The sequence below is a fragment of the Salvelinus namaycush genome, chromosome 2 (genome assembly GCF_016432855.1).
Source record: "Salvelinus namaycush isolate Seneca chromosome 2, SaNama_1.0, whole genome shotgun sequence".
NCBI classification, from domain to species: Eukaryota; Metazoa; Chordata; class Actinopteri; order Salmoniformes; family Salmonidae; genus Salvelinus; species Salvelinus namaycush.
In genome coordinates this window covers 71,553,542-71,623,166 of record NC_052308.1, presented here as the reverse complement: position 1 = coordinate 71,623,166, position 69,625 = coordinate 71,553,542, and the positions used below count along the sequence as shown (strand labels likewise).

Here is a 69,625-nt window from a genome sequence, read left to right as displayed (position 1 = left end):
GCCAATTAACATCATTATCCTGATGATTGCTGGGTAAACAATAACTTATGTGAACCATTGCATTCCCTAAAACAAATGTCTGCTTTTTAACAAAACTCACACTTTCTGAATCCCTTCTTATAGGGAGGCAGTGAGATAATGTAAACATTGAAACAGTATGAATAAGCCAGGATAAATTTCATGGTAATTTGACGTGCTGAACTACCCCAGTCGAAGCATTGTTGGTGGTGGAAATGCTACGCAAACATGCCAGTTTTAATCCTGCTGTGTTGCCAAGACATTAACGTCCCATGTGTAGAATCAAGGAATACGTTCTGTTTTGAAAAGTCCCTGCAAAGCTGTGTGTGGTCAGTACGGGCAACTGTGAAAGTGTCAATGAGATGTGGATGTTGTCAATCCCTTTACCTAAGACCCCCTACATCACTGCATATCAACCACACCACATACACAGATAGGCATAAAATACTCAAAAACACATATACACTGCCAATAGGGCTACTGTCATGCAAACTGTAGTCTTAAGTACAGACAGTATCGTTTTCAAGGCTACTCTGTGGTAGTCTGTCCAGAGCAGGCCAAGGTCCAGTCAGAGCACTGAGACTTTGGGACTTCCATCAGGCTCTGATTCACATCCCTCTCTCTCTCACACACACACACACACACACACACACACACACACACACACACACACACACACACACACACACACACACACACACACACACACACACACACACACACACACACACACACACCATCCCTATCTGGCAGAGCCAGTCTGTTTACCTGGATCTCTGTAGTCCTGGTCGTCCCTGGAGACTCTGATCTGATCACCACTTCATTATTGTTTTCTGGGATAAACACAGGGATTTATCAACACAATAACATGTGGATGTGGTGTGTTAGGGTGGGTGTTTGGGGTGTGTGTGTTCCCTGTCTGTGTGTGTTTTTGTGAGTATCTGTGGCTTGTCACTCCCTCCCCTCCGTCCTGTCCCTCCCTGCCCTCTCCTCCACTCCCTTCCATCGGGGGGGGGGCAAATGTCGAGCGAGTGAGCCCCGAACCAGGCTTGGCCGGTCGCTACGGAAACAATGGCGACGGCAGCGCGGTGACAGCGGGAGACAGGAAGAGACAAGAACAGGCACAAACACAGGAACCTTCCATTCTGCCACCGAGTCTGAGACAGACCTGAGACCTGAGACCTGGAGTTGCGTTCCAAATGCCACCCTATTCCCTATAGGGCCCTTAAGGCTCTGGTCAAAAGTAGTGCACTATGTAGGAAATAGGGTGTCATTTGGGAATCAGAGTTGCTCAGTATAATAATAATATGCACTAATATGACAAAAGTAGTGACACACACAATCAGTGATTATTCACGAGTCCTGGGGGAGGCAGCATGGAGCGCCACAGAGTCCTGCGGTATGATACAGAGAGATATATTTAGGTGTGTGTGTGTGTGTTCACCTTCACCTCATATGGCATGGAGGTTTTTGGCAGGCCTGGGAATTAAGATATGTTCAGCTTATATATATAATCACGGATTTTAATACATATATTGTATATTTCTATGTAAAATAAAAAAATATACAGACATAATTTATGGGTTCTCATTAATCTTCCACTTAATTCAGCTCCAGAACGGCTTTTAAAGAGATATTAAAGACTTACATTAATCATTGCTGTATAGCCCTTCTATGGCTAAACTCCTGAGACTGAGTAATTCATGGGTAGGATATTGAAAAATGGAGACCGAGCCCATATTGCAAGACGCTTGGTATGTAGCCTGTGTGTCTGAATAGATGCAAAAATCCCCTCTGTAATACTATTGTTCCTGTATTAATGGGATATTTGTTCATATGGATTACGATGCCTTCTGTTCAATATTTTAGGCCCTCATTGTTTCTGAATAAAACGTTCTCCTTCCCTCTTCTCTCTTCCCACATTATAGCATAATACTCTACATCTACAATAGCCTTCACCACAGCACATGTACTCCACACAATAGGTCTGCCAGAAGGCATCATGATTAGACCGTAAACCTGCCAGCTTCAGAAATACACTATCACAGTCTCTTCCTGTCCCACTCATTGTGCTGTAGGCTGGTGTGTATTGTATTGTACTGTAATCAAGGTATTCACTCTAGGAATCCCTGTGGGCCAGATCTCTTATATTTACATATATAGATGACATCGTTCAGCAGCAGGTAGGTAGTTAGGGGGGTTTACCTTGGCATCTTCACTACATCCAACGGCGATGCAATTGTGACATATTAATAATTGTAGGCATCCTTGAGGGAAATCTTCCAGATTAGATGATTTTATCATTCAGCGGTAGTCATATACCTTGGCATTAATTCTCCCTCCTTCCCAGTGTGAATTCCCACCGTGGTATTGTTGCATGTTAAAGGAACTATGGCAGCAGCTTTGAGGGAAATCCCCCCCATAGAGCTTCAATTCAATACAACTTTATTTATCCCCTCAGGAGTAACAGAGCATCTAAAAGAGACCTGCAGTCTGAGGAGTGGCGCCAAGGTAAACAAAGGTGAACAAACAACCAATCAGATGTCTCCGTAAACCCTACCGCCAATCCGCTACCTGTCTTGATGAGGGGACCGGATGGTCCAACTCCGAACAACGCCATTCAGGAACAATTTGGGAATTGGGAATGAGGACTTGGGACCGTTTTGGTTTATGAGCGGAACGAGCGGAATGATCTTCCTCTCCCTCCATCCTGTATTGGCGAGGTTGGCTCTCAGCCTCACAAAGAGAGGCGACTGGGCTGGGAAGGGAGCGGTGAGAGGGACCGGGAGCATTCCTTTCAGCTGGGAACCCCCTGCTGTGAGAGAGGGCCTGCTCCAAAGGAATTCAAATGTACAGCAGCGTCCCCCAGACTCCAGTGGCCTCCAGGTTTCTCCCCTCTGCGTCCCAAATAGCACCCTATTCCCTATGTAGGGCACTACTTTTGACCAGGGCCCATAGGGAATGGAGTGCCATTTGGGACACACACTCCCTGTATGGTCTGTGAGAACGTCTGTGTTATTCAGTCTTGCCTAGTTGTGTTATGTTATCTAAAGAGGGAAAGTACTGCACAGAAGGGTGGAGGTTTAAACGTATTGAGTAGAGCTAATTCTGGGTTGAACACGTATCAGCTTCTGGCCCAGGTGTAGGCAACCCTGTTCCTGGAGTGCCACAGGTACTGCAGGATTTTGTCCCAACTAGGCACCACACCTGACCAGCTGAGCTAATTGATCAGTTCAGTGATTGTCTAAATTCTACACTCCTGGTCTTCCAGGTCAGTTAAATCAAAAACATGAAGTTCCTGCGGCCCTCCAGGACCAGGGTTACCTACCCCTGCTCCGGCCTATAGAACGTGGTCTGATCGTAGGTTGTTTGTGTTGAAGTACTGTTGGGCCTTAGTCAGCGTACTCCATCAATTTAGACTGTACAGTTGATTAGCCATATATGGGTAAATCCAGCATCGACCGTGATGTATGTAGCTACTGTACACTCCAGTCCAAATAAGGTAGTCTCTTTTTTATAGCAATGTCGTTCTTCCTTATAAAATACGGACATCTTCTTTTCAGTCTTTTCTGAGTACAGTAACGTGATGCAAAAATAGATTAAGATTTATCTGAGTCTCAGTGGGTTCCCTGGTGAAAGTATGTTTGGGGAGAAATCTTGGTGTCAGTTCAAAGAAAGGAATATTTGGTCTCTGAAAAATGTAACTAGGAGACATTTTAACCCTGGACACAATGGATGTTATGTAGTAATGCTGATCAGACCATTGTCTATTGTGTTGTCCCTCAAGCCTCTCCCTGTGTTATAGAGAAACATGCTATGTTCTCTGCCCTGACTGGAAGAAACATCCAGTGAACAAATGAATCGGTTGCTTCTTTTTGCTTTCAAACAGATCCTCCAGTGAGGCGCTTTGTGTTCCCTTGGCTGGCGTTGCCAAGGCGTCGGGAGTCGAGGCCCGCAAAAACAATTGATAAAACAGGGAATGGCGTGAAGAGTGTCCAAGAACCTGCCCTTTACGGAAATTCAGGGTCTTCCAAGGACGAGTTGTGTGTCTCCCTTCAGAATTCCAGAAGTGATTTTCTCTTTTGAACAAAACATTATTTTCTTTCTATTTCTTAGTTCTTTTGGGTGACTCACTAGACTAGAGCCATGGGTCTTGGTTTGGCTTCAGAACAGACAGTACACGCCTAGGAAACTGGTGGTAATGACGGTAGCCATTTTGTTTCAAAAGTTAAATCAAACTATGATCTGTCCTTATATTAAACAGGAGGTCTCGGGGTTATCAGTACTAATGGTCGGGAGCACGGCTTGCTTTTCCATATTTGATGGATTTCTCTGTTTATTTGTTCGTTTAAATTGTTTTGCTCGTTGTCATCACAAGGCAATTTGTTCAGGCTTTGTAGTTCGTTCAACTTCCTTTCTGTCCAACGATTGATTGAACTTCATACCTTAATGTTTTAATCTTGGAACCAATATTTTCCGGGAATATTTCTAAAGAATACTGGTTGTTCATCAAACTTTTAACAAACAATAATATTTTGTACCAATAGTTTATCCTCTGGTTGTTTCTCAATGGGTAAAGAAAACAGATTTCGACATCTAACATAATAGATAAGTGTCACACCATCTTACTTCATGGCTTATAAACTTAAAACAAAAATTGCAACACAATACTAGCTGGACAGCTTTAGACTAGGTTTTTAGATGGAATGCCTATCAGAACTGATGAGCGTTGGTAAATATCCTACATAAAGTATACAACAGACATTAGGTGTCCATAGCTCTCTGAACTCCATACACTTTCATAGCTAAGGGATCATAGATACAAACTGGGTCAGTACTTTGCAGACCTCAGCAGAATAGGATCCACCTCATGAGATCTACAGTACATACAGTAGAACCAGACTGACTGAACATATTGAAGTGAATTATTTACAACCCCATTAAAACAAAGTAAGACGGATAGATGAAATAGTCATTATATGGATAAAACATATCTAAGGTGAAATAGAGCATTCTTATGACGGAGCACAGTCTATATATAACTCATCAACATCCAATGTACCAGGAATTCACAGGACAACAGATGGAATGCCTATCAGAACTCATGAACGTTGGTAAATAAATGTACCAGGAATCACAGGACAACAGACGGAATTCTCATGCATTCTAGAACCATTTGGATTTCTCCTGTCGCCACGGTAATGAGCTGTTGTTGATTCTACGGAACCTACGGAACAGTGCAGAATTCCATCACGCACTATAGCCTACGTAGTGCTAAACAGAACATGGAATAACGACGTGTTCTTTTCCTTTAGTACATCTCATTCATACACCTGTACATACTAACGAGGTGAGCCGGTGGCTGGAATACCAGACCGCTAAGAACAATTACACTGCATGCCTGCCTGATGTCTACACTTTCCTCCCTTTGTCAGTGTAGTCCTCCACCGCACCGCACACACAGAACGGACCCAGGCCTGCTTCCTGAACGCTGGAGTTAGGGCTGTTTCTAATTATAGCTCAGAGAGGAGCGAGATTGAGGCACACACACACACACACACACACACACACACACACACACACACACACACACACACACACACACACACACACACACAGTATACACACACTAGGCTATACACACACACAGTACACACACACTACTATAACTACAAGCATAGAATGTACGGTCCCAGGGCCGATGCTTCCCCTGAACCCAGCAGGCCAGGGAGCTGTTCACCGTTCACTTTCTCTGGTTGTAAATCTGACAGGCTTGGTCTGGTGGCTGCATGGTGCACCACATGTTACTGATACTACTGCATCATGTCAGACGCAGGACAGTAGTCATGTGAGGTGTACTCATCAACCATCCACAACATCAGGTAAGTAGTGAGGGGAACGTGTTACAAACCAACAATGCTATCAAAAGGCGTAAGACACTTGCATTGAATGCACTTGTTGCTGCACACATACATTTTTCTTCATGGTGAAACAAGTGGATTACTTCCTGTACCACATGAGGTCACTTTACTGGTGTCACACACAACCCATTTAAAAGTACCACACATGACTGACAATACAAATGCACCTGGTAACACGTTAAGGTGTCCAGGTCACTGTCAAAGTACAACACTAAAAACAGAGCTACTCCTTCAGCTTAGAGTGTGTGGTGTTGTGTAGACTAGACCTCCTGCAAGGTGTTTCTGAGTAGAGAACATCATCACCTCCCTGTAGACATCAACAACTAAGCTAGCATGGCTGTAACACATTACCAAGCCGTTAAAGTGTCACAGAGAGGCCGGTGCCTGATGATTGAGTTATTACTTCACATTAACACATTGACTTACCGTGCCACTGCCTTTAGGCCTATAATGCAGTCACATAGTTCTGTGTTCATGTGTGGTACTTTAAAATTGGTTGTTTGTGATTTGGGCGAATCCTTCTCTAAATACGTAAGTGGTATGCTAAAATGGATAAGGGGAAACATTTTAAAAGTAGTTGTTATATCTTAGTTAATATGTAGAGCCAAGCTTAGCTAGCACGTTTCATCAATCTCTACAAAATGAACATGTAAATGTACTCATTAACCATCCACAACATCAGGTAAGTAGTGAGTGGAACGTGTTACAAACCAACAATGCTATCAAAGGCATAAGACGCTTGCAGATTGATGGAGATTACAAAGGTCATTTCCTTTTGTCATTTGGGTAAAAGTCTGTCCTCCGCAAACCGATAAGTGGTAGAGTGGTCGAGGAGAGTCTTAATTTGTTAGTAGGCGAACAGAAGAGTGTCCTCCCCTCCTCAATAGCCACCTTTCATCGAGGATAGTCGTGTGTCCTCCCCTCCTCAATAGCCACCTTTCATCGAGGATAGTCGTGTGTCCTCCCCTCCTCAATAGCCACCTTTCATCGAGGATAGTCGTGTGTCCTCCCCTCCTCAATAGCCACCTTTCATCGAGGATAGTCGTGTATCCTACCTGAGTCCTTCGCAGAAGAGTTTTAGAAATCTGCCACTCCTCCTTTGTAGCAGTTGTTTTCTCGAAGGAGGAAAGCATTCAAACATAAAAGACGATATGCTACTTATCCTTCTATTTATATCATGTCTTGCACAAACTAGCTACATTAGTTTTATTACTTTACACATTTATTTTGGGATTCCACTCCTGTAAACATCATTTGCCTGATGAGGCGTGAGTGGTGAGGAGTCTCATTTCATACAAGCGCATTACACGTTCCCTCTCCTCGATTACCTTTGACCTTTTTCAATAGGAGGCAAGAGAGGAAGGAGGAGAGAGGACACAGGAATTGAGCAAATCCAATTGAGAAAAGGCAACTTTATGCAGAATCAAACATGATCTTCTTCCATTAGAGAAACAAACTTCCTGTTTACGGAGGTCGTATGAAAAGTAAAGGTATCAAATCAAATCAAGCTTTATTAATACAGCACATTCCAGACATGGATGCAACGCAATGCGCTTCACAAAAAAAAAAAAAATAATAATAATAATAATAAATTACTACACAACAAACACTAGAGGATAAAAAAACAGAAGAATAACGGTAAAAACTGAAAGACTAAAAAGCACCCTAAGGAATAGCAAAGCTAAAAAGGTGTGTTTTAAGATCTATTTGAAATATGCCCAATGTTTCGGCCCCCCTCAGGTTCTTTGGCAGGTTGTTCCAGAGGCTGGGGGCGTAATAACTAAAGGCTGCCTCTCCATGCCTCTTGGTCTAGGCTTTGGGATAGTTAAAAGGCCAGTGCCAGAGGACCTGAGGGACCTACTGTGTACATAACTTAAAATCATTTCTGACGTGTATTGGGGTGCACAATCGTGGATTGATTTAAAAACCAATAGAACAATCGTAAAACGTATTATAAAACTCACAGGCAGCCAGTGCAGAGACTTTAAAACCAGTGTAATGTGTACTCTCTGTCTGGTCTTGGTCAGTACCCATGCATTGTGTATGTTTTGCAGTTGACCAATGGCTTTCTTGGGTAGACCATACAGGAGAGCATTACAGTAGTCAAGCCTGTTTGTAATAAAAGCATGGATGAGTCTCTCTGTATCAGCCTGTGATAGAAACGGCCGTTTTGGTCACATTCCTAATTCAAAATTGAGTTCAGAATCGGAAATGACGCCTATGTTTTTTACCAGGTGTTTTATCTTTATTGCCCGTGAATTAAAATGTGCGGCCAGATTCTCTCTCTGTGCTTTGGCTCCATTAATAAGTACCTCGGTCTTGTCTTGATTTAGCTGGAGGAAGTTGTGAGCCATCCAAGTATTTAAATCACTAATACAGTCTAATCATTTATCTTGTGGAGCTAAAATCCTCTGGTGACACAGAAATGTAAAGTTGTGTAAAGTCTGTGTAGCAGTGAAAATCAATGCTGTGCTTTCTGATGACGCTGCCTAGGAGTAACATATATAAACTGAACAGTGCCAGACCAAAAATCAAACCTTGTGGAACTCCACATGTGAAATCATGTTCACTAAGGTCACAAAAGGAAGAATACTGCTTATAAAAAGCTGCCAATAGGGGGAGACAAACACCCGACGTTAAATCAGAATCAGAATGATTAGTGATACAACAACTGTAGTCGAGAGAATATTGTCAACAAGATTTAGGGTGAACAGTCACCTTCAAAAGACTCAATTCTGTTATTGTTGATGATGTTGTCCGTAAATACACATTTAATCACCGAAGCCCATCTGAATTCAAACAAAGACCTAATACATCAGTGGGTTATTTTATTGTGTGTGGAAGTGTTTTCACTGCAGCCATGCAGAAAACAAGAGGAAATCCTAGGCAAACAGGAAGGTTTCTTTTTTGTATAATAAAGACAAATTATTGTTCCGAAAACAATCAGGGTCTTTTAGAGTGAACAATACAGGGATAGACAAAATACCTGCACAACTAAGTTGGAATCTTGGAGTCCTTCATAGTGGGACAATTGATCAACGATGATCAACAATGACATCACAAGTCCCACAAGGGAGTCATAGGCTCGGTGTGCGTCCCAAATTGCATCCTATTGCCTACATAGGGCTTTGGTCAAAGGTAGTGCACTAAGGACCTTGGTCAAAACTAGTGCACTACATAGGGAATGGGGTGCCATTTCATTTGGGACTCAGCCTCAGTTTAGCTTTGAGGAAGTGATACAAGACCATGTTGGCACTTAGAACCACAGCTGCCATTTTGATTGATGTCCCTATAGGGAGAGGAACTAGTAGTCAGACACACTTGTGGCTATGAGTCTACTCTCAAATAATGCCACACATCTTCCTACATGTTGTTCATAATGTTTCATTGTTCCTAACGAGTATCACAGCCTCAAAAATATTCATAAACACAGGAAAATGCATTCACTATGAAATAGCTTGGGCTGGTCCGGCAGGAGTCGAGGTCAATGTAATATTGTTAATCACAGGAAGCTCGTCCCTCCTAATAACAATGACAAAACAAACACGAGAGGGTGGACATCGCTGAAGTGAGAGGGAGCAACAAGTAAAAGTGGGACTTTCCCCCTATACAGTACAGGGAAGGGAATCAAGGGTCCTTTTCAAGGGCCCTTCAAGACATGTAAAGGCCCCTTGGAGGTGCCAGAGGATGTCCCAAATGGCACCCTGCCTATTCCCTCTATAACACATTATCTTGTACAGGGCCCTGGGTGGCAGGTAGCCTAGCAGTGTTGGGCCGGTAACTGAAAGGTCGCTGGTTTGAATCCCTGAGCCGACTAGGTGAAAAAAATCTGTCGATGTTCCCTTGAGCAAGGCACTTAACCCTAATTGTGCCTGTAAGTTGCTCTGGATAAGCATGTCTGCTCAATGTAGGCAATAGGGTGTTATTTGGGAATGCGGACTGAGTCATTCAATATCAAGCCGTTTTCTTCTAAAGGAAAAATAACTGATCCAAGAGCTTTTGTTCTTTTGTTAATGTTCTCAAACGCTCGTCTAGGGGATGGGCAAGCAGATAGGTGAATTCCAAGACTCTAGCTTTGTAATATGGGTGTATTTGGCTGTATAATATAATACTCAATCCCCAATCTGATGTCCCAGATGTGTGCTTAGATATGATTTATTTGTAATGCTTTATTCATGGTATTTTCAGTGTAATGTACAGATTCAGAATAATATAATAACATTAGACATTGATATTATTGATTCACCAAGTGTAAACCTATAGGGGGAATAGAGAATATACCGTATAGAGGATATATTGAACATGACGCCCTGTAAACTATACATTTCCTGTGCATTGTCCCTCATCCCAGCAAAATAATCATATTTGTGTCTCTGTATCCACAGGGCATGTTTGGATAAGCCAACATAACATACAGAGTGATGTAACACATCATTAAGTAATGCTGAGCAGCTATAAAGACCTGAACCTGGTTTCATTGAAGGATGAATTGTCTACATCAGGCTTACAGATAATTGTGCAAGTGGCCAGTTAACATGTACAAAAATGTATTTCTTTAGGTTGCAGGTACAAGTCTATTTTCCCTGACTTTTTAGATAGTCCTACACAGAGTTCAGGACACTGTATTCATCAAGTGTCTTAGAGTTGGAGCGCTAATCTAGGACCAGGTCCCCCTCTGATTCATTATGATCCTATATCAGCACTCCTACTCTGAGACTGTTTGTGAATATGGGCCCTGATTTTGGGACAGTATGACAAATAATCAGTATAAAACAGACTAATATCCTTGACTATACTGACCTCTACTGGGTAGTCAGACAGTAGACAGACTGACTAATATCCTTGACTATACTGACCTCTACTGGGTAGTCAGACAGTAGACAGACTAATATCCTTGACTATACTGACCTCTACTGGGTAGTCAGACAGTAGACAGACTAATATCCTTGACTATACTGACCTCTACTGGGTAGTCAGACAGTAGACAGACTGACTAATATCCTTGACTATACTGACCTCTACTGGGTAGTCAGACAGTAGACAGACTGACTAATATCCTTGACTATACTGACCTCTACTGGGTAGTCAGACAGTAGACTGACTAATATCCTTGACTATACTGACCCCTACTGGGTAGTCAGACAGTAGACAGACTGACTAATATCCTTGACTATATTGACCTCTACTGGGTAGTCAGACAGTAGACAGACTAATATCCTTGACTATACTGACCTCTACTGGGTAGTCAGACAGTAGACAGACTAATATCCTTGACTATACTGACCTCTACTGGGTAGTCAGACAGTAGACAGACTAATATCCTTGACTATACTGACCTCTACTGGGTAGTCAGACAGTAGACAGACTAATATCCTTGACTATACTGACCTCTACTGGGTAGTCAGACAGTAGACAGACTGACTAATATCCTTGACTATACTGACCTCTACTGGGTAGTCAGACAGTAGACAGACTAATATCCTTGACTATACTGACCTCTACTGGGTAGTCAGACAGTAGACAGACTAATATCCTTGACTATACTGACCTCTACTGGGTAGTCAGACAGTAGACAGACTAATATCCTTGACTATACTGACCTCTACTGGGTAGTCAGACAGTAGACTGACTAATATCCTTGACTATACTGACCTCTACTGGGTAGTCAGACAGTAGACAGACTAATATCCTTGACTATACTGACCTCTACTGGGTAGTCAGACAGTAGACAGACTAATATCCTTGACTATACTGACCTCTACTGGGTAGTCAGACAGTAGACTGACTAATATCCTTGACTATACTGACCTCTACTGGGTAGTCAGACAGTAGACAGACTGACTAATATCCTTGACTATACTGACCTCTACTGGGTAGTCAGACAGTAGACAGACTAATATCCTTGACTATACTGACCTCTACTGGGTAGTCAGACAGTAGACAGACTGACTAATATCCTTGACTATACTGACCTCTACTGGGTAGTCAGACAGTAGACAGACTAATATCCTTGACTATACTGACCTCTACTGGGTAGTCAGACAGTAGACAGACTGACTAATATCCTTGACTATACTGACCTCTACTGGGTAGTCAGACAGTAGACAGACTAATATCCTTGACTATACTGACCTCTACTGGGTAGTCAGACAGTAGACAGACTAATATCCTTGACTATACTGACCTCTACTGGGTAGTCAGACAGTAGACAGACTGACTAATATCCTTGACTATACTGACCTCTACTGGGTAGTCAGACAGTAGACAGACTGACTAATATCCTTGACTATACTGACCTCTACTGGGTAGTCAGACAGTAGACTGACTAATATCCTTGACTATACTGACCTCTACTGGGTAGTCAGACAGTAGATGGAATAGAGACAGTTCTCTATTCAATCAAAGTTGTCAAATTAATAAATCAATAATGTAGTTTTAAACTGAAGGGTTAACCTTGATCTCAGTTAGAGTATTTTTAAAGGATACTCGATGCCATCTAGAGTTTACCAAGAAGCCTTAACCCCCCACTTTACCATTCATATTGTTAATTCTACATAAAAGTGCTAATATCTTATATACCTCTAAACACCATCTTTTCAATCTAAAAAAATCTATAAGAACACTTCTAACGATTAATCAATGAACAACTCTCACCAATAAAATCTAACATACAACGCTACTCATTCATTACGCAGTCATCTGAAATGAATGTAAAAATGACCATTGTAAGAACTGAGGTCATTTACAGCATATCGGCTAATGAGTAGTCCTGAAACAGAACTCTGGGGAACCCCTGGCTGCTATTTAAGATTTGACACAGACATTGCAACTTTCTGACTGATTCTCACTACCTGTTGCCCCAACATACCACACTGGCTGAATAAACCCCCTGGTTGCAGTCATTCAGCTTACCCGCTGCTCTGAGGCGTCTGCATAGTCCCACATTTTTATTTTTTAAATAAAAATGGCCCAATGTCTATGCAGCTGCTCTGCAGGCATGTCTGGATGAAACTCCCCCCAATGTTTCAATGTGGTTTCAGAAATGTTTCAATGTGGTTTCAGAAATGTTTACATGTTCTGCTGTTAGCGAGGTTATCCCATGTCCTCAACAATACACCATTAGCCTCTCAGTTAGGCTTGGAATGATCATCAGTGTTATGCATGGGAATGATGACCTCAGACACCTGATCTGACCTGATTCTGTAAATTAAGGTTCTCCCCAATTCTCGCGGGGCGCGTGCCCGTGTGCTCTTGGGCATGGATTTTACAGGTGTGGTCGCTTCATTCAGCAATATGCACGTGCATATATCTACGTGCGTGCGCTTGGGTAGAGTCCAATTTTTGGAGATGCGGACACCTTTTGTAACATGATACCTCGCAAGTCCATACATTTCCTGACTCACAAATAACAACATTAACGTTTAGTTTTGATTTAAATGACCTTGTTTTGTGCTTGCCAGTAGGCTGTAGGTTACTCCGCTAGCAGCTTGCTATAGCTGGCTAAAAACAGCAAGCAAGCTAGCCTTTTAGCTTCCCACATCTACCCCATGTTAAATAATATGATTTATAAATAATATGCCCATGGCATATTACTCACCATTGTAACCTACAACATTAGGCACGGTTGTCTAAGTCACTGCATCTCAGTGCAAGAGGCGTCACTGCAGTACCTGGTTTGAATCCAGGCTGCATCAAATCCGGCCGTGATTGGGAGTCCCATAGGGCTGCACACAATTAGCCCAGCGTCGCCGGGGTAGGCCGTCATTGTAAATAAGAACTCGTCATTGTAAACAACTGACTTGCCTAGTAATGTTTTTTTAAACAACACGTTTCTTTAGTTAATACCTTTAGTTTTCAAGGTGCACAAGACACCAGTCTGATTTGTGCTTGTCTCAGTGGACTATTCATTTGCAGAGGCTGTGGGGATGACAGTCCATCACTCTCTAAGACATATGCTAATGAAATTGTATATGGTTATTTAATGTAAGAACAAATGGTGCAACTAGGGTTGTAAAATTACTGGAACTTTCAATAAATTCCCTGGGTTTCTGAATTCCTGGAAATTGCTGCATTTTCCTAGACCGCCATGTGTACAACAGCAAAGTTAACCAGCATATTGTTGTTGAGAACAATGCAGCGGAGGCACTAGCAGAGTGAGAAGAGAAAACAGTCCTTGCCTTATTAATTGTCTAAGAAAAGTGAAGAGAGAGGAAACCAACTTAATTATGTCTGTAATCAATAACCTAACTGTTAAATGTGCCTGGCTTTATAAATCATCCATAGGATATACACTACATGACCAAAGGTATGTGGACATCTGCTCATTGAACATCTGATTCCAAAATCATGGGCATTAATATGGAGTTGGTCCCCCCTTTTCTGCTGTAACAGCCTCCACATCTTCTGGGAAGGCTTTCCTCTAGATGTTGGAACATTGCTGCAGGGACTTGCTTCCATTCAGCCACAAAAGCATTAGTGAGGTCGGGGACTGATGTTGGGCGATTAGACCTGGCTTGCAGTCAGCGTTCCAAAGGTGTTCAATGGGGTTGAGGTCAGGGCTCTGTGCAGGTCAGTCAAGTTCTACCACACTGATCTCGACAAACCATTTCTGTATGGACCTCGCTTTGTGCACGGGGGCATTGTCATGCTGAAACAGGAAAGGGCCTTCCCCAAACTGTTGCCACAAAGTTGTAAGCACAGAATCGTCTAGAATGTCATTGTATGCTGTAGTGTTAAGATTTCCCTTCACTAGCACGAACCATGAAGAACTGACTTGTTGGAAAGGTGGCATCATATGACAGTGCCACGTTGAAATGCGCTGAGCTTTTCAGTAAGGCCTTTCTGCTGTGAATGTTTGTCTATGGAGATTCCATGGCTGTGTGCTCGATTGTATACACCTGTCAGCAATGGGTGTGGCTGAAACAGCAGAACCACTCATTTGATAAGATAGATAGATTGTTTGTTGTTGTGTGTTGTTTGTCGCACTGCTTTGCTTTATCTTGGCCAGGTCGCAGTTGTAAATGAGAACCTGTTCTCAACTAGCTTACCAGGTTAAATAAAGGTGAAAAAATAGATAGCTAGATGACAGATCCTGCTTCTGTTGTCTGTCTGAGAGTTTGTTTAATATCCTACTGATTGCGTGAGCGATAAGCCTCATGCAACATGTTGGATAAAGCAATTTCACAATTTTGTCTGTTTTTAATCTTTGCTATGCTGTAACAAATGCTTCACAATGTTTTTCGTTAGAACAGATTTTCAGGTATTATAATTTATTTTGTGTTTTTTTACACTTTTCCAAACAGTCAGAAATGTTATGATCTAAAAGCACCTGTTTGTCACACATAATACGCTGCGAACGCAACTCCTGTACCCTGATTTTTCTTGATCTCCTTATTGTTATTATTACTATTATGATCATCATTATAATAAGTAATGTCATTATCATTAGTAGACTTAGTATAATAGCCTTGTATAACCACCATCGAGCTGTAGGCCTAAGAGCGCATCCTGTTTAGCTGACTTAATACCGTAACTTAGGCTTTTGCGTCACGTAAAGAGAGCAAGTGTTGAGGGGATGTTTTTCCTAAAACAAATGAGGGATTTTGGTAACATGCATAACTTTTCAAGTAAGGAACTAGAAATGTGTGTAATTATGTTGCAGCTTCAGCACCACGGACAGCACGATAAACACTGTTGCTGCGTTATCTATGGTCCCTGGTCGCTGCAGCAGGGAGGAGAGAGACAACATGTACCAATCACATAGGCACTACTAGCTGTCACCACAAGTCCGAGCCAGGCCCAAATCAATTGCTGTCGGCTCCCTCGAGTCGTTTTTGTGTCTTAATTATTTAATCAATGCGTGTGCTTAAAGTATCAGACAATCTCAGTGCATATAGTTGATTGTATTTAAACATATCGGTTGTTTTATATATGGAAAAATACACGTTTTGAAATTTGATTGGTCGAAACAAGAGACAACTCTCCGACAATATTTGTTGGGTGGTATTGAGGGCTTATTTGTTGGGGTCGGGGACAGCCTTGTAGGCTTACCCGTATTGAGGGCTTATTTGTTGGGGTCGGGGACAGCCTTGTAGGCTTACCCGGTATTGAGGGCTTATTTGTTGGGGTCGGGGACAGCCTTGTAGGCTTACCCGGTATTGAGGGCTTATTTGTTGGGGTCGGGGACAGCCTTGTAGGCTTACCCAGTATTGAAGGCTTATTTGTTGGGGTCGGGGACAGCCTTGCAGGCTTACCCAGTATTGAAGGCTGGACTTGACAATCTCCAAATGTCATTCAACTTGTTGGTGTTTTTTAACATATGTCTCTTTCCATTCATCAAATGGCCGCTGCACAGTTTGGATTGACTGATTATAGTTAAATCAGTTTTAAAAAGTACTTATACTGTAGGCCTATGTAACTTCATATAGCCACCCAGGAGAAAGGCACACGGACACCCACACTTCAGGTCGACTTGGTTTATATCTGCAGGAAAAGATGTCAAACAGTGATGACAGGCATTGACAGAACGGTCACAGCCACACGTTCACTGGTTAGGTAGGACACAATATATCTTCCAGATAGGAGCAACAGTAATGATACATCCCCTAAATACAGAGGACAAGTACAACAGTGGAGGCTGGTGAGGGGAGGACGGCTCATAATAACAGCTGGAATGGAGGTAAATGGAATGGTATGAACCACGGCAGTCTTATTCCCTGTCCTCGAGCTGACGGAATAACTCGAGAGTTTCCCCTTTTCAATCCGCATAGAATAAAAATGGTTTTATGGTAAATTAACAAAGATGTAAACAACTATTTCACTGCTGCTGTATTGAACCTTTTCTGGCCCATGGTGTTGCATGTGAATGTTTATCCTTTTAAGCTTGGAAAAGAGACCCTTAAACCCAGACTTGGAGCTTACAACCAATCCACTGAATAGCAGGCTAGTGATTGCTTTGCAACACTGATTACTTACAAACCACTCATTGTAAAAAATTTAAAAAAGCGATTTCCAACTTGTTGTGTAATGTTTATATCCAATGGCCGATAAGCACTGATATGTTTTATCTATCATTTCTACTTCATATGACAAGGATTGAAAAGGATTTGCCAGTAGATTTGCACCTTGATTCATGATGACTGCTGGTCTAGCTTGCTAGCTAAGATTTTGAAACTATGACATTGACATGATCAGTCCAATCAAAGCTACGGTAGATATAACGTGATTTGACAATTTTATCTGTGGCCAATGACCTGGACCTTGGGCACTTCTAATGTAAGTCTATGGCAGCACCGAAGGGGCTTGAATTTTCGAGCACTCCCTGTAAATTTTGCGGTGACATAGTGTCCCCATGAGTGACAGAACACTAAGCCAATCACGCCGCAACTAAAGAACATTACCAACCCCTACTCTCTGTATTTTCCTCTGGCTGCCCCACCACCACAAAACACATGCATTTTGGAGCTGCCTCAAGAAAGCAAAAAAGAGACCATGTTTGTATGCAGACTTATTAACTCAATTATTTATTTATTTTTACATTGTTTGCAAACTGATATGTGACACGTATTAATGCCAAAATAACATGCAAAACAGGCAACAACAAACAAAACCATTTAATTTCTTTTGCTAAACGGCTCTGCCCCACCTGCCCTGAATGACAGGTCGCCACTGTGAAATAGGCTTGAAATACATTAACGGCAACATAAATATATACATAGGCACATTCTCTAAGGACTTTTGGATTTATGAACCGGTTTTCAAAAGACACCATTGTGTTATAAAGTTTTAAGGCGCTGCATCTTAGTGCAAGAGGCGTCACTGCAGTCCCTGGTTCAAATCCAGGCTGCATCACATCCGGCCGTGATTGGGAGACCCATAGATAGGCCAGCAAACAATTGGCCCAGCGTCGTCCGGGTTTGGCTGGGGTAGGCCGTCATTGTAAATACGAATTTGTTCTTAACTGACTTGCCTGGTAAAATCAATTTTAAAAATTGTTTTTCCGCCGTTATTCAAATGACATTTTCACGCAGCGTAGAGTATAATTTTGAACTCACTTGAAAACAATAATGCAATTATTCATTGCATTGTGATGCTGTAGGCTAGTCTAGGTAGGTAATTATATTGTCCCAAAACAAGATCAATAAGGGTGCTTTTTGAGCCGTCTCATGTCTTCACTGCTCTTTCGTGCGCAATGATGCACCTGGCCTCTCTGCTGCCTATCAGCTATTCCTATTTGTTCTTGTGGACTCATATTACAACTGATGCAGCTTTGATGCTTTTACATGTGGTATGATGGCTAGTTAGCCTATTACAGATCTGGACAAACGATCCACCTACCACTATTGTCACTATGAATGGTGGATACAACTCTCCTTCCGTGGCCTCCAATTGCTCTTAAATACAAGTAAAACTAAATGCATGCTCTTCAACCGATCGCTGCCTGCTCCTGCCCGCCTGTCCAACATCACTACTCTGGACGGCTCTGACTTAGAATATGTGGACAACTACAAATACCTAGGTGTCTGGTTAGACTGTAAACTCTCCTTCCAGACTCACATCAAACATCTCCAATCCAAAGTTAAATCTAGAATTGGCTTCCTATTCCGCAACAAAGCATCCTTCACTCATGCTGCCAAACATACCCTTGTAAAACTGACCATCCTACCAATCCTCGACTTCGGTGATGTCATTTACAAAATAGCCTCCAAAACACTACTCAATAAATTGGATGCAGTCTATCACAGTGCCATCCGTTTTGTCACCAAAGCCCCATATACTACCCACCACTGCGACCTGTACACTCTCGTTGGCTGGCCCTCGCTTCATACTCGTCGCCAAACCCACTGGCTCCAGGTCATCTACAAAACCCTGCTAGGTAAAGTCCCCCCTTATCTCAGCTCGCTGGTCACCATAGCAGCACCCACCTGTAGCACGCGCTCCAGCAGGTATATCTCTCTGGTCACCCCCAAAACCAATTCTTCCTTTGGCCGCCTCTCCTTCCAGTTCTCTGCTGCCAATGACTGGAATGAACTACAAAAATCTCTGAAACTGGAAACACTTATCTCCCTCACTAGCTTTAAGCACCAGCTGTCAGAGCAGCTCATAGATTACTGCACCTGTACATAGCCCATCTATAATTTAGCCCAAACTACTACCTCTTTACCTACTGTATTTATTTATTTATTTTGCTCCTTTGCACCCCATTATTTCTATCTCTACTTTGCACTTTCTTCCACTGCAAACCAACCATTCCAGTTTTTTTTTTTTACGTGCTATATTGTATTTACTTCGCCACCATGGCCTTTTTTATATTTTTATTTATTTATATATATATTTTGTTTGCCTTCACCTCCCTTATCTCACCTCACTTGCTCACATTGTATATAGACTTATTTTTCACTGTATTATTGACTGTATGTTTGTTTTACTCCATGTGTAACTATGTGTTGTTGTATGTGTCGAACTGCTTTGCTTTATCTTGGCCAGGTCGCAATTGTAAATGAGAACGTGTTCTCAATTTGCCTACCTGGTTAAATAAAGGTGAAATAAAATAAATAAAATAAAAAAAAATAGATTGCAGGATATACCGTTAGACTGGTAAACTATATTGACCTGTGGTATAGTTAAGCAATAAGGCCCAAGGGGGTGTGGTATGGTATATGGCCAATATACCATGGCTAAGGGCTGTTCTTATGCAATGGAGACAGCCCTTAGCCGTAGTATATTGGCCTATACCACAAACCCCAGAGGTGCCTTATTGCTATTATAAACTGGTTACCAACGTATTTAAAGCAGTAAATAGAAATGTTTCATCATACCTGTGTTATAGAGTCTGATATACCACGGCTGTCAGGCAATAAGCATTCAGGTCTCGAACCACCCAGTTTATAATTAAAGTTAGCACATGGAAAAGCATAGTGCAGGAAAGTACCAAAATACCTTAATATAGGTGAGACCTATGCAAGCAGCTGAGGAAATGTTTCTAGGATGGAAGAAATGTTCTAGTAAAACCTACAGATAGTGAATTTAAACCAGGGGGGAATGCATTACCCTCCCCTGTGCCCAATAAAACCCCAGAGCAAAAAAAAAAAAAAGTTTGACAACCCTCCCCTATTTTGGACCACCCCTCTCCCAGTAAAATGCCATCTGTCCCTTACTTCTCAACTAAATACATTTTGGGGGGGATTCTAACAAGGCTACAATGTTTGGTTTATTGTGTGAACAGTCGCAGAGATTATATTTGGTGATCAATGCAGATTATGCTACTTTGATGCATAGCCTATACTGTAGATCAGATCAAGGAACCAAGACACAACACTGCCCCTACGGCTCCGCAATGAATGATACACCGTGTCTCACTTTTCAGGAAGTAAAAGTTTTTCAAATGCCCGAGTGTATTACAAGGTCCTGGCCCCTTTGTGCCGAAAAACGACAACACTGCGCTCTGTATCTACTGTCTCTGCAGAGAGTATAGACCATTAAGCCCATGAATCGGGACACAACCTACATGTCAGATGCAATTCTTGACAAATGTGTACATTTGACAATTGTGACTGCTGTGACTATTGTTATGACTACTGTCAGAGAAAGGGCACAGCCCTCTAGTGACTGCTATTATCTTAACAATTTTTTATTGTACATTTTTGTATTTTATTTGTGTACTGCCTTTTATTTTATGTTCCGTTTCGTTAGTTTTTTTCTCTGTTTTGCTCTTTATTGCCATATTGTTTTTGTTGGTCTGATCATTGTTTCCTCTAAATTAACTATTTAAGAAAATCTTTATATTACCTTGAATACATTCTCTCTTTTTCTTTCTTCTTCTTCTTTCTTTTCCGTTCTATTTAGCTCTTCTTTCAACAATCTGATTTCCTTTTCATATTCCTCTTTATTACGTCTAATTTCCTCCTCCAGTTTTTGTTCCTTCTGTATTGATATCCTATATTTTTCCTTATTTATATCTACATTAGACTTACAGAAGCAAAATATGATAAGAGTGATGATTGTTGCAACAATGATTGTCAGTTTAAACTTAATGTCTGAATCTGAGATTTTCTCCGCCGATTTTTCAACATCCTTCAATGCCAGATCATTTAACTCCTTTCTCTTTTTCTCCTCCTCCTCTCTGATCTCTCTTTCTGCTGTATCCCTCTTTTTCCCCTCCTCTTGTATTATCTGAGCCCTCTCCCTCTTCCTCATCTCCTCTTCCCTAACCCTTTCCTGTGTCAGCAAGTCTGCCTCATGATGATAACCCCTATACTCATTCAGTAATTCTTCTATCTTCTCTAGCAGCTCTGAGACCTGAGTGTTGTCATTCTTGTCCTTGTTGTTAAAGACATGGTATCTGTCCCCACAACTGTTAATGACTTGTAGTAGATGGCTGCTGCCCTTTATAAACATCTCTACTGGTTTCCCCTCTAGCTGGTCTACCCCAGTGAACAGAACGATCGTGTACTTTAAAGCCTCCTCTCCAAAATGTTCCTGGATCCATTGAACTGACTTTCTGTCCTCATCTGTGAATTCCCCCAGCCTGGTCACCAATAGGAAGGCATGAGGTGTGGTGTTAATGCATTCAGCAGTTTTAACCATAACTTCCTTAGGTTGCAACAACGTGCCCAAGATACCTGGGGTGTCAATCACTGTTATTCTATTCTGGCCGATAACAACATTGTGTTTCTCACACTTTGTGGTCACAGCCATTGGAGAAGCCTCTGCTCGAAACGCCTCTCTCCCCAGGATGGTGTTTCCTGTTGAACTCTTCCCTGATCCAGTCTTACCCAGCAGAACAATCCTCATGTCAAGTCTCACCTTACCTGCAGAGACACAGGACATGTAATGAGTAAATGTTATAGAATATATGGAAACACACTCCCCAGAACAAAACATTGGAAATGCAGTTGTGACTATACACACCCTCCACTGTGGGACTCATATGATACCAAAGTCCTCCCAGACCCAGAAGTGAGGGTATGAGGATCCAGAGAAGGCCTAAGGTTTTTTTCCGTAAGCCAACCTGAGGAAATCAGAGTAATGTCTGTTATTAAATTGATACAGTTACTTTACAATCCTAAATCAATTAGAACACAATTAAGAATCTAAATGGGAAAGAATGAATCCCTCTACCTGAGTCAAAGTCCTTTCTATTTCAACATGGCCGTGCTCATCAGTGTCATCCACTAACGTGTGTTTCTTTAGTCCTGGGGCCTTGTAGTGGTCTCTAACATGGTCCTCACAGTACGCAGCCTTACAAACCTTGCAGAACTTCACAGCTTTGTGAATGCGCCCCACACATATGGCACACTTCCGTCTGGTACAATTCACGTGACAGAATACAATAGAACAGCAAAACATTATTGTCCACCTAAACATTATATTTTTTTACTCCTGAACTAATTTAAGCATGATAACCAAAGAGGGTGAATACTTATCTTACCAATGTATTTCAATATTATCTTTTTCATTATTTTGTTTATAAATATTGTGTAGGTCAGTGACAAAAAAATACTATTAAAGCCATTTGAGTTCCAAGTTGTAACACAAGAAAATGTGAAAAAGTCCAAGGGGGTGAATTATTATGACCATACCTTTGATGTGTAACACCAGATCCTTGTGAATCCATCTCACCGTCATCTGAACTACCCACTGAGGAGTTTGGCTCCAGGCTCCTAGCAACAAGAGAGAGGTTGTTTTAGGTTACCAATCTTGTATATCTAATCTGATCACTCACTGACCTCTAGTGGTCATAGTAGACATTGTCACTTGTAGTGGCTTCCTTTCCTCTTTACGATAGCCACTGCCCTAGCCTGAAAGCTGGGTTGTTTCGTACGCATACAGTCCACACTCAAGGTTTCCAAACGGCCAAAACATTCAATGAGATCCAGGGATATGGTGCAACAAAAATGTTTATTCTTCTTATATCTAACAAAAAATATTATTCTCCAATCAACTTAAAGCAGAGATTACTTGACATGGAAAATACATAATATGACCTGTTTGTATGTCTGTATTGTCAAAAAACTATACCGCTCCCGCGTCTAGCTAGGACTCCCCCCCGAAGGCCCAACTTCCTGCCTTTATATTAAGACACTTACCACAGTACAATGAATGGGCAAAAGGGGGGCAAAAACCAAGTTACACTAACAACAAATGAATACATCTCATCAGGTAAATATAAATCATAAAGGTACGTACCTAATATTTCATCATATACATTAATATTGAATATACTTACACAAACGTACATGGAGCTCTGTATGTTCTGTATTTTATACAAATATGTCCAAATTGGCTCTAACATCCTTGATATGGCAAGTCTCTGTTACGGCCCGTTTACTTACTTCATACAATTTATTTGAACTCTGAGCGCTAGTGAACGACTGCCCCCTCTCAATGAGGATTTCAAGTTCAAGGCCGACCGGGGTACTGCAGGCAATGTTTTCAGAAAGCAGGATCCCCATTAGGAGCTTTTCAGACACCCACCAGAATATCGGCGAGGACCTTGCCGGCGCGAAGTACCCCACTTGTCCCTCTACTCAAAGGGGCTAGTGCCTTCACATACAAGGGCGACAGCCGCCGGTGATAATAGCCATTCATTAAACTGTACTTACATGCAATAGAAATTATTACTCAAAAACAAATGATTTGTATTGTTAAACGTGACTCGGTAAACTGATAGTGTTAGCCTGCTAGCTAGCTAGCCAGCGGGCAAGTTAGCTGGTCCTGCTGTTGGACGTAAGTGTTGACGTATCACCACACAGACTACACATTTTTCACAGTTTTCTACTGTGATTGGTCAACAACACAGCTTTCCACCTAGGCTGATCGGCTTCCACTGGTGCTCACCGCTGACCACTCCACCTGGGTTTGAATTTCGCCCCCACCTAGGCTTCATAGAAAATGAAAAGGCCACCCGTCCTCTATCTGTCAGTGCCTTTATAATCAATGGGAGTATAGTGATCTTCGCGGCCAATATCGTGGATATACCATTTATTTTCTTACACAATCATGGTACCAATACTTGATCCTACACTGAACAAAACTATAAATGCAACATGCAACAATTTCAATGATTTAACTGTTCATATAAGGAAATCCGTCAATTGAAATATATTCAATAGGCCCTATTCTATGGATGTCACATGACTGGGAATACAGATATGTGTCTGTTGGTCAAAGATAACTTCAAAAACATGTAGGTGTGTAGATCAGAAAACCAGTCAGTCTCTGGTGTGACCACCATTTGCCTCACACACCTTTGACACATCTCCTTTGCATAGAGTTGATCTGGCTGTTTATTGTGGCCTGTGGAATGTTGTCCCACTTCTCTTCAACGGCTGTGCGAAGTTTTGTATTTGTATTTATTAAGGATCCCCATTAGTTCCTGCCAAGGCAGCAGCTACTCTTCCTGGGGTCCAGCAAAATTAAGGCAGTTTATACAATTTTAAAAACATTACAATACATTCACAGACTGTGTGCCCTCAGGCCCCTACTCCACCACTACCACATATATAGAGTACAAAATCCATGTGTACGTGTGTGTATAGTGTGTATGCTATCGTGTGTCTATGTTTGTACTGTGGTAGTATGGTATATGGTACATGTAGTATCATGGCTCTATTTAGTATTGTGCACATTCCATAGTCTGCTCTGGAATATGGGACTGTGAAGAGACCTCTTGTGACATGTCTTGTGTGGTATGCATTGGTGTCCGAGCTGTGCGCCAGTACCTCAGACAGCTCGGTGTACTCAACATGTCAATACCTCTCATAAATACAAGCAGTGATGAAGTCAATCTCTCCTCCACTTTGAGCCAGGAGAGATTGACATGCATATTATTAATATTAGCTCTCTGTGTACATCCAAGGACCACCACGTACTGCCCTGTTCAGAACCAACTGCAATTTTCTTAACTACTTTTTTGTGGCACCTGACAACACGACTGAACAGTAGTCCAGGTGCGACAGAACTAGGGCATATAGGACCTGCATTGTTGACAGTGCTGCCAAGAAGGTAGAGCAGCACCTTATCATGGACATACTTCTCCCCATTTATTTTTTATTTATATCACCTTCATTTAACCAGGTAGGCCAGTTGAGAACAAGTTCTCATTTACAACTGCGACCTGGCCAAGATAAAGCAAAGCAGTGCGACACAAACAACAACACAGAGTTACACATGGAATCTTAGCTACTGTTGTATCAATATGTTTTGACCATGACAGTTAACAATCTATCCAGGGTAACTACGAGCAGTTTAGTCACCAACTTCCACAGCTCAATTTCCACATTATTTATTACAAGATTTAGTTGAGGTTTAGTGAATTATTTGTCCCAATACAATACAATGCTTTTAGTTTTAGAAATATTTAGGATTAATTTATTCCTTGCCACCCACTCTGAAACTAAGTGTAACTCTTTGTTAAGTGTTGCAGTCATTTCAATCGCTGTAGTAGCTGACATGTATAGTGTTGAGTCATCATCACAGACACTCTGGCTTTGGCATGTCGTTAGTAAAGATTGACAAAAAAGTAAATGGCCTAGACATCTGCCTTGGGGAATTCCTGATTCTACCTGGATTATGTTAAAGAGACTTCCATTAAAGAACACCCTCTGTGTTCTGTTAGACAGGTAACTCTTTATCTACAATATAGCAGGGGGTGTAAAGCCATAACACACAGGTGTCAAACTCATTCCACGGGGGGCCGAGTGTCTGCGGGTTTTCGCTCCTCCCTTGTACTTGATTGATGAATTAACATCACTAATTAGTTAGGAACTCCCCACACCTGGTTGTCTAGGGCTTTATTGAAAGGAAAAACCAAAAACCTGCAGACACTAGGCCCTCCGTGGAATGAGTTTGACACCCCTGCCATAACACATACGTTTTGCCAGCAGCAGTGTCACGCCCTGACCATAGTTTGCTTTGTATGTTTATGTTTTGTTTGGTCAGGGTGTGATCTGAGTGTGCATTCTATGTTGTATTGTCTAGTTTGTCTGTTTCTGTGTTTGGCCTGATATGGTTCTCAATCAGAGGCAGGTGTTAGTCGTTGTCTCTGATTGGGAACCATATTTAGGTAGCCTGTTTTGTCATTGTGGGTTGTGGGTGATTGTCTATGTGTAGTGTTTTTGTGTCAGCACTATTATTCATTAGCTTCACGTTTGTTATTTTTGTATAGTTTCGTTAAGTGTTCTCTGTGTTAATAAATATCAAGATGAACACTTACCACGCTGAATATTGGTCCTCCGATCCTTCAAACTTCTCCTCAGATGAGGAGGACGACGAGCGTGACAAGCAGACTATGATCGATAATGTCAAAAGCTGCACTGAAGTGTAACAAGACAGCACCCACAATCTTTTCATCATCAATTTCTCTCAGCCAATCATCAGTCATTTCTGTAAGTGTTGTGTTTGTTGAATGTCCTTCTCTATATGCATGCTGAAAGTTTGTTTACTGTAAAATAGCATTGTATCTGGTCAAACACCATTTTTTCAACAACAACATTTTTTCCAAAAGTTTACTAAGGGTTGGTAACAGGCTGATTGGTCGGCTATTTGAGCCCGTAAAGGGGGCTTTACTATTCTTAGGTAGCGGAATGACTTTTGCTTCCCTCCAAGCCCGAGGGCACACACTTTCTAGTAGGCTTAAATTGAAGATGTGGCAAATAGGAGTGGCAATATCATCCCCTATTATCCTCAGTAATTTCCCATCCAAATTGTCTGACCCCGGTGGCTTGTCATTGTTGATAGACAACAATAATTTTTCACTTCTTCCACACTAACTTTACGGAATTTAAAATGACAATGCTTGTCTTTCATCATTTGGTCAGATATACTTGGATGTGTAGTGTCAGTGTTTGTTGCTGGCATGTCATACATACGTTTGCTAATCTTGCCAATGAAAAAGTCATTAAAGTAGTTGGCAATATCAGTTGGTTTTGTGATGAATGAGCCATCTGATTCAATGAATGATGGAGCTGAGTTTGCCTTTTCCCCTTTTTCTCCAGAAGGTGCTCCAAAGCTTTTTACTATCATTCATCTTTGTTTCATAGTGTAGTTTATTATTTGTATTATTCAGTTTAGTCACATGATTTCTCAATTTGCAACAAGTTTGCCAATCGGTTGTGTAGCCAGACTTATTCGCCATTCCTTTTGCCTCATCCCTCTCAGTTTTTCAATTCCTCATCAATCCATGGGAGTTTAACAGTTTTACAGTAATTTTCTTCATGTTTATTAGCATGCACCCATTATTGAGTGTCAAGTGCAGTGTCTGTTTGATCCTCAATACACACCACAAACCAACATATATTATTTACATCAATAACATAGGAATCACTATAACTTATTTTATGACCTCTTATACACTATAATTAGGCCCAGTCTTTGGAACTTTGGTTTTCCTAGATATGGCTATTATATTGTGATCACTACATCCGATGGATCTGGATACTGATTTCAAGAACATTTCTGCAGCATCAGTAAAGATGGTATAGTTCATGTTGATACATGTTGATTTAATTCCTGTGCTGGTAGGTTGACTGATAACCTGAACCAGGTTGCAGGCACTGGTTACAGTTTGATGCTTTTTCTTGAGTGGGCAGCTTGATGAAAGCCAGTCAATATTTAAATCACAGAGAAAATATACGTCTCTGTTGATATCACATACATTATCTAGCATTTCACACATGTTATCCAGATACTGACTGTTAGCACTTGGTGGTCTATAGCAGCTTCCCATCAGAATGGGCTTTAGGTGAGGCAGCTTAACCTGTAGCCATATTACTTCAACAGTATTTGACATGAGATCCTCTCTAATCTTTACAGGAATATGGTTCTGAATATAAACAGCAACACCTCCACCATTGGCATTTCTATCTTCTCTGTAAATGTTATAACCTTGTATTGCTACCACTGTATCGTCAAAGGTATTATCTAAGTGAGTCTTAGAGTCAGAATATGAATGTCATCTGTTAGTAGCAAATTATTGATTTCATGAATCTTGTTTCTTAAGCTACATGTATTAACGTGGGCTATTTTGAGCACTTTTCTTCTGGAATGTTTACTTGCTTTCATTGCATTACTGGGAAGCTTAGCAGCAGTAGATGTGCTCATGTTCTTTATGTTTGTGAGCAGCTGACCTGCAACCCCAGCGACGAAGATGATCAGACTCCAGGACGGCGAAACTATTCGTTGTTTGTATCCTCTCCGGGCCTCTCGTTTGGGGTGTAGACTACTTTGCGGGAGGTCCCTGTATTCGGCTTCCACTGCTCGTGACATGCGACCATCGTTAATTGTCTTGCTCCTCTTGCTGTGCTCCTTCAACTCCGCTATCAGATGGGGGAGCTCCAGACAACACCGGCCAGTTGAATAACGACAAGGCGGAGATGCATCCAACAAGCGCAAATGCCGTCCAGCCACCGGCGTGGAAAATGTAAACATTTTCCCCAGTTTCTTACGTAGGCTGGCGACTTGCGTGATCAATGAAGCCACCTCAAGCCTATAATCCTTGGCAAGTAAACAATTGCCGCATTGGAACACCGAGTGATCCGGTTTGTCCTGAAACAGTGCGTAATAGATATAGCTCCTACAGTGCTGGAACAGTTCATTTATTTCTCCAGACAAAGAGGGCTCCATTGCAAAACCCATCTGGTACCAACTTCGTTAGCTTGATGGCTAGCAGTTTAGCGTCTCTGTCAAGCAGGCTTAAGTCTGTTAAATGCGATTCCGGGACAAGAAATAGCGGTCCTTGCTGTTAAAAGCTAACCGCATCGCGGAATCCACGCAAAAACAAGTTATGTATTCGTATTTCATGAATGTCGGTTAAGTTTCAATCAATAATAACAAACCAAGTGTTTAATAGCATAAAATGTTCAGCTGCGCACTCTGATGACGTGTGACGACATGATGTGCTGCAGGAGGATAACATCAATACAATAACTGGATATTGGCGGGAACTGGAACACTGTCGTACATGCCAATCCAGAGCATCCCAAACATGCTCAATGGGTGACATGTCTGGTGATTATGCAGGCCATGGAAGAACAGGGACATTTTCAGCTTCCAGGAATTGTGTGCAGATCCAGTTTGCATACACTCAATTAGTATTTGGTAGCATTGCCTTTACATTTTTTTTAAACTTGGGTCAAATATTTTGGGTAGCCTTCCACAAGCTTCCCACAATAAGTTGAATAAGTGAATGTTGGCCTATTCCTCCTGACAGAGCTGGTGTAACAGAGTCAGGTTTGTAGGCCTCCTTGCTCGCACACGCCTTTTCAGTTCTGCCTACAAATGTTCTATAGGTTGAGGTCAGGGCTTTGTGATGGCCACTCCAATACCTTGACTTTGTTGTCCTTAAGCCATTTTGCCACAACTTTGGAAGTATGCTGGGGGTCATTGTCCATTTGGAAGACCCATTTGTGACCAAGCTTTAACTTCCTGACTGATGTCTTGAGATGTTGCTTCAATATATCCACATAATTTTCTCCCCTCATGATGTCATCTATTTTGTGAAGAGCACCAGTCCCTCCTGCAGCAAAGCACCCCCACAACATGATGCTGCCACCCCCGTGCTTCACGGTTGGGATGGTGTTCTTCGGCTTGCAAGCATCCCCCTTTTGCCTCCAAACATAACGATGGTCATTATGGCCAAACAGTTCTATTTGTGTTTCATCAGACCAGAGGACATTTCTCCAAAAAGTACGATCTTTGTCCCCATGTGCAGTTGCAAACCGTAGTCTGGCTTTTTTATGGCGGTTTTGGAGCAGTGGCTTCTTCCGTGCTGAGCGGCCTTTCAGGTTATGTCGATATAGGACTCGTTTTACTGTGGATATAGATACCTTTGTACGCGTTTCCTCCAGCATCTTCACAAGGTCCTTTGCTGTTGTTCTGGGATTGATTTGCACTTTTCGCACTAAAGTACGTTCATCTCTAGGAGACAGGATTCGTCTCATTCTTGAGCGGTATGACAGCTGCATGGTCCCATGGTGTTTATACTTGCATACTATTGTTTGTACAGATGAACGCGGTACCTTCAGGCATTTCGAAATTGCTCCCAAGGATAAACCAGACTTGTGGAGGTCTACAATTTTTTTTCTGAGGTCTTGGCTGATATCTTTTGATTTTCCCTTGATGTCAAGCAAAGAGGCACTGAGTTTGAAGGTAGGCCTTGAAATACATCCACAGGTACACCTCCAATTGACTCAAATCATGTCAATTAGCCTATCAGAAGCTTCTAAAGCCATGAATTCATTTTCTGGAATTTTCTAAGCTGTTTTAAAGGCACAGTCAATTTAGTGTAGGTAAACTTCTGACCCACTGGAATTGTGATACAGTGAATTATAATAATAATCTGTCTGCAAACAATTGTTGGAGAAATTACTTGTGTCATGCACAAAGTAGATGTCCTAACCGACTTTCCAAAACTATAGTTTGTTAACAAGAAATGTGTGGAGTGGTTGAAAAATATGTTTTAATGACTCCAACCTAAGTGTATGTAAACCTCAGACTTCAACTGTAGATGCTATTATTTCAAGTGTTTTACAATATGCATCAGAAAGAAAGCGTGGTATATAACATACAGTAGAATTTAACAGGTGAACAGACGGTTGCATTGAAGTGTGTATGGCTACCACTGTGAGTAGACAATACTTCAGAATTTGTAGGCAGTGCAGCATAGGTTTGAGAAAAAACAAATGCAAAACATTCGGCCAATTTGCAATTGTTGTTGTCTTTGATAAACTCTTTGCCTGTCAGATAGCCTAGACCTACAGCAACATTCTGCCATCACCTCCAAAGACATTAATAACGGGAGACATTTGCATGTATGGCGCGTGCCAAGTTGATAAATCTCAATACTTTTGTACGTGCGCAGTCTTTTCAGAAATGGTGCACGCAGATATTTAGTGTGAAATTTACACAACCCTTATAAATGAGGCCCCTGGACATGAATGGGGGCCCATAAGGGGTGTGTGTTTAGCCCCATTCTGTACTCCCCATTTACCCACAACTATGGGCCATGTATGACTCCAACTCCATCGTCAAGTTTGCTGGCGACACGACGGTGGTAGGCCTGATCACCAACGGCAGTGTGGTGCCAGGACAACAACCTCTCCTTCAACGTCAGTAAGACCAAGGAGCTGATCGTGGACTACAGGAAACAGGGGGGGTGCACACCCCCATCCACAGGGCTGCAGTGGAGAGGGTCAAAAGCATCAAATTCCTCGGAATCCACATCACTGAGGACAGTTAACATGGTCACCAGCACAGTCGTGAAGAAGACTCTTCTCCCTCAGTAGGCTGAAACAACTTGCACCATTGAGAGCATCTTGGCTGGTTGTATCACCGACTGGTATGGCAACTGCACCGCCCTAACTACTGCTCTCACTCTCCCAAAGACTATCCACACAGACTCTATTCCCATCCACAGTCCTCTACCCACTCAGACACACACACACACACACACACACACACAACCTTCACTGTCACTCTTACTCACATGCACACACACAAACACTCGCATACACCCTCATTCACCCACTCATTAATGACGCCACACACTTACACCCACAACCCCACGGTCCTGGTACCCAAGCTCCTGCTAAAATATTGATTAATTAGATTTATTACCACCATTACACTGCTGTTCATTGATTATTGATTGCCATTATTATTAGTATCTATCTATTTATCCTGCTACTGGTCTCTATTACTCCTGTTTACATGTATATATTACCATTAGTATATTACCATAAATATTTGTCTATTCCTGCTACCATTCACTTTTCAGCCCTGTGACGTTACTGATTATATTATTTTTCAGTTAACTAATTACAAACGGATTTGATTTTTCAAGTAATTATCCCATCCCCGCCTTCATGTACATATCTACCTCAATTACTCCAGTATCCCTTCACACTATAAGTTTGGTACTGGCACTGTATGTACCAAATGTAGCTTACACTGTCCTCTTTTTTAAAACCTCTTGGCAATAGGGGGTGCTATTTGCACTTTGTAATTTCGTTCCCAAATTAAACTGCCTCGTACTCAATTCTTGCTCGTACAATATGCATATTATTATTACTATTGGATAGAAAACACACTAGTTTCTAAAACCGTTTGAATTATTTCTCTGAGTGAAACAGAACTCATTCTGCAGCACATTTCCTGTCAGGAAGTGAGATTTCTGAAATCGAGGTCCCTGTTCTAGGGTCAGTTTATAAGTCCCCATGTAAGCTATGGGGCTACATGCACTGCATACGCCTTCCTCTAGATGTCAGTAAGCGGTGAGAATTTGAATGGAGTGGATTGCACCATCTGGGGCACTATATAAGACCGTGGAACAGAAGTACCGTTCTTTTCAACGGGGCGCCTGGCGCAAGAGGGACATCACAATGGCGTCCTGCAAAGCTTTCGTTTTAGCAGTTCTATATCTCCGGTCATGTTTTTATTCGTTATAGTTGTTAAAGACATCATAAGGTAGTTAATTTAAACCGACTTATATCAGTTTATTGCGATTTTCTGGGATTTCTTTGTGACGCGCTATCAGGAGTTGGACACCTTTCCGGCACATAGCTAGCGTTAGCGGCTATTTCGACAGCAGAAGAGGACATCTTTCAACCAAAAGACGATTGTTCTGGAGAAAGGACACCTTGCCCAAGATTCTGATGGAAGCTCAGCAAATAGTAAGCAGTCTTTATGCTGTTAATTCGTATTTATGTTGACAAATGTCAAATAATAATTCCGCCATGAATTTCGGTGCGGTCTCGCTTTAGCGCACGCTGTATTGCGCAGTAACGTTAATTTTAAAAATCTAACACAGCGATTGCATTAAGAACTAATTTATCTTTCATTTGCTGTCCAATCTGTATTTTTTTGTCAAGTTTATGATTACTTATCGATTAGAATAGGTGCCTTTCCCAAGATTTCTCCTGACATTTTCTTTGCAGCTTGGCTACTTTTCTCATTGTATAACCACGATTTGTGCCGTTAAATATGCACATTTTCGAACAAACTCTATATGCATTGTGTAATATGATGTTATAGGACTGTCATCTGAAGAATTCTGAGCAGGTCAGTGAAAAAATTAATATCTTTTGCTGGGTTATACGTTATCGCTATTTTTGGCTTGAATCAATGCTGTTGTGTGGTTTGCTATTGGGGTAAGCTAATATAATGCTATATTGTGTTTTCGCTGTAAAACACTTAAAAAATCTGAAATATTGGCTGGATTCACAAGATCTGTGTCTTTCATTTGCTGTACGCTGTGTATTTTTAAGAAATGTTTTATGAGTAATTAGGTAATACACGTTGCTCTCTGTAGTTATTCTAGTCGCTTTGGTGAGTTGTGATGGTGGCTGCAATGGTAAACTATGATTTATACCTGAAATATGCACATTTCTCTAACAAAACATATGCTATACAATAAATATGTTATCAGACTGTCATCTGATGAAGTTGTTTCTTGGTTAGTGGCTATTTATATCTTTATTTGGTCGAATTTGTGATAGCTACTGATGGAGTGAAAAACTGGTGGAGTAAAAAAAGTGGTGTCTTTTGCTAACGTGGTTAGCTAATAGATTTACATATTGTGTCTTCCCTGTAAAACATTTTAAAAATCAGAAATGATGGCTGGATTCACAAGATGTGTATCTTTCATCTGGTGTCTTGGACTTGTGATTTAATGATATTTAGATGCTAGTATTTACTTGTGACGCTATGCTAGGCTATGCTAGTCAGCTTTTTTACTGATGGGGGTGCTCCCGGATCCGGGTTTGGGAGGAATTAGAGGTTAAAAATTATTTTCTTATTTCTCGGTTTTTTGTTGTTGTAATATCTTGATATTGAATACTGCACGGTTAGGAAGGTCTTGCAAGTTAAGCATTTCACTGTACTTGTGCATGTGACAAATACAACTCGAAACGTCAAATGCACCACTGAGAATTAAAACTTCTTGGGGATAGGGTGCAGAGTTTTCACATATGGAAAAATAGCGTGCACAATTTCAACTTCGTTCTACTCATCCCCAGAATATAAGATATGCATATTATTAGTAGATTTGGATAGAAAACACTCTGAAGTTTCTAAAACTGTTGGAATCATATCTGTAAGTATAACAGAACTTATATAGCAGTCAAAACCCTGAGGACCAACTTTTTTTTTTTAAGTCACTGTGTGTTCAAATAGTTATTATGGACAGATCAGAATTCTGATCAGTTTACTTGCAGTTCCTACTGCTTCCTCTGGATGTCACTAGTTTTGGGAAATAGGTTGACGTTATTCATTTGTGAAATGAAGAAGGACACCAGGAAGTAAGACTAACGTCTGATGTACTGTTTGAGAGTTGCGCAATACTAGAAAAGTAGCGTTCGTTTGTTGATCTCCTTTATTGAAAACAGATTGACCCGTCTTCAATTTTATCGATTATTAACGTTTACAAATACCTACAGTTGTATTACAAAAGTACTTTGAAATGTTTTGGCAAAGTTTAGAGGTAATTTTTTTAGATATTTTGTCGTGACTTTGTGCAAATTGGACGATGCTTTTTCTGGTACAACGGCGCCAAATAAATGGACAATTTGGATATATATGGACGGAAGAAATCGAACAAAAGGACCATTTGTGATGTTTATGGGACATATTGGAGTGCCAATAAAAGAATCTCGTCAAAGGTAATGCATGTTTTATATTTTATATCTGCGTTTTGAGTAGCGCCAGCATGGTTGAAATAGGCTACACTCTCTTGTTTACATTGGGCTATCATCAGATAATAGCATCTTATGCTTTCGCCGAAAAGCCTTTTTGAAATCTGACATGTTGGCTGGATTCACAACGAGTGTAGCTTTAATTTGGTATCTTATATGTGTGATTTAATCAAGTTTAATTTTATATAATTTTTTTGAATCTGGCGCTCTACATTTTAACATGGCTGTTGGGACGCAAGCGTCCCACCTATCCAACATAGGAAACGATTGAGTGACGTCATCAATGGCTTCAAGAAGTCTGATTTATTAAGTAGTACTTAAGTAATTTTGGGGGGTATCTGTACTTTACTATACTTTTTTAGACAACTTTTACTTCACTACATTCCTAAATAAAATAATGTACTTTTTACTCCATACACTTTCCCTGACACCCAAAAGTACATGTTATATTTTTTATGCTTAGCAGGACAGGAAAATGGTCCAATTCACGCACTTATCAAGAGAACACATGGTCATCCCTACTGGCTCTAATCTGACGGACTCACTAAACACTTGTTTAGTAAATCATTTGTAAATGATGTCTGAGTGTTGGAGCGTGCCCCTGGATATCTGTAAAAATGTTAAACAAGATAATGGTGCCGTCTGCTTTGCAGATATAAGGAATTTTAAATTATTTATACTTTTACTGTTACTTTTGATACTTATGTATATTTTAGAATTTACATTTACTTTTGATACTTAAGTATATTTAGAACCAAATACTTTTAGACTTTTACTCAAGTAGTATTTTACTGGGTGACTAACTTTCTATTAAGGTATCTATACTTTTACTCAAGTATCACAATTAGGTACTTTTTCCACCACTGTGAAAAAATGAATACAAGACAACATTTCAGAAGACTCACCTTTCAGAGGTGGGGCAGACACCGTTGAAATGTGGTGGAAGATGCATGGATTTATCACTCTTCATGGACTGACAGTCAGGAACAGATGGCTCTGTCTGTTCTTCCCTGATACAAACACAGTAAAACATTTTCATCTCCAACTAAGCTTAACTTTTTGTTGTTAATAACCTCCTATAGAAGAACAGTGCTCTGGCTATCACCCTTCAGGGGGTTGTAAAGAGTTAAGGGCATTTCCGACATTTTCAACCTCATTCTTCATCTCCAGCACCAAAACAATGTCTACATACACTCACCGGCCAGTTTATTAGGTACACCAACCCGTTCACAAAATGGATCGCTCCTAGTTACTGTTTGATTGAACGTTAGAATGTGTAGAACCAGTGACATTAGCGACTGAGCTTGGTATGATCGTTGGGTGCCAGGAGCACCGGGTCCAGTATTTCAGAAACGGCCGCCCTCCTGAGCATTCACGCTTGACAGTGTCTAGGGTTTAGCGAGAATGGTGTGACAAACAAAAAACATCCAGTCAGCGGCAGTCCTGTGGGTGAAAACAGCTCGTTGATGAGAGAGGTTGCAGGAAAATGGCAACAATCGTGCAAGCAAAAAGGCGGCCCACAAACAGACAAATAACAGCAAGGTACAACAGTTGTGCGCAGAACGGCATCTCGGAACGCACAACTTGTCAATCCTTGTCAAGAATGGGCTATTGCAGCAGACAACCATCAGCTAAAAACAAGAATAAGCGGCTCCAGTGGGCACGCGATCAACAACACTGGACAATTGAGGAGTGTTAAGAAATTGCCTGGTCCGACAAATCCCAGTTCCCAGTTGCGTCATGCTGATGGCAGAATCCATGGACCCATCCTCTTTGATGTCAACGGTACAATTGCGTGATACCATCGCGTCAGCTAGGACCAACATTCCTGTGGAACTTTTCCGATTTGTAGAATCCCTGCCCCGACGAATTCAGGCTGTTGGAGGCAAAGGGGGGGGGGGGTCTGACTCGGTACTCGATGGGTGTACCTAATGAACTGGCCGGTGAGTGTGTGAAAACAGCACATTTCTATGATCTGTGGTTAAAAATACAAGGTCCTAAAATAAATGCTTCTCTGTGACATCACAGTGTAAGATTCAAATATAAAAAAATAACTGATTTTCAAAAGCTGCAACGAGGTTTGCTCCCCATGTCACAATCGAATCTCATAGTGTTTGAAAAGCCGTTTTTTTTAATGTTTTAACTTTTGATTATGTAAACTTTTTTACTTTATATATGTTTTTACATATGTTGACACTGGTATTGTGCTGGAGATCATGAAAATGAGGTTGAAAACTGGTGGCATTGCCCTTTAAGTAGTTTTGACAATTTTAAAAACACAAATAGCAAGCACAGTGACTCGAAGAGTGCTACAAAAACCCACAATACCATAACAAATGAACATATTATAAAACATAGATCACCTTATTCCATCTGAGCTCTTGTTAGCATCAAGGCATGGCAGTATTTTTTGTGCTTCCTCTGCAGAGCCTCCATTTCCTACCTCAAGCACGCTTTGCATTGAGGGTTTCAAGGAAGTAGCCATTTTACAATGTAACTGTGGGTAGTGAATGCACAAACAACACACAAAAAACATCAAAAGGTAGAACAACTGAAATAATCAATCTAATTTAGTTTACCAAGTATTTTAGGGAAGTAAACCAATTATTAAGGCATTGTAAAAAGAGGCATTGTCAAAAGAGCCGTCTTCAACTCGCTTTTGACTAAAAGTTAGACAGTCAAAACGCCCTATGTCTTTGAAAATCCTTTTGAAAGAAATTAAAATGTGTATTTCATATACATAAGTATTTTATGTTATTGCTCAAATATACTTAAGTATCAAAAGTAAAAGTATAAATCAAGTAAAATTCCTTATATTCAGCAAACCAGACGGCACCATTTTCTTGTTTTTATCATTTACGGATAGCCAGGGGCACGCTCTAACACTCAGACATAATTTACTAACGAAGTATGTGTTTAGTGAGTCTGCCAGATCAGAGGCAGTAGGGATGACCAGGGATGTTCTCTTGATAAGTGTGTGAATTAGACCATTTTCCTGTCCTGCTAAGCATTCAAAATGTAACGAGTAATTTTGGGTGTCAAGGAAAATGTATGGAGTAAAAAGTACATAATTTTCTTTAGGAATGTAGTGAAGTAAAAGTTGTCAAAAATATAAATAGTAAAGTACAGATACCCCAAAAAACGACATAAGTTGTACTTTCAAGTATTTTTACTCAAGTACTTTACACCACTGATTGTATGTAGACCCAGTGACACAAAATCTCAATGTAAGACATGTTCAATTCAGGCTGTAACACAATTTTTTGGGGGGAATGCTGTGAATACTTTCTGAAGGCGCATTATATGTACAGTATATCAGCAATTGTTTTGTTAAAGACAAATTGAAAGACTTAAAGTCATAGGCATAGACTCTGTCCCACATTATTGTTTGGTAAATTGCTTTTAATCTAACCAATATGCTAACCTATAGGCTAAGAATGAATAACATACAGGATGGTGTACTGAATAAAATGCTTTAAATACCTTACAACTCGAGTAAAGCGTATTTTATTCTGCTGTAGGCTATAGCCATTGTATACGGTAACTGACACTTTCAGAGAAAGAGGAAATAGGCAATTACATGCCAGCAGGAGAGGAATATATTTTTGGTATCTCAGATTGTTCTAGCAATTCTCACATAGAAACTTTATTGGGAGGAAGGATGTTTGAAATGCTTTTTACATTTGAATCACAAACATTTTTTTTTAGAAAACCATGATTAAAGTGGTTAAGGCCCTTTTAGACCTATACATGCCTCCTGTAAGACCCTATGATCTGTGAACCATACATGATACAGACAACATATTGGTGTCATTATACTCCTTATAGTGTGCTCTAACATATAGAGTATGTATAGATTTCAAAATACACATTTTCACATTAATTTATTCAACATTAAAACTATTATTATGAATATCTCAAAATTACCCTTTTTTAAATTATTATTTTTAGACACAATATACTCTATACTTTGAGATATTCATATTAATATTTTTAATGACGATGGCAAATCCGGTTCCAGAATATATAGAACCCCAGCCAGTCGGTAGAACACAGATTAGCCATCGATTACACACAAATTAACCATAATGAGTAAGGAACTATAAAAACGTTAAAAAATATTTCAAATAAACCCTATTTAGTCTATAAAAAACGTTGTCAGAGAAAATAGATGACTTGCAGTACAGAGCAGATGGGATGGAGGTGATAACACCTAAATTAAATAATACAGATTTTTTTTGGTGTGCAATAAATTAAACATTTAATGCGGTAAATGTAATGCCCATATATATCGTATATATCAGCAATTTGTTTTGTTAAAGACAAATTCAACGAGTTAAAGCAAGGTCCAGTAGGCGTAGATTCTGCCGCACGTGCTATTGTTTGGTACACCGCTATTAACCAATTAATCTAATCAATAAGAGATCAACCTAAAGGCTAAGAAAGACTATGATTGTACTGATTTTAAAAAATGATGTAAATACCTTGCAACTCCTGTGAATCTTGAATTACTCTGCTGTGTAGGCTATAGCCGTTGTCAGACACAGCCGGAAACTGACACTTTTTGAGCAGGAAATGTTATTTCCTGTGTTCTTTGTAAAGTATGTGCAAAGACAGTATATTTTAAACCGTCTTTGGCGTGTAAATGCTTCTAATTGGTTGAATACACTGGACGATGGTTGGCACATTATCAACAAAGCAGCAGACATATTAGGGCAAGATTTCAACCTACATGTAGTTTATTTAGGAAGATACAGTATATAAAACGATCTGTGCATTTGAACAACAGCATAAATACACCTAGTTCAACTTTTGCATGTAAAAAACGGAATCACCACTGAATCCCCAGTGGACATGCTGCCACTGTTTTGAACAGGTTTACCAACTATTTAGAATAAGCAGCCAGCTAACGAGCGAATGCACTGGTGACTTTGATTGATGAAGGAAAAACGCAATAAGCACAGATGTGTTATTAAGGGTGGGATCTGAACCTGGGTCGCCCACTGTAAAAACCAATGTCTTAGAAGTGCAATATGTAGAAATCGCACCGACATTTCCTGGTTGCTAAAATTCGGTAGTTCACGTAATATCAGTTTATGTGACAAAACAAGCAGTCACTGACTACGGTTACATGCACACAATAATGCGATTATTGTGGATAGTCAGATTGAAATACATGAGAACTAATTTTCCTTTCCTCCTATCCTAGCTCCCTTTCCTTTCATAATTTCTTAGCTTCCTTTTGGCCAATATCACCTGACACCAGTAATGAAAATAAAAGGCTTGAAGATCATACAGGTATGAAAGGCACCACACTGTGCAATCCTGCAGCTCAGCTTAGTTAAAGAAAACAGAACTTCAACCTCTTTTCTTGGAGGTTAAAATAAGGCCATTGGGGAGTCACTTGTTCTAATTGAACAGTTACTGATTCATACAAATACTGTAGCGAACTTTCTAGGCCCTATATAGCAGGGTCGTTACACCAATTTGGTGCATTTTGAGATGTGTAACTTGGTCCCAAAAAAAAGCCTGATTTCATAAAAACACATTTTCCCATCTCAAGAGGTTAAATAAAAAGAGGACTATAGTAAGTGCCTATTAAGTGCAAAATAAAGGTTGGAATTAACAGGATTGATGATTTAATCTTAAATCAGCCATTAATCCCCTTGTGACAGGGGAAATGGAAGCCTGTTGTGTGCAACAGGGAGTGTCAATTGAATGCAAACATCAGAAAAAAATATGAAATTGTTAAAACATACCTAGACTTTCTATCTGTGGGTAACAGTTGGTGTGTTATGCTTAAAATCTTCCTAGAAGTGACACAGGGTTGATGGCGGGACATGTCAAAATGTTGAATTTTGGCATTTTAGAAACATGTTATTTATATAAAAATATCTCCATTTAGTCTATATTAAAGGGCACTTTATTTAATATAACAGGCTTTTAAAATTCAATATTGGTGCACAATCTTTACTTAAAATAGGGACGTAAAAGGCACTCTTTTTGTGAAACGGGCCTGTAACTAGTACCAAATACTACACCAAACAAATCCCAACACAGTTAAATGATGTTTCAACTGTATTCCTTGTCCGTTTTGACATTTATATTGCATAATACAAGATACTGCATAATTATTTTTACCCATTGGAGAGGGATATAGTAGCTGCAGTGCAGAGGGCCTCCAAATTGAGTTTGGTCTAGGTACGGTTGACAGACTATTAAAGCTGCGTTTATAACCAAGTGGGAATGTGTTAATTACCAGTAGCGGCAGGTAGCCTAGTAGTTAGAGCATTGGGCTAGTAATCGAAAGGTTGCTAGATCTAATCTCCGAGCTGACAAGGTAAACATCTGTAGTTCTACCCCTGAACAAGGTTAATTGTTGACCCACTGTTCCTAGGCCGTCATTGTAAATAAGAATTTGTTCTTGACTGGCTTGCCTAGTTAAATAAAGGTTACATATTTTTTTAAGTGGTGAAGTCGGAAATACCAGTTGGATGCATTCACGTGCTTTGAATGCGTTGAGAAACGTTGATTGGCTAATGGCCAACAGGCTCTGTCAACCATAAACTAAAAGTACAGCTATCATGCTGGTAAACCAATTATAGTGTTCAAAAACCATATTAATTAATAGACTGCTTACTATCCCCATAAAATATAGTTGACAGACTGGATAGAGACAGATTTCCATTAAGAAGCTTTAATAAATCTAAATACATTTAACCAAACTGTAAAACATATAAAAGATGAAAGGCATTTCAAAGGGGGAGCAGTGGGTAACATACATGATCTAGGATCAGGTCCCCTCAGAGTTTAAATGCTAATCTGGGATCAGGTCCCCCCTCATTCATTATCATCTAATAGGCAAATCTGATCCTAGATCAGCGCTCCTACCTGAGACTCTTAGTGAATATGGGCTCTGATTTGGGGACAATATGTAAAATAATCAGTATAAAACAGACTAATATCCTTGACTATCCTGACCTCTACTGGGTAGTCAGACAGTAATCAATAGCCTAACTGTTAAATGTGCCTGGCTTTATAAATCATCCATAGGATATACACTACATGACCAAAAGTGTGTGGACACCAGCTCGTCAAACATCTCATTACAAAATCATGGGCATTAATATGGAGTTGGTATCCCCTTTGCTGCTATAACAGTCTCCACTTTTCTGGAAAGGCTTTCCATTAGATGTTGGAACATTTCTGCGGGGTCTTGCTTCCATTCGGCCACAAGAGCATTAATGAGGTCGGGCACTGATTTTGGGCGATTAGGCCTGGCTTGCATTCAGCTTTCCAATTCATCCCAAATGTGTTTGATGGGGTTGAGGTCAGGGCTCTGTGCAGGCCAGTCAAGTTCTTCCACACCAATCTCAACAAACCATTTCTGTATGAACCTCGTTTGTGCACGGGAGCATTGTCATGCGGAAACAGGAAAGGGCTTTCTCCAAACTGTTGTCACAAAGTTGGAAGCACAGAATCATCTAGAATGTCATTGTATGCTGTAGTGTTAAGATTTCCCTTCACCGGAACTAAGGGGCCTAATCGAACCATGAAAACCCATGAAGAACTGACTTGTTAGAAAGGTGGCATCCTGTGATGGTGCCACATTGAAATTCACTGAGCTCTTCAGTAAGGCCATTCTACTGCCAATGTTTGTCTATGGAGATTGCATGGCCGTGTGCTCGATTTTATACACCTGTCAGCAACGGGTGTGGCTGAAAAAGCTGAAACCACTAATTTGAGGGGGTGTCCACATACTTTTGTATGATAGCCAGCCATGCCTGGTTGAGAGGTTGTTTAATAGCTTACTGATTCCGTGAGTGCTAAGCCTCATGCAACTGCAACATGCTGGATAAAGCAATTTCACAATTTTGTCTGTTTTTAATCTTTGCCATGCTGTATCAAAGGCTTCACCATTTTTGATCTTGAGAACAGACTGGTATTATTTATAATGTATATAGTGTTTTTACACTGTTCCAAACGGTCAGAAATATAATAATATTGTGATCTAAAAGCACCTGTTTATCACACATAATAGGTTACACACGCAGCTCTAGCTCCTATACCCTCATTTTTCTTGATCTCCTTCTTATTGTTATTATTACTATTATTATTATGATCATCATTATAATAAGTAATGTCATTATCATTAGTAGGCTTCACGATCACTAAGCTGTAGACCAGCACCAAGCTCTAGGTCAAACAATGGGTGACCTGGGCCTACAAGTCCCATCAATCTGAGACCCACTGCACTCTTTTCCCTCCTATTTTCATTTTTTTTTTCATCAACATGAGTTCCTTATCCATCTTTTCATTTTCCTTTCTAATTTCCTTATTTTCCATCAACATGAGTTCCTTATCCCTTTTTTCATTTCTATTTGAAATGTTCCTTATACATCTTTTCCTTTGCCTTTCTAATTTCCTCTTTAATCAGTCTATTTTCGTTTTCCAGATTCTGTTCCTTCTGTTTAGCTGTAGCCAGGTACCACCAAATTATAGAAGCCGTGATAAATGGAACAAGGATCCATCCTAAACCTTTCCACTTTCTCCTATTCACCACCTTCTCCACTCTATTCTCTCTTTCTGCTGCTTCCCTCTTCTCCTCCTCCTCCTCTCTCATCTCTCTTTCTGCTGCTTCCCTCTTTTTCTCCTCCTCCTCTCTAATCTCTCTGCTGCTTCCCTCTTCTCCTCCTCCTCCTCCTCTCATCTCTCTTTCTGCTGATTCCCTCTTTTTCTCCTCCTCTCTCATCTCTCTTTCTGCTGCCTCCATATTTATCCCCTCTTGTATTATCTGAGCCCTCTCCTTCTTCCTCATCTCCTCTTCCCTAACCCTTTCCTGTGTCAGCAAGTCTGCCTCATGATGATAACCCCTATACTCATTCAGTAATTCATCTATCTTCTCTAGCAGCTCTGAGACCTGAGTGTTGTCATTCTTGTCCTTGTTGTTAAAGACATGGTATCTGTCCCCACAACTGTTAATGACTTGTAGTAGATGGCTGCTGCCTTTTATAAATGTCTCTACTGGTTTCCCCTCTAGCTGGTCTACCCCAGTGAACAGAACGATCGTGTACTTTAAAGCCTCCTCTCCAAAATGTTCCTGGATCCATTGAACTGACTTTCTGTCCTCATCTGTGAATTCCCCCAGCCTGGTCACCAATAGGAAGGCATGAGGTGTGGTGTTAATGCATTCAGCAGTTTTAACCATAACTTCATCAGGTTGCAACAACGTGCCCAAGACACCTGGGGTGTCAATCACTGTTATTCTATTCTGGCCGATAACAACATTTTGTTTCTCACACTGTGTGGTCACAGCCACTGGAGAAGCCTCTGCTCGAAACGCCTCTCTCCCCAGGATGGTGTTTCCTGTTGAACTCTTCCCTGATCCAGTCTTACCCAGCAGAACAATCCTCATGTTAAGTCTCCCCTTACCTGCAGAGATATAGGGCATGTAATGAGTAAATGTTATAGAATATATGAATCATACTCTGCAGAACAAAACATTGGAGTTGCAGTTATGACTTTACACACCCTCCACTGTGGGACTCATATGATACCAAAGTCCTCCCACCAGAACCAGAAGTGGAATTATGAGGATCCAGAGAAGCCAACCTGAGGAAAACAGAGTAAGTCATATCTGTTATTAAATTGATACAGTTACTTTACAATCCTAAATCAATTAGTACACAACTCAGAATATAACTGGGAAAGAATGAATCCCTCTACCTGAGTCAAAGTCCTTTCTATCTCAACATGGCCGTGTTCATCAGTGACATCCACTAACGTGTGTTTCTTTAGTTCTTTGGCCTTGTAGTGGTCTCTAACATGGTCCTCATAGTATGCAGCCTTACAAACCTTGCACCCCACACATATGTCCAGTTGTGTAAATACTTAAGTAAAAATACTTTAAAGGACTACATAAGTAGTTTTTTGAGAATATGTACTTTACTTTACTATTTATATTTTTGACAACTTTTACTTCAATACATTCCTAAAGACAATTACGTACTTTTTTTCTCCATACACCCAAAAGTACTCGTTACATGTTGAATGCTTAGCAGAACAGGAAAATTGTCCAATTCACAGACTTATCAAAAGAACATCCCTGGTCATCTCTACTGCCTCTGATCTGGCAGACTCACTAAAAACAAACATTTAATTTGTAAATGGCTTCTGAGTGTTGGAGTGTTCCCGCTGGCTATCCATAAATTTAAAAAACTAGAAAATTGTGCCATCTGGTTTGCTTAATATAAGGAATTTGATACTTAAGTATATTTTAGCAATTACATTTACTTTTGATACTTAAGTTTATTTAAAACCAAATACTTTTAGACTTTTACTCAAGTAGTATTTTACTGGGTGACTTTTACTGGAGTTATTTTCTATTAACCTTTCACGGGTCTCTACCCCGGGTCCGGGAGCACCCCCCACCCCCCCCCCACACTGAGTAGCATCGCTAGCATAGCGTCACAATTAAATAGTAGCATCTAAATATCATTAAATCACAAGTCCAAGACACCAGATGAAAGATACAGATCTTGTGAATAAACCCATCATTTCTGTTTTTTTAAAATGTTTTACAGGGAAGACACAATATGTAAATCTATTAGCTAACCACGTTAGCAAAATACACCATTTTTCTTTGTCCACCATTTTTTCTCTCCACCACTAGCTATCACCAATTCGGCCAAATAAAGATATTGATAGCCACTAACCAAGAAAAAACCTCATCAGATGACAGTCTGATAACATATTTATGGTATAGGATAGGTTTTGTTAGAAAAATGTGCATATTTCAGGTATAAATCATAGTTTACAATTGCACCCACCATCACAACTCGACTAGAATTACTACAGAGAGCAACGTGTATGACCAATTTACTCATCATAAAACAGTTCATAAAAATAGACAAAGCATAGCAATGGAAAGACACAGATCTTGTGATTTCAGACAATATTTCAGATTTTCTAAGCGTTTTACAGCGAAAACACAATAAATCGATAAGTTAGCATACCACATGTGCAAACGTTACCCCAGCATGAATTCAAGCCAAAGAGAGCGATATCGTTATCATCGCCAAAATATATAAATTTTTTCACTAACCTTCTCAGAATTCTTCCGATGACACTCCTGTAACATCATATTACACAATCCATATAGAGTTTGATCGAAAATGTGCATATTTAGCGGCACAAATCGTGCTTACACAATGGAAATAGTGCCCAACTACTCAAGCAATCTGCCCGGCGCCATATTGAATATACAACTATTTTTATCGAAAACTATTCATAAACTTGACTAAAAAAATACAGGTTGGACATGAAATGAAAGATGCATTAGTTATTAATGCAACCGCTGAGTTAGATTTTTTAAATTAACGTTACTAGACATACAGTGTGCGTTACAGCCAGACTAGTGCCGCAATAATGGCGTCACTATTCGCCATTATTGAGTTTACATTTTTCCACATAAAAACGGAATAACATCATAAATAGCTCTTACTTTTCGACGAGCTTCCATCAGAATCTTGGCCAAGTGGTCCTTTGTCCAAAAGAATCGTTGCTTGGTTGTAAAACGTCGTCTTCAACTTCGGATTTAGCAGCTAACAATTGCTAACAATAGCTATTTTGCCCCAGCATGTCCAAATCCTCAAGACGCAATACTGAGGAAATTCCGAAAAATAGCAATATACTCGCATAATCTGATATAACTCGGTTTAAAATAGCTTCGTTATGATGTTTCTAACACCTATTTCGAATTAAATTACAGACGGATACATTTAACGTTGATAACCGAGCGTTTGAAAATGGCATCCGGAGGTCCCTTTCTGCGTAATGGTCAGCGTCGAAAGGAAGGCTACCCTCACTCCTTGGCCTTTTATAACCTCTGAGAGCTACGCAGAAAGCCCATTCCACTTCTCATTGGTTACTGACATCCAGGGGAAGGCGGGTGCAGTTCATGTCGTTCCATAGGATACACACAGACCTTAAAAACTGATCTGAGACCAGAGCTTCGCTCTCAGACCTTCGCACTACCTGTCATGGATTTCGCTGTAGAAAGAGTTCTGGGTCACCCACAGACATAATTCCAACGGTTTATGAAACTAGAGAGTGTTTTCTATCCAATAGAATTAATAATATGCATATTGTACGAGCAAGAATTGAGTACTAGGCAGTTTAATTTGGAGACGACAAAATGCTAAGTTCGAAACAGCACCCCCTGTACTTGCAAGAAGTCTATTAAAGTATCTTTACTTTTACTCAAGTATGGCAATTGAGTACTTTGTCCACCACTGCATATGTCACACTCCAGCCTGGTACAATTCACTTGATGGAATACAATAGAATAGCAAAACATTATTGTGCATACAAACATTGTATCTTTTTTAAATACTAATTTAAGCTTGATAACCAAGAGGGTGAATACTTATCTAACCAATTTATTTCAGTGTTTTCTTTTTAATTATTTTGTTTATAAATATTGTGTAGATCAGTTCCAAGTTGTAACACAAGAAAATGTGAAAAGTCCAAGTGGGTGAATTACACCCCCAATATTATGACCATACCTCACCGTCATCTGAGCTACACACTGAGGAGTTTGTCTCCAGACTGGCTCCTAGGAACGAGAGAGATTGTTTTAGGTTCCCAATCGTGTAATTGTATCACTCACTGACCTCTAGTGGTCATAATAGACATTATCCCTGATATGGCAAATCTCTGTTATGACCCGTTTACTTAATTCGTACAATTTAATTGAACTCGCGAACAACTCCAACCTAAATGTATGTAAACTTCTGACTTCAACTGTAGTTTGACAATTTAAAAAACACAAATAGCAAGAACAGTGACTTGAAGAGTGCTACAAAAACCCACAATACCATAACAAATGAGCATATTATTAATATATAGATCATTAAGACATGTCAGCATTTTTTGTGCTTCCTCTGCAGTCTCCATTTCCTAGATCTTCAATTTTAGTCCCAAGCACATTTCAAGGAAGTAGCCATGTTACAATGTAACTGTGGGTAGTGAATGCACAAACAACACACAAAAAACATCAAACGGTCCAACAACGATTAAACTAATCACGTAAACATTAATCAACTAGGAAGTCGGGGCACCACGGGAAAATGTTGAGAGTTACAGAGTTACAATTTTCCGAATATAACTCTTCAGATATTTTAATATCTTATCAATTACAGTCTTCTATTAATGATTATTAATCTTCACCTTCGTCTGTCTCATTCTGAACGTCGTAAAATTCTTGGTTATCTGCACGAACCCTGGTCTCCATAATGAATCAGCGATATACAAATTGGCTTAACTATTTATTTACTAACTAACTAAATAAATCACAGAAATACATAAAACAAACAAACAGTATGTATTGGTTACTAACGCAATGCATTGATAAGCCCCTAGTGGGCTAAACCGATATGACGGCTTAGTAGACAATGGAAAGGGGGGGCAGATAAAGAGCGGGAAGTCAAAATGTATTCACTATACACAGTGGATAATTATATTCATTGAAATGCTAATACTTTGCACATGAACGGCTCTCATTCGAAAGGAACAATGTACATATTTACACTTGTATGTCGTTGTCTCTCTGTTGAAATCACTGGTCCGTCTGCTGGAAAATAGTTAAATCAGAGACACTGGTTGTTCAAGTCTCTAGTCGTGTAAGTCTCTGGTTGTCCACCAGAGTTCGCCACGTCCCTTGTAGCTCTGTTATAATGGATACATCAGGATAGAGAAGTGTTCTCGAGAATGGGTCATTCAGAGTACAGAGTGATCTGTTAGAATAGATGCTGGTGTTGTCAGTATTGTCGTTCCCAGGCTACGCATATTTCCATCTGCAGACTGGTAAGATGATTTGCAAGTAACTGGTAACAAGATTTGCTCCTTCTGTAGCAATGTTTTAGAGTTTTAACCATTTATAGCCATGTAGCCAACACTACATGCTGTATGGTCTCCTTGGATTATAGAGTTGTAGCTGTTTCAACATGGGGACTCCCAGTCCTCACGTTCTTTGACTTAATGTAAATGCTGTAGGAAGTGGGTTTTATACACTTCTGAAAAAAGGGGCGGTCCATGACGCCGATGTAATGTCTTTGCTCATGTGGGCGTGGCCACTGACTTGGTTAAAACTTCACATGGAAGACAATTCTCTCATTTAGAGGGTTAACGGTTGAAGATGGCGCCGAAGAACATGGCTGACGTTTTACATTCTCGTTTTACATTCTCCCAACCAATTGTGCAATTTTATTTTGTGTAACTTATTTTTTAACTTATTGTGTACATAATGTTGCTACTACCGTCTCTGATGACCCAGACGTGAGCTGCCCAGTGACGTGAACCTACCAGATGAGCTAAATGCCTTTTATGCTCGCTTCGAGGCAAGCAACACTGAAGCATGCACGAGAGCACCAGCTGTTCTGGATGACTGTGATTACGCTCTCGGTAGCCGATGTGAACAAAACCTTTAAACAGGTCAACATTCACAAAGCCGCTGGGCCAGACGGATTACCAGGACGTGTACTCAAAGCATGCGCGGACCAACTGTCAAGTGTCTTCACTGACTTTTTCAACCTCTCCCTGACTGAGTCTGTAATACCTACATGTTTCAAGCAGACCACCATAGTCCCTTTGCCCAAGGAAGCGAAGGTAACCTGCCTAAATGGGGGGGACAAAAGGGCTATCTAAAGGCATGTTGGGCAAGGCTGAGGGCTCTACAGACAGGGACATATTGACATTAGGGAGAGGCATGTGTAGCCTAGTGATCATAGGGTCCAATGAGCAGCAATAGGTGAGTCAGGGAGCCGTTTGGTAGTCGCTACTGCACTAGGCAAGCTGAAGACACGGCGATTCAGACAGCTAGCGGGCCGGGGATAGCAGATGGGCCTTCGGCGACGTCGCAACGAAAAAGCCTGTTGAAACCACCTCGGACGATTACGTCGGCAGACCAGTCGTGATGGATCGGCGGGGTTCCGTGTCGGCAATAAAGGGTCCAGGCCATGTGGCAAAAGAGGTATTGTAGCCCAAGAATTAGCTAGTAGACCTCTCCTGCTAGCTGGGTTGATGGGCCTAGCTCAAGGCTAACTGGTGCTAGGGACAGAGGCGTTAGCTAGCAGTAGCCACTTGAATGCAGCTAGCTAGCTGCGATGATCCGGTGTAATGGACCAGGGCTTGCAGAAGGAATCCGGTGATAAGGTAGAGAAAAAGCAGTCCGATATGCTCTGGGTTGATATCGCGCTGTGCAGACTAGCAGGTATTGACTGAGCTGAGGCTGGTTGTCTGAGTTAACGGTGAAGACCGCTGGCAGTGGCTAACTGACTACTAGCTAGTAGCTAGTTAGCTGGCTAGCTTCTGATGGGGTTTCCGATTCTAAAGTATAAAAATAGCAGATCCGTACCACATTGGGTGAGGCGGGTTGCAGGAAATTATATTCAGTTCGTAGACGGAAAGTGAGATTAAAATATATACAAAATATATACGTAAAAAAGAGGAAAAACAACTATTTACACGGGACAATACAAACACATGTCCAACTGCTACGCCATCTTGGAGTCATCAAGACTTTTGTCATCAAGACTCCAAGACAGTGGAGATTGCTGAGGGGAGGATGGCTCATAATAATGTCTGGAACGGAGTAAATGGAATGGCATCAAACACTTGGAAAACATGTGTTTGATGTACTTGATACAATTCCACTTATTCAGCTCCAGTCATTACCACGAGCCCATTAAGGTGCCACTAACCTCCTGTGAAGTACAACCCTTTTTATATAATAAACCTTTTAACGTAGTAAGAAAATAAACATTCACTTAATATTTCATTAAAGCCTTGAATTACCAATCTATTGCTAGCGTGACATTGCAGTGCACTGACTGATGGTGCTAGTAAGCTGGTCATTAACATGGCCAGCTAAGCCAGCAAACACTTGCTTAACTTGCCGAAATAGCAGTGGCGATATTAGCATAGAAATCTTGCTGCTGCAAACTCCCCAAAAATATTTTAGATGCATGCCAGCAAAGCCACTACACAATACTAAACAATACATTAATTTCACTAGAACGGTGACAAACGGTGCCCACAAACTGTTAGGGCCTACATAAAGCTGTCCCAACAGCAGAGCTTTCTTTTAAGCACCATGGAGTGAATCGTTACCACTGCTACACCTGGCGATCAGCGGAGCCTTGTCTGGCAGCGGAACAATTAATTCTGACTGGCTTAAACAAATGTGGTTTCTACTAATAATTGAGATGTATTAACTATGGCATAAGGGGACGATGAGCGGTGAAGACACAATACGTAATTTCAATTAAGACATTAATGACCGAGCTAGGACAGACGTAGTCAATATTACTATTTGTTCAGCACTTGTAATGTACAGCGAGAGAATTCAGAACATCGGCCGTTCTTACAGTATTCTCCCTGTACACCAAGTCAGAACCGTAGGATAAAAAAAGGGGGCATATAAGCAGACAATAAAAGCTCTTAGAGAAATGTAATCATTGAATATTCTAAAACAGGCTATAGGCTACATGTGAACTGCCAAGTCAGAACAGTAGGATAAGTTATGAGGGGGAAAGGGACCAAATTATTAAGGTGAGGCACATGGGCTACTAACTGCTTACTATACAAAATACACTTAATATTACCTTCTTAGCTACAGTATACATATCTCCCTGGTATATTACATAATTTATGCAGCAGCATACAATACGTTTTTGGACTCACCTTGTTGTGCTGTGCTCACTGGAACAGGAAGGTAGCGCAGCGGTAGATATAACGTGATTTGATGTCATTTTATCTGTGGCCAATGACCGTGAGCCTTCTTGGGTGGGCATTTTTAATGTAACTATGGCAGCACCCAAGGGGCTTGAATTTTCGAGCTCTCCCTATAGATTTTGCGCTGACATAGTGTCCCCTTGAGTGACAGAACACTGAGCTAATCACGGCGCAACAAGAGAACATTACCAAGACCCCTGGGTCTTTATTAACTCAATCATTTATTTTTATTTTTTTTACATTGTTTGCAAACTGTGACACGTATTGATGCCAAGATAACATGAAAAACAGGCAACAACAACCACACCTGTTTTGAGCCCCACCTGTATAGCAAAACAATATATACACACACACGTACCAGTCAAAAGTTTTGACACACCTACTCATTCCTGGGAATTTCTTTATTGTTACTATTTTTTACCTTGTAGAATAATAGTGAAGACTTCAAAACTATGAAATAACACATATGGAATCATGTAGTAAGTGAAAAAGTCTAACAAATCAAAATATATTTTATATTTGAGATTCTTCAAAGTAGCCACCCTTTGCCTTGATAACAGCTTTGCACTCTCTTGGCATTATCTCAACCAGCTTCATGAGGAATGCTTTTCCAACAGTCTTGAAGGAGTTCCCACATATACTGAGCACTTGTTGGCTGCTTTTCCTTCACTCTGCGGTCCAACTCATCCCAAACCATTTAAATTGGGTTGAGGTGGGGTGATTGTGGAGGCCAGGTCATCTGATGCAGCCCTCAATCACTCTCCTCAAATAGCCCTTAAACTGCCTGGAGGTGTATTTTGGGTCATTGTCCTGTTGAAAAACAAATGATAGTCCCACTAAGCGCAAACCAGATGGGATGGCGTATCGCTGCAGAATGCTGTGGTAGCCATGCTGGTTAAGTGTGCCTTGAATTCTAAATAGATCACTGACAGTGTCACCAGCAAAGCACCCCCACACCAACCTCCTCCATGCTTAACGGTGGGAACCACACATGCAGACATTATCCGCTCACCTACTCGGCGTCTCACAAAGACACGGCAGTTGGAACCAAAAATCTCAAATTTCCACCAGTCTAATGTCCATTGCTCGTGTTTTTTGGCCCAAACAAGTCTCTTCTTCATATTGGTGTCCTTTAGTAGTGGTTTCTTTGCAGAAACTTCGACCATGAAGGCCTGATTCACGCAGTCTCGTCTGAACAGTTGATGTTGAGATGTATCTTTTACTTGAACTCTGTGAAGCATTTATTTGGGCTGCAATCTGAGGTGAAGTTAACTCTAATGAACTTATCCTCTGCAGCAGAGGTAACTCTGGGTCTTCCATTCCTGTGGCGGTCCTCATGAGAGCCAGTTTCATCATTGCGCTTGATGGTTTTTGCGACTGCACTTTGACTGACCTTCATGTCTTAAAGTAAGGATGGACTGTCATTTCTCTTTGCTTATTTGAGCTGTTCTTGACATAATATGTAAGTGGTCTTTTACCAAATAGGGCTATCTTCTGTATAGCCCCCCCTACCTTGTCACAACACAACTGATTGGCTCAAACACATTAAGAAGGAAAGAAATTCCACAAATTAACTTTTAACAAGGCACACCTGTTAATTGAAATGCATTCCAGGTGACTACCTCATGAAGCTGGTTGAGAGAATGCCAAGAGTGTGCAAAGCTGTCATCAAGGCAAATGGTTTCTACTTTGAAGAATCTCAAATATATTAACCTTTTTGGTTACTACATGATTCCATATGTGTTATTTCATAGTTTTGAAGTCTTCACTATTATTCTACAATGTAGAAAGTAGTAAAAATAAAGAAAATCCCTGGAATGAGTAGGTGTGTCCAAACTTTAGACTGGTACTGTAGATACAGACACATTACAAAGATAGACAAAAAAAATGCTCAACCTCCAGATGAGTATGAGGGTGGAGTTTTCAATACAAATATTATAAGCTTATTTGGCTAGTCTGTAGCTTTATGCTATTCTTTAGATGCTTAGGGCTGCTGGTGAACCATGATTTGCAGGCATAATCAAAGTGGCAATGGACTAGCGCACTTGCCATAGTCTTTAGGCTGTCTATAGCTAGGTTTCAATCCAAATGGAGACATATTTTCATTCAAATATTCTGAATTCTGCATAAAAACAATATCTGCATTCCGATCTGACCTGGCACAGCTAGTGCCATCAATAAAACGAGGGATATTGGCCAAATTAGTCCAACCCTAATTTAGCATATACGATTCAGCTAGTTAAGGTGTTGTTGAGCAGCTAATTAGTAGAATCAGGTGTGTTAAATTAGAGTTAGATTGAAAACCCACAGGACAGTAGATCTCCAGGAAGATGGTTGGGCAGCCCTGGTGTAGACCATTAGGTCCATGACGGTGTTTTTAGGGCAGTGGGAGCTGCTGAGAGGAGGACAGCTCATAATAATGTCTGGAACGGAGCAATTGGAATGGCATCAAACACATGGAAACCATGTGTTCTTTATTGTCATACTGTTTTTGTTGATCTGATCGTCGGTTCCTCTAGATCAGGGTTACTCCACTCTTACCCTACGAGGTCCAGAGCCTGCTGGTTTTCTGTTCTACCTGATAATTAATTGCACACACCTGGTGTCCCAGGTCTAAATCAGTCTCTGATTAGAGGAGACTAATGAAAAAATGCAGTGGAACTGGCTTCCAGAACCAGAGTTGAGGCTCTAAATTAACATTATTATTTTTTTTTTACATAAATGAAAAAAGATCACATGTTTTTCATCCTAAATTCTTCGTCATCCGGTCTAATTTCCCTCTGCCTAGTAGAAATCCAGAACAAAAGCAAGATCAGAGCGGGGATAGAAATGACAGACAGAAAAATCCATGCTGAATCTCTCTCTTGCAATTTTTCAACAGTCTTCTTCTCCTCCTCTCTGATCTCTCTTTCTGCTGCCTCCCTCTTTTTCTCCTCCTCCTCTCTAATCTCCCTTTCTGCTGCCTCCCTCTTTTTCTCCTCCTCCTCTCTGATCTCCCTTTCTGCTGCCTCCCTCTTTTTCTCCTCCTCCTCTCTTACATTTCTCACTGCTGCTTCCCTCTTTATCCCCTCCTCTTGTATTATCTGAGCCCTCTCCCTCTTCCTCATCTCCTCTTCCCTAACCCTTTCCTGTGTCAGCAAGTCTGCCTCATGATGATAACCCCTATACTCATTCAGTAATTCTTCTATCTTCTCTAGCAGCTCTGTGACCTGAGTGTTGTCATTCTTGTCCTTGTTGTTAAAGACATGGTATCTGTCCCCACAACTGTTAATGACTTGTAGTAGATGGCTGCTGCCCTTTATAAACATCTCTACTGGTTTCCCCTCTAGCTGGTCTACCCCAGTGAACAGAACGATCGTGTACTTTAAAGCCTCCTCTCCAAAATGTTCCTGGATCCATTGAACTGACTTTCTGTCCTTATCTGTGAATTCCCCCAGCCTGGTCACCAATAGGAAGACATGAGGTGTGGTGTTAATGCATTCAGCAGTTTTAACCATAACTTCATCAGATTGTAACAACGTGCTGAAGATACCTGGGGTGTCAATCACAGTTATTCTATTCTGACCAATAACAACATTTTGTTTCTCACACTGTGTGGTCACAGACACTGGAGAAGCCTCTGCTCGAAACGCCTCTCTCCCCAGGATGGTGTTTCCTGTTGAACTCTTCCCTGATCCAGTCTTACCCAGCAGAACAATCCTCATGTTAAGTCTCCCCTTACCTGCAGAGATATAGGGCATGTAATGAGTAAATGTTATAGAATATATGAATCATACTCCGCAGTACAAAACATTGGAAATTAAGTTGTGACTACACACACCATCCACTGTGGGACTCATATGATACTGAAGTCCTCCCAGAAGTGAGGGTATGAGGATCCAGAGAAGGCCTAAGGTTTTTTTCCATAAGCCAACCTGAGGAAATCAGAGTAATGTCTGTTATTAAATTGATACAGTTACTTTACAATCCTAAATCAACTAGAACACAACTAAGAATCTAACTGGGAAAGAATGAATCCCTCTACCTGAGCTGAAGTCCTTTCTATTTCAACATGGCCGTGGTCGTCAGTGGCATCCACTAACGTGTGTTTCTTTAGTCCTGGGGCCTTGTCGTGGTCTCTAACATGGTTCTCACAGTACGCAGCCTTACAAACCTTGCAGAACTTCACAGCTTTGTGAATGCGCCCCACACATATGGCACACTTCCGTCTGGTACAATTCACGTGACAGAATACAAAAGAACAGCAAAACATTATTGTCCACCTAAACATTACATTTTACTCCTGAACTAATTTAAGCATGATAACCAAAGGGGTGAATACTTATCTTACCAATGTATTTCAATATTATCTTTTTCATTATTTTGTTTATAAATATTGTGTCGATCAGTGACTAAACAATCCTTATTAAATCCCTTTTAGTTCCAAATTGTAACACAAGAAAATGTGAAAAAGTCCAATGGGGTGAATTATTATGACCATACCTTTGATGTGTAACACCAGATCCTTGTGAATCCATCTCACTGTCATCTGAACTACCCACTGAGGAGTTTGGCCCCAGAGACTGGCTCCTAGCAACGAGAGAGAGATTGTTTTAGGTTACCAATCTTGTATAGCTAATCTGATCACTCACTGACCTCTATTGGTCATAGTAGACATTATCCTTGATATGGCAAGTCTCTGTTACGGCCCGTTTACTTACTTCATACAATTTATTTGAACTCTGAGCGCTAGTGAACGACTGCCCCCTCTCAATGAGGATTTCAAGTTCAAGGCCGACTGGGGTACTGCAAGCAATGTTTTCAGAAAGCAGGATCCCCATTAAGAGCTTTTCAGACACCCACCAGAATATCGGCGAGTACCTTGCCGGCGCAGAGTACCCCATTTGTCCCTCTACTCAAAGGGGCTAGTGCCTTCACATACAAGGGCGACAGCCGCCGGTGATAATAGCCATTCATTAAACTGTACTTACATATAATAGAAATTATTACTCAAAAACAAATGATTTGTATTGTTAAACGTGACTCGGTAAACTGATAGTGTTAGCCTGCTAGCTAGCTAGCCAGCGGGCAAGTTAGCTGGTCCTGCTGTTGGACGTAAGTGTTGACGTATCACCACACAGACTACACCGTTTTCACCGTTTTCTACTGTGATTGGTCAACAACACAGCTTTCCACCTAGGCTGATCGGCTTCCACTGGTGCTCACCGCTGACCACTCCACCTGGGTTTGAATTTCGCCCCCACCTAGGCTTCATAGAAAATGAAAAGGCCACCCCGTCCTCTATCGGTCAGCGCCTTTATAATCAATGGGAGTATAGCGATCTTCGCGGCCAATATCGTGGATATACCATTTATTTTCTAACACAGTCATGGTACCTATACTTGATTCTATACTGAACAAAAATATATATGCAACAATTTCAATGATTTTACCGAGTTACAGTTCATATAAAGAAATCAGTCAATTTAAATAAATTTAATATGCCCTATTCTATGGATGTCACATGACTGGGAATACAGATATGGGTCTGTTGGTCAAAGATAACTTCAAAAACATGTAGGGGCGTAGATCAGAAAACCAGTCACTCTCTGGTGTGACCACCATTTGGCTCTGACCACCATTTGCCTCATGCACCTCTGACACATCTCCTTAGCATAAAGTTGTGCATCTGTAAAACAATACAGTGCCAACGACACGGCCCGCTACCAAAACCTGTGGGCTCTCCTTCACTGCAGCCAACGTGAGTAAAGCATTTAAACGTGTTAACCCTTGCAAGGCTGCCGGCCCAGACGGCATCCCTAGCCGCGTCCTCAGAGCATGCGCAGACCAGCTGGCTGGTGTGTTTACGGACATATTCAATCAACCCTTATCCCAGTCTGCTGTTCCCACATGCTTCAAGAGGGCCACCATTGTTCCAGTTCCCAAGAAAGCTAAGGTAACTGAGCTAACTGTGCAACTGGGTCCTGGACTTCCTGACGGGCCGCCCCCCCCAGGTGTTGAGGGTAGGAAACAAGATCTCCACCCCGCTGATCCTCAACACTGGGGCCCCACAAGGGTGCGTTCTCAGCCCTCTCCTGTACTCCCTGTTCACCAATGACTGCGTGGCCATGCACGCCTCCAACTCAATCATCAAGTTTGCAGATGACACTACAGTGGTAGGCTTGATTACCAACAACGACGAGACGGCCTACAGGGAGGAGGTGAGGGCCCTCGGAGTGTGGTGTCAGGAAATAACCTCACACTCAACGTCAACAAAACAAAGGCGATGATCATGGACTTCAGGAAACAGCAGAGGGAGCACCCCCCCCCCCCCCCCATCCACATCGACGGGACAGTAGTGGAGGTGGAAAGTTTAATTTCCTCGGCGTACACATCACAGAAACTCTGAAATGGTCCACCCACACAGACAGCGTGGTGAAAAAGGAGCAGCAGCGCCTCTTCAACCTCAGGAGGCTGAAGAAATTTGTCTTGTCACCAAAAACACCGCCTGGTTCGGCAACTGCTCCGCCCACAAACTACCTGCTCTCCAGGACACCTACACCACCCGATGTCACAGGAAGGCCAAAAAGATCATCAAGGACAACAACCACCCGAGCCACTGCCTATTCACCCCGCTATCATCCAGAAGGCGAGGCCAGTACAGGTGCATCAAAGCTGGGACCGAGAGACTGAAAAACAGCTTCTATCTCAAGGCCATCAGACTGTTAAACATCCATCACTAACATTGAGTGGCTGCTGCCAACATACTGACTCATCTCCAGCCACTTTAATAATGGAAAAATGTATGTAATAAATGTATCACTAGTCACTTTAAACTATGCCACTTTGTATAATGTTTACATACCCTACACTACTCATCTCATATGTATATACTGTACTCTATACCCTCTACTGCATCTTGCCTATGCCGTTCGGCCATCTCTCATCCATATATTTTTATGTACATATTCTTATTCATTCCTTTACACTTGTGTGTATAAGGTAGTTGTTGTGAAGTTGTTACATTACTTGTTAGATATTACTGCATGGTCGGAACTAGAAGCACAAGCATTTCACTACACTCGCATTAACATCTGCTAACCATGTGTATGTGACAAATAAAATTTGATTTGAAGTTGATCAGGCTGTTTATTGTGGCCTGTGGAATGTTGTCCCACTTCTCTTGAATGGCTGTGCAAAGTTTATTAAGGATCCCCATTAGTTCCTGCCAAGGCAGCAGCTACTCTACCTGGGGTCCAGCAAAATTAAGGAAGTTTATACAATTTTAAAAACATTACAATACATTCACAGACTGTGTGCCCTCAGGCCCCTACGCCACCACTACCACATATATACAGTACAAAATCCATGTGTACATAGTGCGTATGCTATTGTGTGTATGCATGTGTCTATGTTTGTGTTGCTTCACAGTCCCCCTAAAGTTTTTTTAAAATAAAATTTTACTGCTTGTATCAGTTACTTGATGTGGAATAGAGTTCCATGTAGTCAAGGCTCTATTCAGTACTGTGCGCATTCCATAGTCTGTTCTGGAATTGGGGACTGTGAAGAGACGTCTTGTGGCATGTCTTGTGGGGTATGCATGCGTGTCCGAGCTGTGCGCCAGTAGTTCAAACTGACAGCTCGGTGCATCCAACATGTCAATACCTCTCCTAAATGCAAGGAGTGATGAAGTCAATCTCTCCTCCACTTTCAGCCAGGAGAGATTGACATGCATATTATTAATATTAGCTCTCTGTGTACATCCAAGGACCAGCCGTACTGCCCTGTTCAGAAAGAACTGCAATTTTCCTAAGTCCTTTTTTGTGGCACCTGACCACACGACTGAACAGTAGTCCAGGTGCGACAAAACTAGGGCATATAGGGACCTGCATTGTTGACAGTGCTGTCAAGAAGGTAGAGCAGCACCTTATCATGGACATACTTCTCCCCATCTTAGCTACTGTGGTATTAATATGTTTTGACCATGACAGTTTACAATCCAGGGTACCTCCAAGCAGTTTAGGCACCTCAACTTGCTCAATTTCCACATAATTTATTACAAGATTTAGTTAAGGTTTAGGGTTTAGTGAATTATTTGTCCCAAATACAATGCTTTTAGTTTTAGAAATATTCAGGACTAACTTATTCCTTGCCACCCACTCTGAAACTAAGTGCAACTCTTTGTAAAGTGTTGCAGTCATTTCAGTCGCTGTAGTAGCTGACATATATAGTGTTTAGTCATCCGCATACATTGACACTCTGGCTTTCGTTAGTAAAGATTGAAAAACAAGTAATGGGCCTAGACAGCTGCCTTGGGGAATTCCTGATTCTACCTGGATTATGTTGGAGAGGCTTCCATTAAAGAACACCCTCTGTGTTCTGTTAGAAAGGTAACTCATTATCCACAATATATGCAGGAGGTGTAAAGCCATAACACATACGTTTTGCCAGCAGCAGACTATGATCAATAATGTCAAAAGCTGCACTGAAGTCTAACAAGACAGCACCCACAATCTTTTCATCATCAATTTCTCTCAGCCAATCATCAGTCATTTCTGTAAGTGCTGTGTTTGTTGAATGTCCTTCTCTATAAGCATGCTGAAAGTTTGTTGGCAATTTGTTTATTGTAAAATAGCATTGCATCTGGTCAAACACCATTTTTTCAACGGCAAAAAAAATTCCTAAAGGTTGGTAACAGGCTAATTGGTCGGCTATTTGAGCCAGTAAAAGGGGCTTTACTATTCTTAGGTAGCGGAATGACTTTTGCTTCCCTCCAAGCCCGAGGGCACACACTTTCTAGTAGGCTTAAATTGAAGATGTGGCAAATAGGAGGGGCAATATCGTGCCAATGAAAAGTAGTTGGCAATATCAGTTGGTTTTGTGATGAATGAGCCATCTGTTTCAATGAATGATGGAGCTGAGTTTGCCTTTTTTTCCCCCGGAAATTCATTTAAGGTGCTCCAAAGCTTTTTACTATCATTCTTCTTTGTTTCATAGTGTAGTTTCTAATTTTTATTTAGTCACATGATTTCTGAATTTGCAACAAGTTTGCCAATTGGTTGTGCAGCCAGACTTATTTGCCATTCCTTTTGCCTCATCCCTCTCAACCATACACTTTTTTCAATTCCTCATCAATCCATGGGGATTTAACAGTTTTTACAGTCATTTTCTTAATGGGTGCATGATTATTAGCAACTGGAATAAGTGTCAAGTGCAGTGTCTGTTTACTCCTCATTACACACCACAGACCAACATAAACTCAGCAAAAAAAGAAATGTCCCCTTTTCAGGACCCTGTCTTTCAAAGATAATTAGTAAATATCCAAATAACTTCACAGATCTTCATTGTAAAGGGTTTAAACACTGTTTCCAAGGCTTGTTCAATGAACCATAAACAATGAATGAACATGCACCTGTGGAACGGTCGTTAAGACACTAACAGCTTACAGATGGTAGGCAATTAAGGTCACAGTTATGAAAACTTAGGACACTAAAGAGGCCTTTCTACTGACTCTGAAAAACACCAAAAGAAAGACGCCCAGGTTCCCTGCTCATCTGCGTGAACGTGCCTTAGGCATGCTGCAAGGAGGCATGAGGACTGCAGATGTGACTAGGGCAATAAATTGCAATGTCCATACTGTGAGACGCCTAAGACAGCACTACAGGGAGACAGGACAGACAGCTGATCGTCCTCGCAGTGGCAGACCACGTGTAACAACAGCTGCACAGGATCGGTACATCCGAACATCACACCTGTGGGACGGGTACAGGATGGCAACAACAACTGCCAGAGTCACACCAGGAACGCACAATCCCTCCATCAGTGCTCAGACTGTCCACAATAGGCTGGACTGAGGGCTTGTAGGCCTGTCACCAGACATCAACGGCAACAATGTCGCCTATGGGCACAAACCCACCGTCACTGGACCAGACAGGACTGGCAAAAAGTGCTCTTCACTGACAATCTCAACTCTGTACTTTACAGGGAAGACATCCTCCTCCCTCATGTGGTACCCTTCCTGCAGGCTCATCCTGACATGACCTTCCAGCATGACAATGCCACCAACCATACTGTTCGTTCTGTGCATGAACGAACAGTATCCTGTGCAGCTGTTGTTACACGTGGTCTGCCACTGCAAGACAGGAATGTCAGTGTTCTGCCATGGCCAGCCTGTAACGGTTTTCTTCCAGGGGTGAAGGAGAGGACCAAAGTGCAGCGCGGCTAGTGTTAAACATGTTTAATAAAGAACAAGTGAAACACTACAAACAACAATACAAAATAACAAATGTGCAAAAACCGACACAGACCTATCTGGTGCAGACAATCACAGAGACAGGAAACAAACACCCACCAAATCCCAACACAAAACAAGCCTCCTATATATGATTCTCAATCAGGGACAACGATTACCATCTGCCTCTGATTGAGAACCATATTAGGCTGGACATAGAAACAGACAAACTAGACACACAACATAGAATTCCCACCCAGCTCACGTCCTGACCAACACTAAACAAGCAAAACACATAATAACTCTGGTCAGGACGTTACACAGCCGAAGAGCCGAAAGGACACCAGAAACAAAATTGTAGACCTGCACCAGGCTGGGAAGACTGAATCTGCAATAGGTAAGCAGCTTGGTTTGAAGAAATCAACTGTGGGAGCAATTATTAGGAAATGGAAGACATACAAGACCACTGATAATCTCCCTCGATCTGGGGCTCCACGTAATATCTCACCCCGTGGGGTCAAAATGATCACAAGAACGGTGAGCAAAAATCCCAGAACCACACGGGGGGACCTAGTGAATGACCTGCAGAGAGCTGGGACCAAAGTAACAAAGCCTACCATCAGTAACACACTACGCCGCCAGGGACTCAAATCCTGCAGTGCCAGACGTGTCCCCCTGCTTAAGCCAGTACATGTCCAGGCCCGTCTGAAGTTTGCTAGAGAGCGTTTGGATGATCCAGAAGAAGATTGGGAGAATGTCATATGGTCAGATGAAACCAAAATATAACTTTTTGGTAAAAACTCAACTCGTCGTGTTTGGAGGACAAAGAATGCTGAGTTGCATCCAAAGAACACCATACCTACTGTGAAGCATGGGGGTGGAAACATCATGCTTTGGGGCTGTTTTTCTGCAAAGGGACCAGGACGACTGATCCGTGTAAAGGAAAGAATGAATGGGGCCATGTATCGTGAGATTTTGAGTGAAAACCTCCTTCCATCAGCAAGGGCATTGAAGATGAAACGTGGCTGAGTCTTTCAGCATGACAATGATCCCAAACACACCGCCCGGGCAACGAAGGAGTGGCTTCGTAAGAAGCATTTCAAGGTCCTGGAGTGGCCTAGCCAGTCTCCAGATCTCAACCCCATAGAGAATCTTTGGAGGGAGTTGAAAGTCCGTGTTGCCCAGCAACAGCCCCAAAACATCACTGCTCTTGAGGAGATCTGCATGGAGGAATGGGCCAAAATACCAGCAACAGTGTGTGAAAACCTTGTGAAGACTTACAGAAAACGTTTGACCTCTGTCATTGCCAACAAAGGGTATATAACAAAGTATTGAGATAAACTTTTGTTATTGACCAAATACTTATTTTCCACCATAATTTGCAAATAAATTCATAAAAAATCCTACAATGTGATTTTCAGAAAAAAAAATTCTCATTTTGTCTGTCATAGTTGAAGTGTACCTATGATGAAAATTACAGGCCTCTCTCATCTTTTTAAGTGGGAGAACTTGAACAATTGGTGGCTGACTAAATACTTTTTTGCCCCACTGTATCTATTTATCCTGCTACTGGTCACTATTACTCCTGTTTACATGTAAATTGTCACGCCCTGGCCTTAGTTATCTTTGTTTTCTGTAATATTTTGGTTAGGTCAGGGTGTGACAGGGGGGATGTTTGTGTATAGTTGTCTCGTCTGGGGTGGTTGTATGGTAAAGGGGGTTTTGGTAGAGTGTATGGGTTTGTGTTGAGTGTAGGTGTCTAGGTAAGTCTATGGTTGCCTGAATGGTTCTCAATCAGAGACAAATGTCATTCATTGTCTCTGATTGGGAGCCATATTTTAGGCAGTAGGCTTTTGTGGGTAATTGTCTGTGTAGTGTTTAGTGTCAGCATTATTTGTTGGAATAGCTTCACGGTCGTCTGTTTGTTGTTCGTTTTTATAAGTATTTGTTTCGTCTTCATTTCATTAAAGAGAAGATGTATTCACTTCACGCTGCGCCTTGGTCCACTCTTCCTCTTCAAAGGTACAATGATCGTGACATAAGTATTACCATTAGTAGGCTGCCGAGGGCGCAGCGGTCTAAGGCACTGCATCTTAGTGAGAGGCATTACTGCAGTCCCTGGTTCGAATCCAGGCTGAATCCTATCCGGCCGTGATTGGGAGTCCCATAGGGCGGAGCACAATTGGCCCAGCGTCGCCCGGGGTAGGCCGTCATTGTAAATAAGAATTTGTCCTTAACTGACTTGCCTAGTTAAATAAAGGTTAAATAAATAAAAAAAATATATATTTTTTTATATTACCATAAATATTGATCTATTCCGGTGTCATGACGTTGGCCTGTGGGTAAGGTTTATGACCCCCCCATAAATACCTTTCTCCCCTCTCTCTCTTGACTCTACTGAAGGACTCTTGAATAGCCTTTGTTAAACATAGAGAGTCTGGGAACATCAAACGGTGGGGGGAAAGGAACCATATTTCGGTAATCCAACCAGTGGAAAATATGCGTCGATACTTAATGAATATGATGTCAGTTCGGTTGTCATCTGAGACATTATGACTAATGACAGGACGACATAAACTGTATCTGGGAAAGTCTACACATTCTAGTTATCAGATTCACTTGGAATTGTTGTGTAATTTAAATATAAAACTATCTGTGAAAAGATTAAATGACATTTTAGCTTCCAAATGAGATATTTGGGTTTTCATAAGGTTAGGGCTCTGCTCAGTCAGTGGCCTGCCCCTGTGAAGAGACATGGGTTATAAACTATGAAAACACACCCTTCTCTCCCTCCACTATATAAGCCCTTGACGAAAATGTAACCTCCTGTTTCGAGGACGATAGGACGACGGTCCATACGTTGAAAAGGACTAACATGTCAACAACAGAACTAAGCCAGCCTCAGCGTGAGCTTTGGTTGCGAATGGTATGAACTTTGAACTCGTATTCACTACAGAAGTGATACCTCCTAGCCGTTGAGTTAGCAGCGGCCGCTGTAAACGTGGGCTAGGAAAGAACGGACGATGTATCCAGTCTAACACACAACGAAGATACTACAACGTATACAATTTCCCACCAGAGACATTCTTCCGAGGACAGGAAGATCTCTGTTGGCCAACACGGCCAGCATCTACGACCAACCTACCGAAGCGCAGCTCAGAGTAAATATTTATTGCATTTTCCTTTTCCAAATGGGCGGTAATTTAGAATGCATAAGATACTGTATTTACGAAAGCTTAGCTTCTCCCTTTGTTCCTCAGTCTTCCCGCTCTTTCATTCAAGCCCAACCCGCTCTCTTTGTGTAACCAGCCGTCATACAGTTTCCATCCACCAGGGAGGTTTTCTGTATGACATAATTTGCATTCTGTGTATATGTAATTCTGTGTGATTAGTTAGGTATTTAGTAAATAAATAATTAAACCCAATTTTGGATTGCTGATTCAACTTGTTAGCCAGGGTTTGTGAAGATAACCAAGAATTTACAACTTTCAGATGAGACTGAAATAAGGTGATGATTAATATTGACTGCTATTGATGTAAAATATTACTAGGTCTTTAAGAGTTTCTTCGGAAGATAACTGCTCTATAAATATTATTTCGTGGTGCCCCGACTTTCTAGTTAAATTAAATTTACATGATTAGCTCAATCAGGTAATATTAATTACAGAGAAAGGATTTCATAGAATAGCATGTCATAACACTTAATCCGGCATAGCCAAAGACACGACACCGGTTACCAGTCACTTTTCAGCCATGTGACTTATAAACAGATAGTCAATAGCTGGCCACCCCCACCAAGGACTATATACACACACTCACAGTGTCTTACCCACCCACAACATATGCCTATACATTAAATGTACTGTTAGACATTAATTACACGGCTAACTATCAGTAATATTAGGCTACAATTAGAGTTGTAGCTTGCCTCAGGTGGTGAATTAGGGTGACATGTGCTTGTGGGAAATGTGAAACTTGGAAGTCCGTCATGAATGTGTTCACGTGCGTTTAAAGTCGGAAAAATTCTTCAACCATTAAGATTTTGTCTAGCTTGGTAAGCAAGCTAACATTGCTAATAATAAAGTCATTTATACATTGACATATGGTCAAACTAGCTACATTCTCCATATTGATAAGGTTTGTGATTGTCAAAAACAGATTTTGGTTGAATAGGTGAAAGGTCAGTGGTGAAACGTCACAACTCGGCAACTTGGGTAACAACCTTTTCTCTGATTTTCTTACTTGTATTTCCGACTTTAGGGTCGTTCAAGGGAAATTTCCCACTGGGAACTAGGAGATTCTGATCACGCCGACAGTCCCACATGAATTAGCATTTGTGATATTAGAGCCCAAAAAGATGTAGACAAATTCATCTCTACTGAACCCAAAAATCTAAATTCAGGAACTCAACTTGATATATAAAAAATTCAACAAAAAAAATACTGTACCTAGTTTAACACAGGTCTAGTACACTTCTTTCTTAATGGAACACTTTGAATGGCTTTATAAGATGATGAGGCTACTCCTTTTTCATTGCGTAATTGTGACGTGACCAAATCATGGGCTGGTGCCACCATTGGAAAATGTTCTTACACATAGAATAGAACAATTACAGGATCTTTAGACTATGCTCTCACACTAGTCCCCAGTTTGGAAATACTCATCTTACTAAATAAAAAAAATGCTATATTAGATTAACGTTTCTAAACGTTTTAAAATATGTCTGGGTGTTAGGCTATAAATGAAAGTAATCAAAATGTAATCAAATTATGTTTATTATTTTGAGTAATCCAAAGAAGTATGTTACTGATTACTTTATTTTTCATGTAACTAATCACAAATGGATTAGATTTTTCAAGTAATTATCCCAACCCTGTCTACATGTACAAATCTACCTCAATTACTCCAATATCCCTTCACAATGTACATTTGGTACTGGCACTGTATGTAGCTTACACTGTCCTGTTTTTATTTTTCCTTTCTTATTTCTCAGTTTTTTGTTGTTGTAATATCTTGATATTGAATACTGCACTGTTGGGAAGGTCTTGCAAGTTAAGCATTTCACTGTACTTGTGCATGTGACAAATACAACTCGAAACGTCAAATGCACCACTGAGAATTAACATAGGAAACGATTGAGTGACGTCATCAATGGCTTCAAGAAGTCTGATTTATTAATGTCTCTGATTAATGAAAAAATGAATATAAGACAACATTTCAGAAGATTCACCTATCAGAGGTGGGGCAGACACCGTTGAAATGTGGTGGAAGATGCATGGATTTTTCACGCTTAATGGACTGATAGTCAGGAACAGATGGCTCTGTCTGTTCTTCCCTGATACAAACACAGTAAAACATTTTCATCTCCAACTAAGCTTAACTTTTTGTTGTTAATAACCCCCTATAGAAGAACGCTGCTCGATCTATCACCCTTCAGGGGGTTGTAAAGACTTTAAAGGGAAATTCCGCCACTTTTCAACCTCATTCATCATCTCCAGCACCAAAACAATGTCTACATACACTCACCGGCCAGTTTATTAGGTACACCAACCTGTTCACAAAAATGGATCGCTCCTAGTTACTGTTCGATTGAACGTTAGAATGTGCAAAACCAGTGACATAAGCGACTGAGCTTGGTATGATCGTCGGTGCCAGGAGCACCGGGTCCAGTATTTCAGAAACGGCCGCCCTCCTGAGCATTCACGCTTGACAGTGTCTAGGGTTTAGCGAGAATGGTGTGACAAACAAAAAACATCCAGTAAGCGGCAGTCCTGTGGGTGAAAACAGCTCGTTGATGAGAGGTCGACGGAGAACGGCAAGAATCGCACAAGCAAAAAGGTGGGCCACAAACTGACAAACAACGGCGCAGTACAACAGTTGTGTGCAGAACGGCATCTCGGAACGCACAACTTGTCAATCCTCGTCACAAATGGGCTATTGCAGCAGACGACCACACTGGGTTCCACTCCTATCAGCTAAAAACAAGAAGAAGTGGCTCCAGTGGGCACGCGATCAACAACACTGGACAATTGAGGAGTGGAAAAACATTGCCTGGTCCAACGAATCACGGTTCCTGTTTTGTCATGCTGATGGTAGAGTCAGGATTTGGCCTGAACAGCATGAGTCCATGGACCCATCCTGTCTGGTGTCAAAGGTACAGGCTGGTGGTGGTGGTGTACCTCCATCCAACCTGCAGCAATGATGTCAACCTTTTAACTTAATAACTTTTCACATATGTTGACACTGGTATTGTGCTGGAAATAATGAAAATGAGGTTGAAAACTGGTGGCATTGCCCTTTAAGTAGTTTGACAATTTTAAAAACACAAATAGCAAACAGTGACTCAAGAGTGCTACAAAAATCCACAATACCATAATAAATTAACATATTATTAAATATAGATCACCTTATTCCATCTGAGGTATCGTTATCATCAAGGTATGGCGTTTTTTTTGTGCTTCCTCTGCAGAGCCTCCATTTCCTATATATTCACTTTTAGCATCAAGCACGTTTTGCGTCGTTTCAAGGAAGAAGCCATTTTACAATGTAACTGTGGGATGTAAATGCACAAAGAACACACCAAAATATTTAAGGGTAGAACAACTGAAATAAACAATCTAATTTAGTTTACCAAGTATTGTAGGGTAGTAAAACAATTATTAAGGCATTGTAAAAAAAGAGGCATTGTCAAAAGAGCTGTCCACAATTCCCTTTTGGCCAATTTACGGGTTGTGGGTTTCATTCCCACGAGGCACCTGTACGAAAATGTATATATTCACAACTGTAAGTTGATCTGGATAAGTGTATCTGCTAAGTGACTAAAATGTAAAGACCACTTGACTTATTTCAGAAGCTGTTGTGTTACAGCCTGAGTTCAAAATTGATAAAATATGCTTTTTCTCACAGTTTTTACATATTCATATTTTAAATGACGATGGCAAGTCAGGTTCCAGAAAATCTAGAACCGCAGCCACTCCGTAGAAGCAGACGGAGCATGGCTTTGTGTCCGTGGTTGCACCTTTGCAATGCAGAAAACCGCTCCTTGGTACACCAAACCGTTCAAAACTAAAGACCTATTTTACCATAGTTAAATTGTTTTTGTTTCTGGCACAGATTCGCGGGACGCTCTTAAAGGGGCACACACAAATTAACCCTCCTGCGTGAGGAACTAAGAAAACTATGAATGTATTTCAAATAAACCTTACTACTGGAGTTTGTCAAAGAAAACAGATGATTTGCAGTAATTTGTTTGGTTAAAGACAAATTCAACCAGTTAAAGCAAGGTCCAGTAAGCGTAGATTCTGCCCCAGGCATTATTGTTTGGTAAACTGCTATTAATATAACCAATTCATCTAACAAATAAGAGAAACCTATAGGCTAAGAAAGACTAACATACAGTATGATTGTACTGCATTATTTAACTTATGTAAATACCTTACAAGTCTTGTGAATGTTGAATTACCCTGCTGTGTAGGCTATAGCCGTTGTCAGAAACTGAAACAATTAGAGCAGGAAATGTTATTTCCTGTGTTCTTTGTGAAGTATGTGCAAAGACAGTATATTCTAAACCGTCTTTGGTGTGTGCATGTGTGCAGTGAAGGTCTCTGATTGGTTGAGAACCCTGGAAGGTGGAGGAAAGCAGCAGAAATATTAAGCCAAGATGTCAAACTACAGGTAGTTTATTTGGGAATATACACTATATAAAGCGATCTGTGCATTTGAACAACAGCATAATTTTTTTTATTTTTTATTTCACCTTTATTTAACCAGGTAAGCTAGTTGAGAACAAGTTCTCATTTACAACTGTGACCTGGCCAAGATAAAGCAAAGCAGTGTGACACAAACAACACAGAGTTACACATGGAATAAACAAGCGTACAGTCAATAACACAATAGAAAAAAGAAAGAAAGTCTATATACAGTGTGTGTGCAAATGGCATGAGGAGGTAAGGCAATAAATAGGCCATAGTAGCAAAGTAATTACAGTTCAGCAA

General features: G+C 40.9%; 1 protein-coding gene across 2 annotated transcripts; it reads right to left on the bottom strand.

The window, feature by feature from the left end:
- Positions 1-19,418: 19,418 nt before the first annotated feature.
- On the bottom strand, positions 19,419-69,141 carry LOC120017631 (GTPase IMAP family member 7-like). Of its 2 annotated transcripts, none has more exons than XM_038960536.1 (7): positions 69,066-69,141; positions 68,038-68,181; positions 35,533-35,637; positions 22,520-22,600; positions 22,059-22,242; positions 21,849-21,948; positions 19,419-21,748 (listed from the first exon to the last, which is right to left on the bottom strand). In XM_038960536.1, exons 3-7 carry the CDS (start codon positions 35,595-35,597, stop codon positions 20,718-20,720), a joined length of 1,461 nt encoding a protein of 486 aa, XP_038816464.1. In that variant the 5' UTR covers positions 35,598-35,637; positions 68,038-68,181; positions 69,066-69,141; the 3' UTR covers positions 19,419-20,717. The 2 variants fall into 2 exon arrangements, with proteins under 2 accessions (XP_038816464.1, XP_038816454.1); XM_038960526.1 differs by lacking the exons at positions 68,038-68,181; positions 69,066-69,141 and adding exons at positions 36,991-37,124; positions 39,112-39,214.
- Positions 69,142-69,625: the final 484 nt, after the last annotated feature.

Bases quoted from the DNA above. Each gene is read 5' to 3' on its own strand.
- LOC120017631 (XM_038960526.1), bottom strand. From the start codon at position 37,112: ATGGCTACTTCCTTGAAACCCTCAATGCAAAGCGTGCTTGAGGTAGGA. The intron at 21,949-22,058 runs GTAGAGGGATTC...TGATTTCCTCAG, and splicing joins TAGAAAGGACTTTGACTCAG to GTTGGCTTACGGAAAAAAAC. The intron at 21,749-21,848 runs GTGTGTATAGTC...GTGTCTCTGCAG, and splicing joins TATGAGTCCCACAGTGGAGG to GTAAGGTGAGACTTGACATG.